This window comes from Phyllobates terribilis, unplaced genomic scaffold (assembly GCF_046119375.1).
Source record: "Phyllobates terribilis strain yellow unplaced genomic scaffold, ASM4611937v1 Scaffold_5__5_contigs__length_657084704, whole genome shotgun sequence".
Classification (NCBI taxonomy): Eukaryota; Metazoa; Chordata; class Amphibia; order Anura; family Dendrobatidae; genus Phyllobates; species Phyllobates terribilis.
This window is the reverse complement of record NW_027362765.1, coordinates 163,019,670-163,091,758: the sequence shown is the minus strand read 5'-3', so window position 1 is coordinate 163,091,758 and position 72,089 is coordinate 163,019,670. Positions and strand designations below refer to the sequence as shown.

General features: G+C 45.8%; 1 protein-coding gene and 1 long non-coding RNA gene across 2 annotated transcripts; one reads left to right on the top strand and one right to left on the bottom strand.

Moving 5' to 3' along the window:
• Positions 1-30,983: 30,983 nt before the first annotated feature.
• Positions 30,984-42,119, bottom strand: LOC141272511 (keratin, type I cytoskeletal 19-like). The gene is made up of 8 exons (XM_073683315.1): positions 41,571-42,119; positions 40,220-40,302; positions 37,182-37,338; positions 36,856-37,017; positions 36,640-36,765; positions 36,329-36,549; positions 35,191-35,216; positions 30,984-31,233 (listed from the first exon to the last, which is right to left on the bottom strand). The coding sequence occupies exons 1-8, from the start codon at positions 42,030-42,032 to the stop codon at positions 31,214-31,216; spliced, it is 1,257 nt and encodes a 418-aa protein (XP_073539416.1). The 5' UTR covers positions 42,033-42,119; the 3' UTR covers positions 30,984-31,213.
• Positions 42,120-62,213: 20,094 nt separating this feature from the next.
• LOC141270989 (uncharacterized) lies at positions 62,214-63,116 on the top strand. Its single transcript, XR_012321792.1, has 4 exons — positions 62,214-62,307; positions 62,375-62,443; positions 62,530-62,602; positions 62,681-63,116. It is a non-coding gene; the product is annotated as an uncharacterized lncRNA (long non-coding RNA).
• Positions 63,117-72,089: the final 8,973 nt, after the last annotated feature.

Here is a 72,089-nt window from a genome sequence, read left to right as displayed (position 1 = left end):
ATGGTAAGGCGTTGTTCGAATCTTCTTACGGCCATAGAGGTTGCAGAATTCTTGGAAGATTTCAGCCTCAAACGCTGGACCCTGGTCTGTCAGGACCTGCTCCGGATACCCGTGTGGACAGCAGAATTATTGCTGGAAGGCTCTGGCCGCTGTTTGGGCTGTCAAGTCCTTTACCGGGACCACCACTAGAAAACGGGAATAGTGGTCCACGATTGTCAGGGCATAGATGTATCCTGACCGGCTGGGAGCCAATTTGACATGGTCCAGAGCTACCAGCTCAAGAGGCTGCGTGGTGACGATGGGCCTCAAGGGTGTCTTCTGGCTGGCACGGTCCTTCCTCCTTAGGTGACAAGGGCCACAGTCTCTGCACCATTTTTCTACAGCTCCTCTCATGCCGACCCAAAAGAACCTTCCTCTTAGTAGGAACTCCAGTTTCTTCCAACCGAAGTGTCCCGCTCTGTCATGGTAAGCCCCCAGGACCATAGCTGCATCTCGCCTTGGGACCACGACTTGCCAGGTCAGCTCGTGCGTCCGGTGGTTGACAATCCTTCTGCACAACTTGCCTTCGTAGAGGAACAGCTTGCTCTTCTCTTTCCATAGCTGCTTGGCTTCCTCTGGGGCATCTGGATCTAAGCGGGCGTCTTCCCAGGTCAGCAGATCTTTCACCAGGCGGATTGCAGGGTCACTATCTTGAGTCTCGGCCCAGCTGTGGTGAGGTAGGGGATTGATCATCATGGTTGTTAGATCCTCCTCCTTCACGGGGTGGGAATATTGAGCGGCTCCATACCGGTGAAACGCGGGGAGTTCTACCTCCTCCAGCTCTTCTGGGTCTTCGTCACCTTCAGGTAAGTGAGGCATTCTTGATAGGGCGTCCGCGTTGGCATTGGTTTTGCCTGCCCGGTACTTGATCACGAAGTCATAGTTGGAGAGACGGGCCATCCACCGCTGTTCCAGGACACCCAGTCTCGCATTGTCCAGGTGTGTCAACGGGTTGTTGTCCGTGTACACGGTGAACTTTGCGGAGGCCAGGTAATGCTTGAAGCGTTCCGTCACGGCCCACACCACCGCCAAGAATTCTAGCTTGAAGGAGCTGTAATTCTCCGGGTTCCTCTCGGTGGACCTCAGCTTTCGGCTGGCGTACGCGATCACCCACTCTGCCCTGTTGGTTTTGGGACAGTACGGCTCCCAGTCCCACATTACTGGCGTCTGTGTGGAGAATAAAAGGCTGGCCATAATCAGGGTAGGCCAGGATCTCATCTCCTGTGAGGGCCATCTTTAGCTGGCGGAAGGACTCCTCTTCCGGTTTATCCCACTTGAAGGGTGGCTTTTGACTTCTGGACTTAGACTGTCCAATCAGGAGGTCCTGCATAGGAGCTGCCATCTTAGTAAACCCGGGGATGAACCTTCGGTAGTAGCCTACCAACCCGAGGAACTGTCTCACCTCTTTGATGTTCGAGGGGCTTGGCCAGCTCTTGATTGGCGTGACCTTGTCAGGGTCGGGGGCTACTCCTTCCGCGCTTACCACGTGCCCTAGGTACTGGACCTTTGGTTTCAGCAGGTGACACTTCGATAGTTTCACCTTTAGGCCATAGCCTGTCAGGGCTTCGAACACCTCAGCCAGGTGTTTGAGATGGTCCTCGTAGGTCTTCGAATAGACGATCACGTCGTCCAGGTAAAGGAGGACCGTCTCGAAGTTTCGGTGCCCTAGACAGCATTCCATCAGCCGCTGGAAGGTCCCTGGTGCGTTGCAGAGCCCGAAAGGCATACAGTTGAACTCACTCAGTCCCATCGGGGTGGTGAAGGCGGTCTTCTCCTTGTCAGCCTCTGCCACAGGAACCTGCCAATACCCGCTAGTAAGGTCCAAAGTAGAAAAGTTAGCAGATTTTAGTGCGGCTAAAGACTCCTCTATTCTAGGCAGCGGATATGCGTCTTTGTGGGTGATACGGTTGATTTGTCTATAGTCCACGCACATTCTCATGGTGCCGTCTTTCTTTTTCACCAGAACCAAGGGGGCTGCCCAGGGGCTACAGCTATCTCTAATGACCCCAGCTTCTTTCATTTCTCTTAGCATACCCTTGGCGTTCTGATAATGTGCAGGGGGTACAGGTCGGTGTCTTTCTTTTATCGGTGGGTAGCTCCCTGTGGGGATGTGATGTTCTATCCCTTTTACTCTGCCGAAGTCTAGCGGGTGCTTACTAAAGACTCTCTCGTACTCCTGTGCCACCCGGTAGACTCCTTGTTTTTGGTGCAGGGGAGTGGAGTCAGCACCCACATGGAGTTTCTGGCACCAGTCCTCCTTTTGTTTCTGGGAGCCATTACCCTCCGCCTGTGGAGATGGAGGCAAGGGTTCCACGGCCCTGATAGCTTTGTGTTCGACAACAAACAGTTTGGCGAGTGTAGCGTACCTGGGTAAGTGTACCGCCCTCTCCCCAATGTTGAGGATGCGGACGGGCACCCTCCCATGACGGACATCAACCACCCCCCGGGCTGTCAAAATGGTGGGCCTGCTGTCCGAGTACACGGGCTCTACCATGGCTTGGTAGTCTCTACCTCTCAACCCGATTGCAGTCCGACACCAGATCATCATTTCACTTTTGGGAGGCATGGAAATGGGGAATGGGTCACTCAGTCTTACGCTACCGATCTCACCGCCAGACAGTTCTACCTGCTGCCGTCTCATCAGGGCTTTTATCTCCTTGTTGAGGACTCTCTGTTGGCTGGAACTAGCATTCACCGCCACCTGTTGTAGAATTACAATTACTTCTGAAAGACAATTTTCGATCCCGTTAGTACCCACAGTTATTTTAGGGTGACTTTCATGACGGTCAATGTCCACAATAATCACTCCCTGTGCCGGCAGTTCAACTTTACCAATTTTAATGGTCATCTCCTTGAACCCCATCTGCGGCACGGGTAAGCCATTACTGGCGATGATGCTCAAGTTACTGTCTGGATACCGTGTGATATCAGCATCAGTCCAAAACTGCTTAAAAAGTACATAAGGGATAGTGGTTACTTGTGACCCAGTATCCAGCAAGGCGCTCATGGGGATACCGTCCAGCACCACGGGTAAAACCGGGCACCCCCCAACGTACTTATCACGCCAATTATAAGGGCCTGGTGATCTTATGCCTGGGGGTTGGCCCTCTGCCCCAGGTTGGACCCGTTTAAATTACAGTACCTGGAAATGTGTCCGGGCTGGTTGCATCGACGGCAAATGGGCTGTCCATCCTCTGCGTAGCAGTCTGTGGGCCTCCCTTGGAATGACGGGATCCTCCTCTGTCGACGCCACGGGACATCCTCCGGACTTGAAGCCAGCTCGATGGGTCTTGACGGGTCCACTTGTAACGCCTGGACGGTCCTGGTCAACGCCGCGACGCTCCTGGTCAGCTCCTGGACTTGGTGGTGCAGGTCTTTCGACGGGGCTTGGTTCAGGGCCTGTGCATCAGCCCCCACGGAGTCCATAGAGGAGGGTGCCGCCTCCTGGTGGTAGGTGAAAGCAGGGAGCCGGGGGTTTATAGCGCCACTTGTTGCAGGTTCACGGAGCGCCCTTATGGCCCTGTCTTTGAATTGGGCAAAGGTCAGATCAGGGTTCTGAAAGAACATGAGGCGCAGCTGGGTCCTGTGGGCGCTAGACAGCAGACCTTCTATGAACTGTTCTGTTAGGAGCTTATCCGTATCCTGCACGCTGCCTGGGTCAGCTTGTTGGATGGCCCTCAGGGCTTCCTGCAAATTTAGGGCATAGACTCTGATGCTGTCCTGTGCCCGCTGCTTACATCCATAGAACCTCATTTTAATCTCAGCGGAGGTACGTGTGTCAAAGGTACCCCGCAGCCGGGCCAGAATACCCTTCACAGTCCTTTTCTCCTCAGTGGGCCAAGATTTTATCTCCCTTTGGGCTGCGCCAGTTAACTGCCCCGTTAGTATGCTGACCTTCTGTTCCTCTGTCAGGGGGTAGACTTGGAACAAACTGTACAGCCTTTCCTTGAAGTCAGTTAGGGCATGGGGCTCCCCTGAGTAATTGGGCAGCCAGGCCGCTCCAGGGATGTAGGGCAGGGAAAAGGGCATCACCGCTGCTGCAGCTGCATTGGTGGTAGTGGGCGCCTCTGTGTCCGACATCTTCCTCCCCCCTAGTTAAGCGTGGCCTACCTTCCGACGATCCTCTTCTGTAGGCCGCGGCTCCGCTGCTGCTGCTCTGGACGAGGACCTTGCGTCGCGTCCTGATGACGTCAGCGTCGCTCGCTCTCCCTTCCAGGACTTTGCGCAGCGTCGGTGCGTGGGGCGGAGCTTCGGATCTCGCGCACTTTCGGCGTCCACACCCCTCTTCTTCCCGTGCGGCGTCCCGAAGATGACGTCCGATGGCGGGAAGCGGCTGCGGATGGCGGGAAGACGGCAGAAGATGGCGGGAAACGACCCAAGATGGCGTCCGATGGCGGGAAACGACTCCGGACGGCGGGAAACTTCGCCACAGGTAAGTACAAAAGTCTCTTTCAGGCACGCAGTACCCGGTGGTTGCGGGCACGAAATCCTGCCGACTACGCCAAAGCTGACTCACCCCCTGGGCCATGGGGCACTCGGATCCGGGCAATAGGGAAACGGTGGGAGTAGTAGTGGCAACCCGGTTCCGTGGCTCAGGGTGGTCAGGCCAGTGGTAGTCCGTTATGTGCTGATGTTTATGTCCGACTACACCACCCGTGGATTTGCGGTCATTAGGAACCGCCGCTGCAAGGCAGACCGCTGGGGCTAATGATGTATGCAGCTGGGATGGTGTGACTCCCCACGGGAAGAGTGCGGCCCCAGGGCAGTGTAGTGGATGTTTGGAGTGATGGTAGTGAGAGTCCCAGTGCTGATAGTGCTGGAGGAGCAAGGAGCATGCAGACAACAGGTTGCAGTCCAGGGTCTTTACTAGAACAGGTAAATTGACCCACAAACAGTCCCAGCTAGGAGGGGACCTGGATGTCTGAGAGCAACGGGGAAATTGGCCCTGGTCAGGGTGAGGGTGTAGGCCTACCGTGCTTTCTGTGCTCCTTCTGGCTATCTCCTCGTTATAGGGTAACAGCCCACGTTTCCGAGCTTTCCGTGTATTCTCGCCTGTATGGCCTGCGACGTGGGTTCCTTTCTGTTCCCAGCCTTGTACGGCTTTGCTGGTCCCTTCTGTTGTGGCAGGGCCTCCAGGCTTCTTAGGCCAAGGAATATACAGTCCCCTGCGGACTGGTTATCTGCTGGAGAATGTGGAATCCTCCCAGCCTCAGACACCAAAGTCTGGTAAATTAAGTCCGTTATCTGCCAAGACAGGCTCTCTTCGCCTCTTGTCTCTGGCTTGTGGCTCTCCTACTGCCACACTTCCTCTTAGGTGCAATACAACTGTCCCTCTCTGCTCTGGGACCTGAATCCTGAGACAGGTCGTCCAGCTCTCCCTAACCCTGCCCCCAGTACCAGCTTTTATAGGGGCAGCCTGCTCCCCCTACTGGCCTGAGACAGGAGGTACTGCATGCTAATGTTCCCCTGACCAGAGAACCTCCCCCTTGCTCTCAGACACAGCTTTATTTACACTTGTGGCATCCAGGCCAGGGTGACACATATGCTGGCATGTTTAAAAGAAGAGGGAAAGATACCAGATGAGAGGGAGAGGTTGAAAATTTTAGTTAGGTGAGTGGTGACAGCTGGAGAAAGTGACTGAAGGAGATGTGAGAGAATAGGGTCATTGGTGCAGGTGGTAGGGCGAGAAGATGCAAGGAGCCTGATCACTTCATCTTTCGTGACTGGTTCAAAGTCAGAAAGTGAGCAAAATACAATGTGGAGGGGGAGAGTATGCATAACATTTGGGGATTGGGAGAAAATTTCCTGTCGGATATGGTCAATTTTTTCTTTCAAATAATTGGCCAAATCGTCAGCGCTGAGGTCGGTGTTTTGGGCCTGTGCTGTTTGATTGAGGAGAGAGTGAAAAGTGTCAAAGAGTCGTTTAGGATTATTGGAAAGTGAGATGATGAGGTTGTTAAAGTAGGTTTGTTTGGAGAGGTGAAGGGCAGAGTTATATGTTTTCAGCATAAATTTATAATGGAGGAAATCTTCGGGCAGATTAGATTTTCTCCACAGCCGTTCAGCGCGCCTGGAGCACCGCTGGAGAAAATGTGTTTGAGGCGTGTGCCAGGGTTGTCGCCATCTATGCCGAATTGTTCTTTGTGTAGGAGGTGCGGTTTCATCCAGGGAGCGTAGCAATATTTCGTTATAATGCTTTAATGCAGAGTCGGGACATGAGAGGGAGGAGATTGGATATAGATGTAGGGTGGGCCCCTAGAGTCAATTTTCCCTGTAGGCCCCAGACACCCCAGTCCGACCCTGACTGTTAATGTGTGATTGGTGAGGACGTGGCACAGAAGTGGAGTTTTTCCAAGAGTGGGCGGTGGGACTGTGGAAGGTTCAAGGGATGGAGGCGGAGCTGGGGTGGAGATTGGGCAGAGTCTGAAGGGGGCCCGGAAATTTTGACAGTATGGGGCCCCGAAATTCCTAGTGGCAGCCCTGTGCTGGGCATCAGGGTATGGAGTACAGGGCTAATCTGAAGATACGACTAATCTGGGTACACTCTGCACTGACAGCATTGCATACACCAGCACTGAGCCTGATTACATGTTACACCATGATGAATATATAGGGGATTATTTATCAAGGGTGAACTATGGCAGGAGTGGCCTAGTGAGAATATCCCAGGTAGGGTCAATTGAGAATTCAGGTGTCTAATCACATGTAAGCAAGAATTATACGCAGTATATCCATATGCACTCATTTACAAACAGGAAAAACACTCATACAGTGCACTATATAATAATACATATACTATCCACACACTATTATATACACCTATGTATTCCACCTCAACCCAAGACTGCAGACAACCTGTGTCAGAAGTTAAGAGAGGAGCCAGCACTGGAGTGGACTATGAACTGGACTTCTGCCTCGTCCAGTGCAGACACTATAGCTGTCACTGACATCATTTATAGACAGCAGCTTCCTTTTGCCCACAGGCAGGTGGACAAGAGAGTCAAAGCTGTCATAGAGGGGACGGTGTAGTGCAGCACTGGCAGCCTGTTCCCTCAGGAATAGTGGGAACTGGGGGTCTTTTCCCAGAGAGAAGCCCTAGATCCAGAACCAGCAGAAGGCAGCATCAATTTGTGATCTTGCCACCTACTGGCCACAATAATTATGACTTATCACAAACTGAGGAGACATAGGCTCCAATTCATCAAAGCTTTTACTGCAAAGAAGTTGGGTAAAAACTTTGAAAAGTAGCAAAATTTTGGCTCAGCTCAGTGTTGTGCCCAAATTTTGCAACTTTTGACATTTTCACACCAGTTTCAACCAGCTTCGCTGAAATGGGCTTCTAATTCATGACCAGTTGTGGTGCTCTGTACTAAGATTTCGGGCGTAGCGCACGTAGGCACATGACACTCGTCAGATGCTCCAGATTCACGAAGAGACATTCACCAATTCATGAATCGGAAGCTTCTGACTCCACCACGCTCCCTCATCAAGACTGACAAGAAAATCGTCGGTCTTGATGAATCTGGGCCATAGTTGCTGACCTAGCGCTGAGACTCTTCCTGCTAAGCTCCATTCTCTGCTGCTGTCTTATCAGGAGGACAAAGAGGTTAAGAAAAGATGAAGAGGCGAAGCCAGTCCTTGAGGCCGCACCAAGCCTCCACACAGGATTAATTCTCAGGACCTTGTGCATCACATCTGCTGCGCCGTGTGCGGCCACATTAGTCAGTAAAGTTATAGAACCATTAGGTCAGTGGGCCTCTGGGAATCTTCCCAGTAAGGTAGATTGCCAATCCATTCCTGGACACTTCTGACAAAAAGATTTCTTAAAGCGCACCTGTCAGCAGGATTGTGCTCAGTAAACCACATACACTGTCAGGGGGGCGCAGTTACACTGAGTAAAATGATACCTTGGTTGATGAAATCCGTCCTGTGGTTCTTGTATAAACTTTATTTTCATTTCTGAGATAATGATATGCATGTGCTCTGGGGCGGCCTGTGGGGAGGGGCTTTATCTGGTCCTCTGCTTATGTATTCCACTCTATGGCTTCTGACAGGTCAGTGTGCTTTCAGTGACCTGCCTCCTATTTTAAATACTGCCTGTGTAATCGTAGTACACATCAAGAAATTTGCCTGCAGCAAAACAGCCCCGCTGCCAGCGCATGCGCAGTGGCATCTCCGGGTTGCCGAGAGATGCTACAGTGAGGCTGGCATGTTTACAGTGAGGCTGGCATTATCGTCATCATCATGAGACACCAGTTTGGGCACTACAGTAAGCCTGCAGTTCTGCGGACTATTATGTGGCTGGCACTATAAGGGATGCCAATCTGATTTTTCTAGGGTTTTTTTGGTGGACAACTCCTGAAAAAACCTGCTTGAGTTCACAGCCCAGGGGCCCAGTGCAAGGAGGCCTGCTACCATCGCAAAAGCAGCTTCTGTCACAGAGACAAAAGGAGCCATTGCACTGCAAGGCTCATACACTGTTCTTGCACAGGGTCCTTTTGTTTGCATCCGCCCCTGACTTGGGGGACTGTGATATGGCTGACACTTTGATGATTGGCAATATTAGAATCAATAGGCAAGCACCATGGTCACTAATATTGGGACTGCAATGCAGCAGGAAGGCTAGAATCACCTTTAGTAAACCTACAGCTAGATATTAGGTGTTTATCTGGTTACCTGTTCCGGAACCAGCTTTCTCACTCATCTCTTGCTCCAAGGAGCTCCTTTTCTTCCCCTGCAAGTTGGGTTACCATAGTAACACAGCATGTACCTCTGAAGTCATGCCACCAGAGTATTCAGGTCGTTGACATGTTAGTCACTAATTATGTTTATCATGCTCTTATTCCCCTCTGCTACATCCCTACAGTGTGGCTCCGGACACACCCAACTCTTCTACATCGCTGGGCTTGGCTACATTGCTACAGTTAGTCTCATTCCTGTGAGTCATCTGACCTACTCAACTGTGCTACATCACTGGGCTAGGCTACATCAATACAGTTAGTCTCAAGAACTTCTTAGCTCTGTCACATCATTGCATCCTCTGTGGTGCACTGTTTATTCAACTCTGCTTCATCGGTCTCCCTACGTAGAGTCTCTGGCTACCTTGTGGTCTACCACTATATTCCTCCAATTGCCTTCCAGGCTTTTTTGCCTCTGTTGCATCAAACTGTTGACCTGCTCATCCAGATTGAGGGCTTCGAGAATCCACCTCAAAAGGTCAAGACATAATATGCATGCATAACAATTTCATAATACTAACTTATTATATATATAACTTATTATAAGCATCACTTCCTTAAAATAAAGTTTCCTCATCTCCATAAGCAATTGGATCCAACCCATCGGTGCTTTTAACTGATCATCTCAAAACGTAAAGGTTAAATGGAACCTGTCACCAGTTTTATACCTTATAAACCATTCCCTTCACCTCTTAAAACATTTAAATGTGGTTCCTACAACCCCTTTATGCCCTCACAGGTGTAACTGCATACCTCTGAAAAAGTGTTTTAATCATGTCCCGCGCTGCATGCAAATTGCGTGAGACAGTCCAATGGGTGTCTCCAGATCACTTTCAGCGTCGCCCGGTCCCTTCAAATGCCACTTCTTCTATCATGATGGAAGTTGATGACGTTTCTACGTCATCCACACGTTACTCAAAATTTCTTGCCTGCGCGCCTCACTCTGTCCTATTGAACAGCCATGGAGCCGACGATGTAGAAGTCGGCACCTGCGCATTTCATGACTTTGCTCTACCTTAGGGCTGAGTGAACTACACCTGCGCAAGTCTGATTCAACTGCGCAGGTTCGAGACTTTGAGGACTAGGTGGATGACGTAGGAGACGTCATCCACTTCTATCAAAATGCTTTAAGAGATTGGGACAGCGCTGAGCTCGATCTAGATTCACCCATTTGACCGGACCCCACAATTTGCATTGGTGCGGGACATGAATAAAACACTTTTTTGGATGTTTGCAAAGGCACCTATGAGGAATTAAATGGATTGTCAGAACCCGATTTACATGAAAGGTAATGGGCATGGTTTATAAGGTATAAAACTGGTGACAAGTTCCCTTTAGCCATTAATTTTCCCTGCATTGTTATAGTATTACATGGCGAGTAAGACTGCTCTCTGTTAGCCATCCTCTGTGGCTTATGGAGGAAGGGGGGTCACCGTATTATAAACATATGCCTTTATAATGCATGGATCAATGGGGTGAATTTCTGAGACAACCCCTTTAACAAGTATAATCTGTTATAAGGCTGAAGCAAATTTAAACTCAACCCATTACTAAGCTATATCATGTCTATTTCAGATAAGTATATTTTGGGAATTGCTCTTTATGCATTTTATTAATTTCATATTACGGCTGTCTATGGGTAAATGAGTAGAATTTAGAAGATCCTGCTTTCTCTATCCTACTTTTATCCATGGAATATTAGTGCCACCACTGGTCAACAACCCTCATTGCAAAATAGTAATATATGTATTGTACTGCAGCCAGTAGTCAGGTGCGGCGCAGGGTCACCGGTTCAAGACCAACCCAGGGCAAAGTATTCTTGAACAAACTTCTTTCTTCGCTGTGATTGGATAAGACATCTTCAACTCATAAGCCCATAGTTATATCCCATAGCAAACACATAAATGTGCAACGTTGTTTAACGAGTTACTCAATCAGCAAAGCCACTGATGAAAATGCTGAGAAATTATCAGTGCACTTTCCTATCTTAACCTTAAAGGGACATGACCATGGAAATTTTAAATCTTTTTATCAGTGGGGTGATAAGAGCCATCAGGAATTGTTAGTCCTTAAACACCTAAAGGTTCTGAGTCAGTTTTAAGCAAACCCTTGATGGTGTACCGGGCGGCCCTGATGGAGTTACACAAGTATACATAATACATACTTGGTATTCTCCCTCCATTAATGAGGTTACTCTTTTGCTTGCTATTTCAGTGTTTTGTGGGGTGAGGAGAGACAAGTGGCTGCCAGGTGCGCGGAGAAAAGTGACATCAATTATAAGTTATGGAGCATTTACTGCACCCAATCTTGTGTCGTTCAGTGACAGCCGATCGGTAAAAATTTACCGATTGGTCGGTAAAAATGTATGTCGGCGGTTGTTTAACCCCTTCATGACCTGTTTTTTTCTTCTTCTTTTTTTTAGTTTTCGTTTTTTCCTTCCCTTCTTCCAAGAGCCATGACTTTCTTATTATTCCGTCCACATAACTGTATGAGTGCTTGTTTTTTTGCAGGATGAGTTGTACTTTTGAATGACACCATTCATTTTACCATATAGCGTACTGGAAAGTGAGAAAAAAATTCCAAGTGCGTTGAAATTGCAAACAAAGTGCAATTCCACAATTGTTTTTTGGGTCTTTCATTTACCATGTTCACTATACTGTAAAACTGACCTGGCAATACGATTCTCCAGGTCAGTACGAGTACGCAGATACCAAACATGTATAGTTTGTTTTTATTTAAGTGGTGAAAAAAAATCGGAAATTTGTAAAAGAAAAAAAAAAGGTTGCTTGTATCACCATTTTCCGAGACCCGTAACATTTTCAATTTTCAATGGGGCTGTGTGAGGGACTATTTTTTGCACCCTCAGCTGTTGTTTTCATTGTTTTCAGGTTTAGGTAGATAGGATGTTTTTAGCCCCTATTATTGCAATATTGCAGCTGACAAAAATTCCTTTTAGAAAAATTAAAAAATAAGGTACTGCCTTCTCCACTTTCCAGCTGAACCACCAATCCAAAGTTTATGAATTTTGGCAGGAATTCATTTCCAGGGATCCTTCTTCTGCCCAGAAATGAGATAGCCCGCCAAAATGAGGACGAATTAACCCTTGAAAGAAACTCACAAACATACTTAATATTAACAAAGGGTAAAAGGTCATAGCTTAATACCAACTTTGCCTTATATTGGTACCAAACTCAAAGCTGACCGGGGGGAAGGCCTAACTTGGGACAAGCAGATGTGTCTATAACCATGTGGGAGGAGGGGTTAAGAAATAGGAAAAAAAACACCCCATAGCAACAAGGAATGCACTCTATCCAAAATTAACCTCACAACTCCATTCACGGAACGAAAAGGCGGGAGGGCAAGGGGGAAATAGCCGAACAAAACGTCCATCATTGCACCAGTGCCTTAGCAATTAAGGACCCCTTCTCTATACGGCTTACAAATACTCACCAAATCCTCAACGTGTGCATGTGGCCTTAATGTGCAACATGTCAATTTTTTATGTGCAAATTTTCCCTATAGAATTGCATTAGATGCATAAAATCCGCAAGTAAAAAAGAGTTTTTTCCCTGTTTCTGCTGCGAAAATGCATGAAAAACACATGTAATCCACACATGACTGTATTTGTCAAAGCCAAATACCAGGAAGTATCATAAACAAATCAGCTTTATTTAAAAAGAGGCAAAAACCGCAGTGTCAAAAATGTGATTCAGGCTATGTGCCCACGATGCAGAAATGCTCTGGATTTTTTCTGCATCTCCCTGGCAGGAAAAACGCATGCGGATTTTACATGCAGATTTCCTGCCAGGGAGAAGCGTTTGTCAAGCGCTTTTCCAAGCTATTTTAGCATCACTTGGAAAAGTGCTTGACAACTTGGTCACACTATATAAATCCATGCAACTGGCATGGATTTATATAGTGTGACCAAGTTAATAGTTAAAAAAAAGAATAAAATTAAAAAAAAAAAAAAAACATTATACTTACCTTCCGATGACCCCCGGTCTCCTCAGCGATGCGTCCTGGCTCCCTGGCGGTTCGCGATGGTGTAAAAGGATCTTCCGTGACGTCAGTTAGTCATGTAACAGGTCATGCGACCGCTGATGTCAGTGGTCGCGTGACCTGTCACATGACTAAATGACGTCACGGAAGGTCCTTTTACACCATCGCGAACCGCCAGGGAGCCAGGATGCATCGCTGAGGAGACCGGAAGCCATCTGAGGTGAGTAAAATGTTTTTTTTAATTTTAATTCTTTTTTTTACAGGTTCTATGGTACCCGGGTCTGGAGGAGAGTCTCCTGTCCTCCACACCCAGGTACCATCCGCACATTGAATCGCTTAATATCCGCATGTGCACATGTAGTCATGCGGATATTAAGCGTTTCAATGCAAGTGAATGGCGGTGATTACACCGTGTTTCCACAAAATTAATGGACATGCTGCGTATTTTTCCGCAATGATAATCCGCAGCGGAAATTTCCGCAGCATGTGCACAGCACATGCGGATTATCACTGGGGACCATGGTGCATGTATTACCAAGCGTTTTTTAAGTTTTTCTATGCGGAAATTCCACGGCAAAAACGCTTGAAAAACGCATAGTGGGCACGCAGCCAAAGATGCATGTGAAAAAAAAACTTGCTTAAAAGCATAATGAAAAAAATGCAAGTGACCTAATTTACCTAAGGCCACATTCACACCTTCAGTATTTGGTCAGTATTTTACCTCCGTATGTGTAAATTAAAATCAGGAGTGGAACAATCAGAGGAAAAGTATAATAGAAACACGTCACCACTTCTGTATTTATCACCCACTCCTGGTTTTGGCTTACAAATACTGATGTAAAATACTGACCAAATACTGAATATGTGAACGTGGCCTTTTAATAGTTGCAGAAAATCTGAAACATCAAAAACTTGCCAAATACTCATTGTGGGAGCATAGCCTAAAATCTACTGAATCCATGTTATGCAGAACCCCCTCAGTTTTACTGGAGTGCCTAATTTAAAGCACCACTCCTGTGTTTTCCTTTTTTCAGCACTGGAGTGGCTCTTTAAATGTAAGCCCCCATTCATATACTCACCCCCTGGCGTCTTCACCATTTTTTGGCGCCACTCCGGTCCCGCGGCGCCATCTTGTGATCCCAGCTTCTGAGTGGCCAGAAGTCAGAAGCTACATCACACGCCCTCAGGAGACTTGTACTGAAAAGTGAACTCCGCGCTGCTCCATGAAACACTGGAGCTGCCGGCAGGTCACTTTTTGCCGAAGACCGATAGGAGCAACCACGGAGAACGATGAAGGCGGCAGGTGAGTATCAGACAAGGGGCAGGGGACTTACATTTAAAGCACCACTCCACTAAAGTGGTGCTTTAAAATCTGGCATAATCCCTCAATATGTAAATTATAACATTCACCTGCTCCTTATTCTGTGGGTCATCCAAAATGAGATGGCTATGATAGAAACCCTGGTGGCCTAGTGGTTACTAGCTGCAATAAGCTCATGAGCAGATGTCTTTGGCTCAGTTTCGGTCTCCCTGGTGACAATGCGGGTCGATACCGTATTCAATAGCACAAAGTCTAATGTCTTTCTTCTGTATCGTAATTGTGTTTGCTCAGGCAATCCTCCGGTTTATACAAGGTCGCCATTTCTGACATTTCTCAGGTAATAATAAATCTCACGGGGATTTCAGAATGAAGACTACTTGACGTGCTGCAATGACGAAAGCTTTCAGGCAAATAATAGCAAATCTGACATTTTATCTAAACAATAGGTGACTGACAAATGGCAGCTCGGTGTCAAAATAAAATTCCATTGTACTGGTACTACTAGTAATACTACTACCACCATGCTACTACTATCACTCCATTCAGGTAAGGAGGCTATGGGTGAACATGTTATCACAGTTAACGCCAGTTTTCTTGTTTTAACCCCTTCCCAACATTGCCAATTTCCATATTTAAGTTTTCATCCCCCTCCCCCATCCTTCAAAAGCCATAACTTTTTTTATTTTTGCACCCACATAGATGTGTAAGAATTAGTTTTTTCTTGTGGGGTGAGTTGTACTTTTTTAATGACACCAATCATTTAACCACACATTGTACTGGAAAACTAGCAAAAAAAGTGTGTTGAAATTGAGGGAAAAAATATGCATTTTTGACATTGTTTTTTGTTAATAGTGCTTAGAGCGTACATTGCGTGGTAAAATTGACTTGGGATCATGATTGTCTAGGTTAGTACTCTTGCAGCGATACCAAACTTGCCCATTTTTTTTATCATTTTATTGGTGAAAAAATAAGAAATTTGTAAAAAAAAAAAAAAGTTTTCACTTGTGTCACTATTTTCCAAGACCCATAATGTTTGCATTTTTTGTTCAATGGAGCAGTGTGAGGGCTTGTTTTTTGTGGGGCGAGCCAACATTTTTATTGATACCACTTTGAGGTACATATAATGTTTTCATCAGGGGCGTACATAGAAATCATGGGGCCCCATAGCAGGAGTTTTAATGGCAACTCCAAACAAAAAAAAATTATATTCAGCGGGGTCCCAAACGAGCAGATCTCACAACTTTGTAGTCTTTACAAAGTAATTTTCCTCTTACTGAAGCCCTAGATTCCCTTTCATTGCAGTCATAAATTATGATGCCAACAAAAGTGCCCACCAAACATCATATTATACCCCAACAGTGAATGCCTCCACAAAACCCTCCACACGCACAGTATATTGACCCTATTGTACCCGACCTCAACTCCCCTGGCAAAGTATTGTGACCCCAATACAATATGATCCCTCAACTGTGACCCCACACAGCCCTATATGCAGTACAATAGGCCTAAATACAGTATAATGGCCCCACACCTCACCACAATGTATAATGGCCCCCACTAGCCCTCCAAACAGTATAATGGCTCCCACGCAGCCCTCCACACAGTATGATGGACCCCACACAAACCTTCACACTGTATAATTGCTTGCATGCATTATAATGGCCCTCCAAATATTATAATGGCCCCCACATAGCCCTCCAAATATTATAATGGCCCCCACATAGCCCTCCATATAGTGAAATGGTCCCCATAGTCCTCCAAATAGTATATGTGGCACCCAGGGGATGGGGACTACTCGGCGCCCGGGCCTTAATGCCTGGCCTTGGGGGATGTCGCGGTGGTCGGCTCCCGGGCCCGTACCCTGGGGTCTCTCTTAAAAAAAAAGGGGTTAAATGGAAAATGAAAGTTCGTGACGCCACCTGTGGTGTCTGGTGAGGACCACCAGCGCTGCGGCAGTCCACTGAGGCCGATGTTACGGCAGCTATGATGGGGTAGCTCCCCACAGGTGGAGCTAGGCCTCAAGGCAGCGGTGTTCGGTAAGGTGCACTATATGGCGGTGACCCAGCCGGGTTCAAGGAAAAACGGGAGACACACTCACGTTTGGCTTCAGTACCTATTTACTGGTGGAGTTGCGGTACCGCCCGGAGCACTGTAGGGTGAGGGGTGCACTGCAGGTCTCTCCCCAGTGAGCAGGTATAGGGCCTCCTGTATCCTTGCCGCTTGTGTAGTTTATGGCCTGTCTGAAACTAGGCCTAACTTAGTCCTTGTGTTGCGCCGGCTGACCTGGTGTTAGGGCCTTTTGCTGAAGAGCACGCTCCTGGTATGGCGGAGCCTCCGTGCCTCCTGGTCCTGTTACGTGTCAGCTCCTGGGCTATCCTGAGACCTGAAGTCTTCCAGGAAAGATCCGGTTGTTTTCCACAGAGGGTATACTGCTCTGCAGACTCGGAGCCGGTGTCCGGTATATTTCTGGGGTGAGCTTATGAAGCTCCTCGGTCCCCGATGCTACTGTTCCACTAGCCTTCGGCCTACTCTGGGCCCTCACTAGGCTATACACACTGGCAGTAAGCTGGCTGCCTCTTCTGCCGCTCTTTAGAGCGTCGGCAACGCTCCTAGCTGTCTCTCTCTGAGCTGCTTGCAGCAGACTCCAAACAACTCCTCTCAGCAGAAACCTGCTGAGTCACTAACCTTCTGTGTCTCAGCAGAGACTCCTGACTGGACTCACTCCTTAGACAACTGACTGAACTCCCTCTTCCTGCCTCCACTCTCCTTTATATATTCACTAAAGGGCTCCCTCTGGTGGTTCTGAGGTAGGGTGGAGGTGTGTGAATGCTCTGAGGGCCTCTTGTGGAGAAAACCTGAAATGCATCCCCCTTTGGTCTGTGACTCCATGCACAGCAGGGCGTCACATTCCCCCCTAGTTAAAGTCAGCACTCCCGGGCTGAAGCACATTTTGTAAACAATAGAAATAACAAGCTTCCCTTTATGGGAGGTTAGAACACTTGAACGTTGCATAACAAAACATGAATAAAAATATATATATACATTGCAAAAGCCGTAGGCAGTGAGCAACCAGAAAGTCCAAGTCTCTTCCGGAGAGGTTGCTCAAAGGGGCACTCCAGTGAGCGCAAATATTTACAAAGAAAATCTTTGGGCTGCACAAAGTCCTCAGCCTCAGAGTTCATATATAAGGAATAAACAGGTTAGGGTTAAAGTGTCCATATCACTTGAATTGTCCATTCAAAGGGAAGAAATATAAGTTACACACATTAATACAATACGTAGTACAATACATAATACCTCAGGGGTAACTATCTACATTCTCCGAAATTGTACTATTTTATTCAATGTACCTAGCAGGGGGTTTATCTCTCGTGCTGCGTACTGATCTGCGTAATGCAGTGGTCTGTGGGGTATCAATGTCTGTATCATCAGTTACCCTGTCTGCCCTTCGTGTGGGTAAGTTGTAAAATTGCCTTAACCTCTCTATGGGACTGGCAAGTGTACCATTGGCTGGGCCTTCTTGCTCTGCTCCAGCCGGAGATCCTTCTTGAGCTGGCTCTTCAGCAGCACTTACAGGTCCAACATGCTGTAGAGAGTTTTCTGGTTGCTGGAAGAAGTGGAGTACTGGGACGATCACCGCTCCTCCTATTTGAGGCCAATCTGCCGGGAAGTCACCTAAGTCAGTATGGATTACTGCTTCTTCAGGTTCCTCCTGGATGATGAGGGGCACTTCTTCTTGGGGTTTTAGCAGATCCGGACACAACTTTAGATGGTCCCGAGATACTGTTGCAGTGGTTCTCCCTCCATCTTTGCTGATCAAACACGTCTTCCTGTTGTCAAACCTTGAATTCAACACAGTGTAGGGTTCTCTCTCCCACTGGTCATCAAGCTTGTGGTTCCTCCGCTTCCTTTTCAATACCACTTCTCCTGGTGTGAAGGGTTCTGCTGGTGCACTTCTGTTGTATTGCGCCTCTTGTTTATCCCTCACCCGAGTGAGACTGTCTTCGACACAGGCTTGTACTCTTCTGTACTGCTCCTGTCTGACTGTGTCCCAGTCCTCAGTGGTCGCATCAGCTTCAGGTTCTACCACACCAAGCTCCAGGTCCATGGGCAACTTCCCAGGTCTTGCCCGCATTAGATATGCCGGAGTGCAATTGGTGGAGCTTACTGGTATGTGATTATACAGATCCACTAAGTCAGGTAGTAGGTCTGGCCACTGGTTTCTCTCTTTTAGTGGTATGGTCTTCAGTAGATCGATGATGATGTTGTTCATCTTTTCACAGAGACCGTTTGTTTGTGGGTGATATGGTGTAGTTCTGATCTTTTTACACCCGTAGAGATGGCAGAACGCTTTGAACAATTCAGCCTCAAAGGCCGGGCCTTGGTCAGTCAGTACCTGCTCAGGGTATCCATGGGGTCTGCAGAAGTACGCTTGAAACGTCTTGGCTGCTGTCTCTGCTGTCAGGTCTTTGACAGGGGCGACCACCAGGAACCTGGAGTAGTGATCCACCATGGTCAGGGCATAGGAATATCCTGACCGACTAGGTGACAACTTGACATGGTCCAGGGCCACGATCTCCAAAGGGCGAGTCGTCTTGATGGGTTGCAGAGGTGCCTTCTGGCTGCTGTAGTCTCTTCTTCTGAGGCCACAGGGTCCACAGTCTCTGCACCACCTCTCAATGGAGCTGCGCATCCCCACCCTGTAGAATCAGCACTTCAACAGGGTCTCTAGCTTTTTCCAGCCAAAGTGCCCCGCTTGATCGTGGTAGGCCTCCAACACCATCTGGATGTCCGTCTTGGGGACCACTATCTGCCACACCATCTCGTGGGTTTTGGGATTGACGTACCTCCGACACAACTTCTCACGGTAGATAAACAGCCGGCTTCTCTCATTCCACAGCTGCTTTGCTTGGAGAGACGCATCCTTCTCCAGGGAGGAACCTTCTTGGGTTATCAGTTCCTTGATACGGCTGACAACCGGGTTGCTGTCCTGGGTCTCTTTCCAGCTGTGGTGAGGCAAGGGGTTTAACGTCTTAGCGCGTTGCCTCCTGGAGGCTCGTAGCTCGTGGGTCATCCCATTCCGGTGGAAGGCAGGTAGTTCAACCTCTTCCAGGTCATCCACTTCTTCTTCTGTGTCTGACTGGTGAGGCATCCTGGACAGGGCATCCGCGTTGGCGTTCTTGCGGCCCGCCCGGTACTTTATGGTGAATTGGTAGTTTGACAGCCGAGCCATCCATCGTTGTTCCATGGCTCCCAGCTTGGCTGTTTCAAGATGAGTTAAGGGGTTATTGTCAGTGTAGGCAGTGAACTTGCTGGAGGCTAGGTAGTGCTTGAACCTTTCTGTAATGGCCCAGACCAAGGCCAGAAACTCCAACTTAAAGCTGCTATAGTTCTCTGGGTTCCTCTCGGTCGGGCGGAGCTTCCTGCTTGCATATGCGATGACTTTCTCCTGGCCATTCTGCTTCTGACTTAGGACAGCTCCCAATCCTTCATTGCTGGCATCAGTATACAGCAGGAACGGTTGGCTGTAGTCAGGGTAGGCTAGGATCTCATCACCTGTCAGGATCTCCTTCATTTCTTGAAATGATTCAGCCTGTTCTTTACCCCAGTGGAACGGGGGATTTCTGCCCTTGGGGGACTGTCCTACCAGGAGGTCTTGCAGAGGTGCTGCTCTCTTGGTGTAATCTTTTACAAACCTCCGGTAGTATCCTGTCAGTCCCAGGAACTGACGCACCTCCTTGAGGTTCTTCGGCTCCAGCCATTTCTGGATGGCAGTGACCTTCTCCGGGTCTGGTGCTACCCCTTCTGGACTGACAATGTGTCCCAGGTACTGTACCTTCTTCTTGAGCAGGTGGCACTTGGAGGGCTTCAACTTCATCCCATACTGGGACAGTGACTCAAATACCTCCGCCAGGTGCTTCAAGTGGTCCTCATACGTCTTGGAGTACACAATCACGTCATCCAGGTATAGTAACACAGTCTCGAAGTTGCGGTGTCCCAGGCAGCACTCCATCAATCTCTGGAACGTTCCGGGGGCATTGCAGAATCCAAACGGCATACTGTTGAACTCGCAGAGTCCCATCGGGGTGGTGAAGGCCGTCTTCTCCCGATCCTCCTCGGCCACAGCTACTTGCCAGTACCCACTAGTGAGGTCAAGGGTGGAAAAGTAATTTGTAGACTTCAAGGCAGCCAGGGATTCCTCAATATGTGGTAAAGGGTATGCATCTTTATGTGTAATGCGATTTACTTGACGGTAATCTACGCACATTCTCATGCTTCCATCCTTCTTCCTGACTAGAACTAGGGGAGCTGCCCAGGGACTACAACTATCCCTTACTACCCCTGACTTCTTCATATCATGCAACATCTCCTTGGCTTTCTGGTAGTGTGCTGGAGGTATAGGCCTGTACCGTTCCTTGATGGGGGGATGGTTGCCTGTGGGGATGTGATGTTGTACCCCCTTAATCCTCCCAAAGTCAAGCGGGTGTTTGCTGAATACCTGCTCGTATTCCTGAACCACCCGGTGTACTCCCTGTTTCTGGTGGGCAGGAGTGGTGCCTGTCCCAACGTGGAGCTGTTGACACCAATCCCCCTCCTGTGTTGTAGGGTCATTATACTCCACTTGGTCTGGGGAGGTTAAGGACTCCGCCATGTGAATAGAGTTATTATTTACAGTGTAGAGTTTGGCAATAGTGCATAACGTGGTAATTTAACCTCGTCTTCCCCATAGTTAAGAAGACGGACGGGCACCCTCCCATTGCGTACATCTACTACCCCCCTGGCGGTTAAGAGTGTAGGTCTGTGCTCTGAGCTAAGGGGTTCTACTACCGCCTGGTAGCTCTGTCCTTTAAGACCTATTGCTGCTCTACACCAGATAAGCATTTCACTCATTGGGGGAATTACAATGGGTATCGGGTCAGTTACCCGCACGTTACCAATCTCACTGCCGGTCAGCTTCGCTTGCTGCTGGTACGTCAGGGCTCGGATCTCCTTCAGGATCGCTCTCCTCTGCCCTGGTCTGGCAACGTCAGCGATCTGTTGAAGTAAAAACACAACCTCCTCCAAACAGTTACCAACAATGTTAGTGCCTAGTACCATATTCAGTCCATTTTCCTCATTGACAGTCTTCACTACAATGAGTCCCTGGTCCTTTAACTCCACTCTCCCCACTTTTACTGCTACATTCTTAACCCCAAGTAGGTCAAGAGGGAGGCCGTTAGAGGCATATACTGAAAAGTCTGGGTTTGGGGGTTGGAGACTGTCCATGGACCAGTATTTGCTATAGAGGATATCAGGTATGATTGTTACCTGGGATCCGGTGTCCAGCAGGGCAGGTATCGCAATGCCGTCAAGTATGATGGATAGGAAAGGTCTTCCTCCCACGAACCTGCAGTGCCAGTCTGAGGGGCCTGCTGAGTCTATTCCTGGGTGCTGGCCCTCGGACCCATGGTTTGCTCGGTTAAAGGACACTGGTGCACTGTGTGACCTGCCTTCTGGCAGGGGTGGCAGACGAACTCTTGGTGAGGTTGGCGCTGGTTGTTGGTCCTTCCTGGGGGTGGCGTTGTCCTCCTCCGGGGTGGCGATGTCCTCCTCCGGGGTGGCGACGTCCTCCTTCTCCTCCGGTTCATCCAGGGGACATCCTCAGGGCAGTCGGCTAGCAGGATCTTTCCTTCCGTCTCTGGCTCAGTCCGTAGTTGCAGGGCACTCATCACAGTGGCCAGGTTTTTGGTCAGCTGGTGCACTTCTGAGCGCAGACAGTCCAGCTCAGTAGGGGGCGCTGCCTGCACTTTGGCTTCAGCAGCCAGCGGGGAAAAGGTGGGTGCTGCTGGCGTTGGAGTGGCCCCACCCTGGTAACGCTGGATAGACGTATCTGCTGTCTCCAGGGGTTGCAGTACCTTGATAGCCATGTCCTTAAGGGTGTCGAAGGTAGCATCTGGATGGTCCAAGGACCACCAACGCACAGTCCTGCTCTTCGCTTGAGACCTCAGCCCCCGGACAAATTGTTCTTTTAGCATTTTACTCTCATTGGTTATGCTAATTGGACTAACCTGTTTTAGAGCTCACAGGGCCACCTGTTAACGGCAGGCATAGTCCCGAACGCTGTCCTCCGGCTTCTGAGAGCATTGGTAGAACCTCATCCGGAGGTCTGCCTCAGTGCGGTCCCCAAAGGCAGTCTGTAACTTTTTGAAAATTGTGGACACTGATTCCTGGTCTGCGGCCGACCAAGTCTCTACTTCTCTCTCCGCAGCACCAGTCAATTGTCCCACAACTACTGCAGCTCTTTGTTTGCCGGTCATAGAATACATGTCCAGGATGCTGCATATTTTGCGCTTGAATCCGGACAGGGTGTCCGGCTTGCCGTTGTACTGGGGGAGCCACTTTGCTCCAGGCATGTACGGTAAAGTCAATGGTACAATAGGGGCTACAGGCCCTGGTAATGGGGCAGTTGCTCCGTGTTGCGCGGCGGCGGTTGCGGGCGCATCATCGGGGCTGTCAGCCTGGTCAGCGACGTCGGGCTGTTGCTGCAACATCTTGGCGCCCCCCTAGTGAACCGTGGCCTACCTTCCTTCTGTAGGCCGCAGCTCCGCAGGCGGAGGTCTTCTGATAGGACCTTGCGTCGCTTACGTTCCACGTCAGAGCGTTCGCTTGGGCTTCCTGCCAGGACCTGACGCTGCGTCAGTGCGTGGGGCGTGTCCTCGACTTCGCACGCTTTCAGCGGTTACGCCCTCTAGTTTTCCCGCGGTTACGCCCTTCTTCTCGCATGGCGACTGGAAAGATGGCGGCCAATGGCGGGAAACTCCAGAAAATGGCGGGAAAAGCTTCACCACTGTGAGTTTTTTACAGTTTCTTAAGGCGCACAGTACCCGGTGGCAACGGGCACAACTCCTTCTGTTGCCGCGGGCACGCAATCCTGTTCGTGACGCCAGTTAGAGAGATGTGGCACCCAGGGGATGGGGACTACTCGGCGCCCGGGCCTTAATGCCTGGCCTTGGGGGATGTCGCGGTGGTCGGCTCCCGGGCCCGTACCCTGGGGTCTCTCTTAAAAAAAAGGGGTTAAATGGAAAATGAAAGTGACACCTGTGGTGTCTGGTGAGGACCACCAGCGCTGCGGCAGTCCACTGAGGCCGGTGTTACGGCAGCTATGATGGGGTAGCTCCCCACAGGTGGAGCTAGGCCTCAAGGCAGCGGTGTTCGGTAAGGTGCACTATATGGCGGTGACCCAGCCGGGTCCAAGGAAAAATGGGAGACACACTCACGTTTGGCTTCAGTACCTTTTTACTGGTGGAGTTGCGGTACCGCCCAGAGCACTGTAGGGTGAGGGGTGCACTGCAGGTCTCTCCCCAGTGAGCAGGTATAGGGCCTTCTGTATCCTTGCTGCTTGTGTAGTTTATGGCCTGTCTGAAACTAGGCCTAACTTAGTCCTTGTGTTGCGCCGGCTGACCTGGTGTTAGGGCCTTTTGCTGAAGAGCACGCTCCTGGTATGGCGGAGCCTCCGTGCTTCCTGGTCCTGTTACGTGTCAGCTCCTGGGCTATCCTGAGACCTGAAGTCTTCCAGGAAAGATCCGGTTGTTTTCCACAGAGGGTATACTGCTCTGCAGACTCGGAGTCGGTGTCCAGTATATTTCTGGGGTGAGCTTATGAAGCTCCTCGGTCCCCGATGCTACTGTTCCACTAGCCTTCGGCCTACTCTGGGCCCTCACTAGACTGTACACACTGGCAGTAAGCTGGCTGCCTCTTCTGCCGCTCTTTAGAGCGTCGGCAACGCTCCTAGCTGTCTCTCTCTGAGCTGCTTGCAGCAGACTCCAAACAACTCCTCTCAGCAGAAACCTGCTGAGTCACTAACCTTCTGTGTCTCAGCAGAGACTCCTGACTGGACTCACTCCTTAGACAACTGACTGAACTCCCTCTTCCTGCCTTCACCCTCCTTTATATATTCACTAAAGGGCTCCCTCTGGTGGTTCTGAGGTAGGGTGGAGGTGTGTGAATGCTCTGAGGGCCTCTTGTGGAGAAAACCTGAAATGCACCCCCCTTTGGTCTGTGACTCCATGCACAGCAGGGCGTCACATATACTGCACACCATAATTCTCCATACAGTATAATGCACTCCCCATAGTCCTCAATATAGTATAATGCACCCAAATAGTCCTCCATACAGTATATTACACTCCCTATAGTCCTCAATACAGTATAATGCACCAACAGTGCTCCATATATTATAATGCACTCCCCATAGTCCTATATTTAGTATCATGCACTCCCCATAGTCCTCAATTCAGTATAATGCTCTCCCCATAGTCATCCATACAGTATAATGCACCCACAGTGCTCCATATATTATAATTCACTCCCCATAGTCCTACATTTAGTATCATGCATTCCCCATAGTCCTCCATACAGTATAATGCACTCCCCATAGTCCCCCATACAGTAAAATAAATTCCATCTAGTGCTGCATATAGTATAATGCACTCCTCATAGTCCTGCATAGAGTATAATGCACCCGATAGTCTTCTATATAGTATAATATACTCCCCATAGTCCTCCATACAGTATAATGGCCACAACAATGTACTCACCTCTTTTCATTACCCTGCTGCTTTGGTCTTAGCATCAAGCGTTCTGAAGTGCCGCACATCTCAGAGCAGCGGGCGCCATGTAGTGACGTCAATGTGGCCGCTGTGCTGAGACGTCAGACACCGAGAGAGAATGATGGAAGTGGGAGCGTCAGATAACACTCCCACTCTCATCAATACTTTCAACTGTATCGGCATCTAGGATCTAGCATGTATCAGCATCTAGGCTTCTACTGTATAGTAACACATTGGCTCACCCGTGATAACTGGTTAGTCGATGGGCTCTTAGAATGATGCGCCCCCATGCTGCCACACTTTTAATACCGATGTTACAAATTGAGAGCGACATTTAACAGGTCCACTCCACTGTTAGAAACAGATCCTGACTGTGACACACAGCTATTACCTGCCGGGTATGAATGGGCTCAGCCTCTAAGCCTGCTCCATGCAAACACTCCGAAATAGCGCCATACATGTACCTCAGGATGAGGTTAAGAAGTTATACATTTTTAAACTTTTTGCACTTTTTTTGCATGCTGTACAAGTTTCCAAAAAGTGGACTGTAGTTTGTGGAAGGGTGAAGCCTTCAGTGGACTGACATTTTCACTATAATTTACAATAGACCAAAAATGGCCGCCTTCAGTCGGAGAGAAATTTATGAACAGCTCCTTCATGTCTGCATCCTCCTTACAGCTGTGCAAGGGCTTAAGCAGATCTGGGTGCTGCTGATGTGTCTGGGTTGCCGGCTGCTGTGGAGTTTCGGTAAGATCACGTTCCAGGTGCACAAACAGGACGGGGGACATTATAGGCACGGGGACAAGTGCATGTAGTGCCGAAAACTGATATGACACCGCAGTCATATGGGTGTGCACCGCGGTCATGTAGGTGTGCGCCGCAGTCATGTAGGTGTGCACCGCAGTCATATAGGTGTGCACCATGGTCATGTAGGTGTGCGCCGCAGTCATTTAGGTGTGCGCCGCAGTCATATAGGTGCATGCTGCAGTCATATATGGGTGTGCACCGCGGTTATATAGGTGTGCGCCGCAGTCATATATAGGTGTGCGCCACAGTCATATATAGGTGTGCGTCACGGTCATATATAGGTGTGCATCGTGGTCATATATAGGTGTGCGCCGCAGTCATACATAGGTGTGCGTCGCAGTCATGTAGGTGTGCGCCGCTGGCATGTACGTGTGCACGTTACACAGCTGATCACGATTGTTGAGCGAACGTGCTCAGATAACGTCTTATCTGAGCGCGTTCGCTCAACACTACTGTCACATAAGGAGAAAGGCTGGAAAATCCTCTCTGTATGTGTTGCCTGCACTGATACGCTTTAACGAACTGCCGGGTCTCCAGTACAGATTGCCTGCACTGATACACTGTAGCGAACCGCCGGGTCTCCAGTACATATTACCTGCACTGATACACTGTAACGAACCGCCGGGTCTCCAGTAGATATTACCTGCACTCATACACTGTAATGAACTGCCGGGTCTCCAGTACATATTACCTGCACTGATACACTGTAACAAACTGCCGGGTATCCACTACATATTTCTCCCATGCATTCCCCCTTCTCTGGAACTCTCTACCTCAACACATCAGACTCTCGCCTACCGAGGAAACCTTCAAAAGGAACCTGAAGACCCTCCTCTTCCAACAAGACTACAACCTGCAGTAACCACTGCTCCACCATACTTCTGCACGACCAGCTCTACACTCACCTACTGTATACTCACCCATCCCTTGTAGATTGTGAGCCCTCGCGGGCAGGGTCCTCTCTCCTCCTGTACCAGTCGCTGACTCGTTTTTGTTCAAATTATTGTACTTGTTGTTTGCTATGTATACCCCTTTTAAACATATAACGCGCCATGGAATTAATGGCGATATATTAATGAATAATAATAGATATATTGTTTAATTTCAGATGGTGGCACATGGCAGGTCGCAGTGTTCGGGTGTCAGCTTTATGTCATGTTACCTTAGCTGGCAGCAAGAATGTTTCATTTCTGGTCTGTTAGATAACAGGTGGAGGCACAGGCCTGAGGCCTGTCATTAGGAGAAGTGTGGTGAACTGTAGAGGGCATCAATGGCTGGAGCCTGGAGAGGCTTGTCCATTATAAGAGAAGCGGTGGGCTGGAGGCCAATGTACAGTACAGACCAAAAGTTTGGACACACCTTCTCATTTAAAGATTTTTCTGTATTTTCATGACTATGAAAATTGTACATTCACACTGAAGGCATCAAAACTATGAATTAACACATGTGGAATTATATACTTAACAAAAAAGTGTGAGACAACTGAAAATATGTCTTATATTCTAGGTTCTTCAAAGTAGCCACCTTTTGCTTTGATGACTGCTTTGCACACTCTTGGCATTCTCTTGATGAGCTTCAAGAGGTAGTCGCCGGAAATGGTCTTCCAACAATCTTGAAGGAGTTCCCAGAGATGCTTAGCACTTGTTGGCCCTTTTGCCTTCACTCTGCGGTCCAGCTCACCCCAAACCATCTCGATTGGGTTCAGGTTTGGTGACAGTGGAGGCCAGGTCATCTGGTGTAGCACCCCATCACTCTCCTTCTTGGTCATATAGCCCTTACACAGCCTGGAGGTGTGTTTGGGGTCATTGTTCTGTTGAAAAATAAATGATGGTCCAACTAAACGCAAACCGGATGGAATAGCATGCCGCTGCAATATGCTGTGGTAGCCATGCTGGTTCAGTATGCCTTCAATTTTGAATAAATCCCCAACAGTGTCACCAGCAAAGCACCCCCACACCATCACACCTCCTCCTCCATGCTTCACGATGGGAATGAGGCATGTAGAGTCCATCTGTTCACCTTTTCTGCGTCGCACAAAGACACAGTGGTTGGAACCAAAGATCTCAAATTTGGACTCATCAGACCAAAACACAGATTTCCAATGGTCTAATGTCCATTCCTTGTGTTCTTTAGCCCAAACAAGTCTCTTCTGCTTGTTGCCTGTCCTTAGCAGTGGTTTCCTAGCAGCTATTTTACCATGCAGGCCTGCTGCACAAAGTCTCCTCTTAACAGTTGTTGAAGAGATGTGTCTGCTGCTAGAACTCTGTGTGGCATTGACCTGGTCTCTAATCTGAGCTGCTGTTAACCTGCGATTTCTGAGGCTGGTGACTCGGATAAACTTATCCTCAGAAGCAGAGGTGACTCTTGGTCTTCCTTTCCTGGGGCGGTCCTCATGTGAGCCAGTTTCTTTGTAGCGCTTGATGGTTTTTGCAACTGCACTTGGGGACACTTTCAAAGTTTGCCCAATTTTTCGGACTGACTGACCTTCATTTCTTAAAGTAATGATGGCCACTCATTTTTCTTTACTTAGCTGCTTTTTTCTTGCCATAATACAAATTCTAACAGTCTATTCAGTAGGACTATCCACCTGACTTCTGCACAACACAACTGATGGTCCCAACCCCATTTATAAGGCAAGAAATCCCACTTATTAAACTTGACAGGGCACACCTGTGAAGTGAAAACTATTTCCGGTGACTAGCTCTTGAAGCTCATCAAGAGAATGCCAAAGTGTGTGCAAAGCAGTCATCAAAGCAAAAGGTGGCTACTTTGAAGAACCTAGAATATAAGACATATTTTCAGTTGTTTCACACTTTTTTGTTAAGTATATAATTCCACATGTGTTAATTCATAGTTTTGATGCCTTCAATGTGAATGTACAATTTTCATAGTCATGAAAATACAGAAAAATCTTTAAATGAGAAGGTGTGTCCAAACTTTTGGTCTGTACTGTATGTGGCGGTGTCTGTGGTGGTCTTTGAACCTGTCTTTCATTCTTGGACAGAAAGCTCTACCTTCCTCTGCAATTGGATTTTGGTACAGTTCAGGGAAGACTCATGAAATGGACATAAATGCCTTGATTCATCATTGACTTTTCTGCCTGTTTTTTGTCTAGTTTTGTGTGCTTCGCATCTTTTTTTTTGCTTCCAATTTATTATTAGCCACATTAATAGTTGCCCGATAATTATACATAGGTATTCTCCTAAGAAAGACAAAACCTCACTCTTAGGCCGGTTTCACGCATCCGTATATCTCTGGTACCGGAAAAACCAGTACCGGAGTTATCTGTGTCCCATGTGTCCGAGTGTGCCACATCAGGATCACGCGCCTGGTAATCAACACTACAGTTAGCGCCCAGTGCTGAACATTGCCCTCATCATGGTTCCCTGCCGGCGCTGTGATCAGAACCAGCAGGGACAGTGATGAGGGTAGTAGTGTCTGCTCCCGTAGTGTCCACCTGTGTAAAAATAAGAATAAAATAAAAAATCCATATACTCTCCTGTCCTAAGTGTCCTCTGCTGTAATCCTTGCGACCCATCAGCAGAGTAGCCAGGGAGAATGAAGCGCTGCAGCGAGCAGCTCCGGAGCTGCTCTCAGTGAGTGACAGGACACTGCTCCTGAGCTCAGCAGAGGTCCAGCGCCGCTCTCTGCACTTCATTCTTCCCGGCTTTTCTGCTGATCGGTCGCATGGATTACAGCGGGCGACACTTACAACAGGTGAGTATATGGATTTTTTATTTTATTCTTATTTTACAGGTGGAGACACCGGGAGCAGACTACAACGCTCATCATTAACCCCTGCTGGTACTGATCACAGTGACGGCAGGGGACAACGATGAGGGCAGCGTTCAGCACCCGGCACTTCCGAACAATGCTAACTGTACACTGATTCCCAGGCGCCGGTGCGTGTCACATGGATGGCATCCGTGTGCGGCACGTGTTTACACGGACCCATTGACTTGAATGGGTTCCGTGTGATCTGTGCTGTCGTCCGAAAATGGACATGTCTCCGTGTGGAGCACACAGTCCATGAAAACACACTAAGATATGCACAGACCCATTCTGTGGAAACTGTCACCACACGTACCGAAAATACTGACGTGTGAAAGAGCCCTTACCTTATTCATTTTTCTTTACTAGGTTTCAAGTATATTAACCTTTTGGATTGACTGACAGCACAGTAGTTGTTCAATGATAAAATGAATCATAAAAATACAAACTGTCTAATTGTGCCCACAGTATATGTGTCTCTTAAACTTTATCTCTAGTTCATATGATCCATTCTTGTCTTAACTACTGCAATGCACTATTAGTTGGTCTTCCTCTCACTAAATTCTCCTTGTCCCAAGTCTATCCTGAATGCAACAGACTTGATCCTATTTATGTCCAGCTGATACAATGGTGCCTCGACCCTGTGCCAGTTATTGTACTGGTTGCTTATTAATACAACATAAACGTATCAATCTCATCCACAAATATCTCCATATTGATTCAACATCCTATATCTCCTCTGTCATCTTCCTTGTCTATCTACCTGTTATCTCTGTTATGCTAGTGATCTAAGATTAGCATCCTGCATAATCTGAATCTCCCGCCTCCAAAACCTTTCTCATGCTGCACCAGGCCTCTGGAATGCACTACCCCAGACAATCTGGTTAATTCCCAGTGCCCATAATTTTAAGTGTGCCCTACAAACACATCTTTTTAGGCAGCGCTATCATATCCTCTCACTAATCTAACTGTTCTCAGGTGTTCCTTTCTATATTTTCTTCAGAATCTGATGCTTTCTATCATTTGTTTCCCATACGCTTTAGCTCTTTGTTACTGGATACGTACACATAATCTTATTTATTATAAAGATTGTTGGACCATACAATACAAGTACTTTTTATCCTTGTGTCTCCACTATTTCCTTATAGATTGACAGCTTGTAAGCAGACCCTCATTCCTCTTTATTGAATTAATGAACTATGTTTTACTATGGACGATGTTGGAGCTATATAAATAATAATAGTTACTATTATTATTATCAGTGTTATTATTAGCAGCATGTTGGCTCAGTGGTTAGCACAGTGCAGCACTCGGGTTCTGGGTTCAAATCCCACCAAGGACAACTTCTGCAAGGTGTCTGTATGTTCTCCTTGTGTTTGTGTGGGTTTCTTCTGCGTTCTCAGGTTTCTTCCCACACTTCAAAGACATACTGATAGGGAATCTAGGGTAGTGATAATAATGTCTATTAAGTGCAGTGAAATATGATGGTGCTAAATAAGCAAAGCATCATAAATAATAATATATGGGAACACTGCTTTATACTTCAAGAACTCCAACACTCCCAGAACCTACATTCTGTAGAAAGTCAAGTTGGGTCTGAAAAGCTCTTCAACAGTCAATCCAGAGACATCCATCTACAGTATGAGTTCTGAAATCCAGGAGGTGATACCATATGCACGGCCTACCAAAAAAGTAATTACTTAAAATACACAAGGACACTTATTTTATGCTTGACCCAAAAGTTGTAATTTATTAAGCAGCTGCAGCAAGCAGATTATAAAAGCAAGCATCCAATTCATTCACTTCTTCCAGGTTTTAACCATCTGCAAACATCTGGAGATCCAGAAACCCGATTCAGGCTTCCTAGCCGCCGTGTAAGCCATTGTCAGAGCGGAAAAAAGGAGGGTCTTCCTACGATGCAGCTACTTAAGGTCTACCAAAGACTTTATTTACTTCCTGTCAATTTTAACTAGAAGAAAAGAAAGAAAAATTAGTGACAGGCTATGCAACAGTCAATTATAGCATGCGGTGGTAGCAGTCACCTGGGGCCCTGGTACCTGAGAGGTCCTCTCAAAGTCCTCTCTGCCACATTAGAAGACACAAGAATTATAAATGACCCATAATGAGCGGCGAACCCAGGAGCCACATGTGAACCCCTGCTAGCCTTGGTCCAGCCCTGAATATTATTTTATGCTAGTTGGCATGTACTGTTATTTTTATATATGTTGGCAGCTACTCTTTGAGCAATGTTTTTTGTACTACAACTGAGAAGGTCACTAGGAAGTGTCAAAACATTTCCTCCGATTATTCTCTATTTCTCACAGAAGTTTGCTTTTGTTAAAAAAATTAGTCATTAAAGATCTATGTTTTTCTTGGCTGAGCTTTTAGTACATGTGTGATAAGGCACAACTGAAGTCCATAGCATCTGTGAATACACTCTTTGCAAGCACATTAACCAAGTTTTATATCTAATGGGATTTTCTCGGATAAGAAAAAAAGCTGGTTCTGGTATTGCAGCTAATTCTCAGCCAATTAATCTGAGACAGCCCTATTCAGTTTATTGGTCATTTGTCATGAGTCAACTCCACTCCTCCACACTTAAAGGGGTTGTCCACTACTAGGACAGTCCCCTCTCACCTCCCATGCTGACATTGTTCCAGCGGTGTCAGTCCTAACTCTCGCAGGGCCTAACTTGAGATTATGTCACGTGAGCCCTGAGCTGAATCAGCGCTGGCGTCACTGTCCCCTCTTTCGGACGTATAAGTAATGAACAGGAAGAGAGATCTGCGTCTGGCCATTCACTTTCTCTTGATTATTTATACGTCCAAAGGCGAGGACAGTGATGCCAGCACTGATTGAGCGCAGGGCTCACATTACGTAACAACCTCACATGGGTCCCGGGAACGCGAGTGCTGACACCGATGGAATGGAGCCGGCATGGGAGGCGGGTATAGGTGTTTTTATTTTAACGAAGGGCAAACATTCAAAGTGAGAAGGGGTTGTCCTAGTAATGGACAACCCCTTTAAGAGGTCTCAGCGAAAATTTTACTCCATAATTCCACTTAGTAATGTATATAATGGTGTGTAAGTGTATTAAAATACTTACCAATTGCCATGTCCCCAATGTCCAGTACCAATCTGGTCCTCTTCAGGACATGTGAACACTCTACAGCTAAGTCCGCTCACATAGTATCTACTGTTTGAAGTGATATCTCAGTATAATGTCTATGACACTCAAAATGAGGTTTCATTGACTTACACAGAAAAAGCAATTTCCACTTCACACAAGCTCATATGTGATGTGACTAGTCTAATTTCAGGTCACTTTGGCCAGAAGAGGACCAGAGCTGTGCTGGAAACCAGGGGAGGCTGACGTCGGTAAGTATTTTATTATACTTACACACCATTACATATATAATTAGGAGGGATTACAAAATAAACATTCTTTTGAGACTTCTTTAAAGGGAATCGGTCAGATGATAGTTTCTGCACATGAAAAGGGTTGTTTGAAAGACAGGCTCATTATTGCAAATATTTATGTTTTACCCTGAAAGGCTGCAGTGTTTCAAGAAAACATACCATAAACAGGGATGAGGTGGGTAGGATGACTAGCCATGAACGTGTGTCCTCTCTGGCTTCACTGTTCCCAACTCTGCATGATTGACAGGTTTCTCCCTATTTTTTTATAGAGCAGGACAATGTGACTAGGGTGACCAGTCATGGAGGTACGTCCTCGCTGGCTTATCCCTGCACTGTGTGTAGGGATAGACTTGCCGGTTTGGCTGAGAGGGTAGAGAAGAAGCCTGCTGAATCGTACTACTGTGACTAGTCATCCTCATCACCTTGTCCGTGGCTCCTATTTAAAAATGAGTGTTCTCTGAAACATACATCTAATATATATAATTGTCTTATCCCGTCTGTCCTTCTGTCCAGGAAATCCCACGTCACTGATTGGTCCGGCCACGGCCAATCAGCGACACGGCATTTCAGAAAAAGATGGCGGCTGTTAGCGGCTCATCTGCCGCACGGAGGTCAGCAGCGATGCAGCCGGGAGATGCAGCCGGCTGCTCGCAGCATAAGTCCCCCGACCGGAGGCGCCGCTGACCTCCATGCGGCTACCGTCGGGAGATCAGCGGCTACGGCCGCTTATCTCCCGAAGACAAGTGTGACGCCCCTCCCCTCTCCTCCCCTCCCCCCGCTTGCTTAGGGACCCGGTGCCATACTTACCCCTTCCCGTGCCTCCGCAGCAGCTCCCGTGTCTCAGGTCAGAGAGCGCTGTGATGTCTTTACACTGCGCTCTCTCCTGAGCGGTCACAGCGCAGAGCGGGAAGATGCCGGCTACGCTGGAGTCCGGAGCAGATGCTGGGAAGTGAGGTGAGTATTGGATTTTTTTTTTTTATTGTATGGGGGCATATTGCATTAAATGGTGGGGTGGGGGGGTGTGACATTGTAGAGGGGCCATTATAAGCAGGGGGGGGGTGACATCCTGCATGGGGCACTATGGGGGGATGTGACATCCTGCATGGGGTATTATATAGGGGGGATGTGACTTCCTGCATGGGCCATTATAAGGGAGGGGGGGATGTGACATTCTGCATGGGGCATTATAAGGGAGGGGGGATGTGACATCCTGCATGGGGCACTATGGGGGGGATGTGACTTCCTCCATGGGGCATTATATAGGGGGGATGTGACTTCCTGCATGGGGCATTATAAGGGAGGGGGGGATGTGACTTCCTCCATGGGGCATTATAAGGGAGGGGGCGGATGTGACATCCTGCATGGGGCATTATAACGGAGGGGGGATGTGACATCCTGCATGGAGCATTATATGGTGGGGGGAAGTGACATCCTGCATGGGGCATTATAAGGGAGGAGGGATGTGACATCCTGCATGGGGCACTATGCTCAGGATGTGACTTCCTCCATGGGGCATTATATAGGGGGGATGTCACTTCCTGCATGGGGTATTATATAGGGGAGGTGTGACTTCCTGCATGGGGCATTATAAGGTAATATAGGGGGGATGTGACTTCCTGCTTGGGGCATTATAAGGGAGGGGGGGATTGAACATCCTGCATGGGGCATTATAAGGGAGGGGGGATGTGACATCCTGCATGGGGCATTATATAGAGGAGGGGGATGTGACATCCTGCATGGGGCATTATAAAGGAGGGGGGATGTGACATCCTGCATGGGGCATTATCCTGCATGGGGCATTATATGGGGAGGATGTGACATGCTTCATGGGGCATTATAAGGGAGGGGGGGATGTGACATCCTGCATGAGGCGTTATAAGGGAGGGGGGGTTGTGACATCCTGCATGGGGCATTATATGGGGGGTGGGAGTGACATCCTGCATGGGGCATTATAACGGAGGGGGGGATGTGACATCCTGCATGGGGCATTATATGGGGGGGGGGAAGTTACATCCTGCATGGGGCATTATAAGGCAGGTGGATGCTCCCCGGTCCTCACTAACACGGTTCGCTGATTGGTCGCAGCCGCCGGCCGTGACCAATCAGCGATATCGGAGCCAAATTTAAACACCGCTCTGCTGATTGCTCGCGGCCGCCCACCGCGATCAATCTGCGATTGTGGCGCAAAATTTAAACACGGTCTCCGGCCAATTGGCGGCAGATTTAAAATAAGTACACCACCGTCGGGTGACATATTCTAGAATACCCGATGCGTTAGAATCGGGCCACCATTTAGTAGTAAATATTGCCTTTGTTAAAAGGGTTCTACAGAATTTAGAAACATGGCTGTATTCATACAGAAACAACACCACTCCTGTCCATGGGCTTTGACTTGTACTGCAGCTCATCAACATTCATGTGAAGGGGGCTGAGCTGCAATGTCACGCACAATCCATGGACAGGCATGTGGCTGTTTTTGACATAAATTACATTTATGCATACTTACTGTCTTTGGTTGTGCCCACGATCAGCCTGTAAAAGATAATGGCAGACATGATTAAGGTTGCATAAAAAATGACTAATTTACTATTCAGCACAAGACCCGCATACACATTATAATCCTGTAGTTCTCACGGAAGATCGGCGACTGTCAGAAGTGTCTCACAGTGGATTACTCCACTGTCCCCGCTAAAATCACATATATTTCAACCAAGTGAACATGTGTACATGGAGTCAGGAGGATTAGCAGGCAGCTATTCAATGTGTATAGCCTCTTTTAGCTCTTAATAATCCGACTTTTAATTAAAATACCCTAAAATGACCTTAAATGTTGAGGCTCTTCCACAGGCGTCCCAAGTGATGATTCTGAAGGTGGAATGGGGTATGGTTTTGAATTTCTCATGAATGTAGATTCAAATGTCAAAGGTATAATTTAGTCCTTCTTAAAGTGTAGGTCCATTTTTTTTTTTACTTCTGAGTGAGATATTTCAAAAGATGTTTTTGTTAGGAGTCATTAAGCTTGGATCACTAGAATGAAGAGGCCGATAGATCTTAGATCCTCCAAACACAATGAAAGGTCTTTTTATTATGTCAAGATCTCAGACCCAAAAGCCAAAGGGGCTGTGAGAGCACCACTTGACCTTTCAGTCTAGCAATCAGTGGGGTCCCCATCCTAGATATGTCAAAGACATGTGGAAAATGTCCTAAGCTGAATCTTAATTGTATTATCTCTGTAATTGTATTCAGCCATGCAAAGAATTCTTTATTATGTGTAATTGCTAGGTACATGTAAATCTCCCTATACACATTAGGTAGCTGTCGGCTGAACGATCGTTTGGCGAAAACTTCGCTCCCAACCCCCAGTACATAGGAATTCTCAACTGTCCAGTGTTCTGTATAGGACAGCTGTTGTCAAATTCCTCTGGCTGCTGCTTATCTCCAAACAAAAGGATTGACAGCAGAAATTCAGCAAGTTGTGTCCTTTGTTTCTTCAAAGGGCAGAGTCAAGAGGCCTCAATACACATTAGATAGTCAGCTGATCCCACCTATATTGGTGGGGTTGGTTGACTTTAGTCCAATATGTATGGAAGGTCTTAAGAAATATACTGCTCCCGATGTACTATACGGATAAAAGCATTACTTACTGTGCGTCATGTCCTTCCAGGAGCTGACGATAGGTGGCAATTTCCTTTTCTAGGCGTGTTTTGATGTCCATAAGCAATTTGTACTCATGGTTTTGGCGTTCCATGTCTGCCCGGAGGTCACCAAGTTGTGCTTCCATATTGCTAATTAACGCCTGAATTTGTGATAACTGTGCACCATATCGTGCTTCCGTTTCTGCGAGGGTACCTTCGAGGGATGCTTTCTATTTGGGAAAAATATTAAATGATGAAGGAACTGCCTCATCTACTCTTAACTTTACAAAACTTTGGCTAAGCATTCAGTCAATACTAACCATACTGAGCTGAGACTGGAGTTCTATCTCAAGGCCTTGGAGTGTACGTCTTAGGTCAGTGATTTCTGTCTTGCTGGTCTGGATCTGTTCTGTATGTACTGCAACTTCCTTGTTCAGTTCCTCAGACTAGACCATGAAAAAGTAAAACATTAAGTTTGAATGTGGTTCCAAGAAAAATTACAACAGAGCAAGATAATAGGGAACATCTGAATTTACCTTTGTAAAGAACCAGGCTTCGGCATCCTTGCGGTTCTTCTCAGCCATAATTTCATATTGGTCTCTCATATCAGCCAAAATCTTGGTAAGGTCTACACCTGGTGCTGAATCCACTTCTACACTGACTTGTCCACCAACTTGTCCACGCATGGCATTCATTTCCTAGAGGAGACAGTAAAATTTCACATAAAACATATCCTCAGACTCTCACACCATTCTTATCAGAATAGACTTACACCTCTTAGAATATATTGTCTTATTTCCGTTATGGTTACATCCCTTATTTACGGCCATATGTAACATTATTCAGTGTGAGAAAAACTTACCTCTTCGTGGTTCTTCTTCAAGTAAGCCAGTTCTTCTTTCAGGTTCTCAATCTGGAGCTCCAGATCAGTTCTGGCCAAGGTCAGCTCATCCAACACTCTACGAAGTCCATTGATATCAACCTCCACACTCTGGCGAAGAGCAAGTTCATTTTCAAACCTAAAGAAAACAAGTACATTCTGATTAATTATCTCAGCTTATATTATCAGTGTTAAGATTTATATATTTGTATAGGGTCAAATATGATAGAACCTTAAATATTAACCTGAATTTTGTATTTTGCATTGTGGTTACTGCTTACCAGTTTTACATTGAAGAAAGGTATTTTGACTTAGCTGCTAACCTTAGATCAGGGCTATTAAGTCTTTTTCTACTGGGTCCTCACCATTCAGCACATTGATGTTGGGAACCAGCACCGCTAGTCAAAAACTAGCTCCAAATTAAAAATTGTGTTCAGTTTGCTCATTTTATCCCAAAAGGAGTCAAACTGCTAAAACAAAAATTGCTGTAGCTAAAGAAAGGATTGTGCATTATGAATTAAAACCTTCTCCTCAGCTAAGCCTCACCGAAAACTAGGGGACCTTTCACCAGTGTGGCCTGCTTCACAGTTTAAGGCTCGGTTCATTAGGACTATCATTTTGTATGCCAGTCTTAAGGAGGGGCATAAAGGAATAAGATGCGATGTGCCTCCATACTCCACATGTTAGAAACGAGGCCACTATTAATGAATTTGTCAGGTGGGAGTAGCCATGCCCATTTTGGCGAACTGCCTGAAGCTTTTGTGGAAACGCCAAAAGTTGCAACATTTTTGCACAACTCCGCATTGCACAAAAACTTTGCGACTTTTCAAAGTGTGTTATGCCAATTTTTTGGTATAAAGACTTTGGTCAATGGGGGCCTAAGTGTTACATTTCTTGGCAGCACCACCATAGGAGAAATAAACACCATTCCCATTTACCATGGTCGTCAATAAATAAGATGCTTATTGTAGCTTCTTATTTAAAGATAAATATCACAAATCCCCATTATTAACTCCAAATTCCCCGATAGGTTGCTGTTACATGGCATCTTTAAACATGAGAACTCTTTTTTTAAGCCACACATGTTAGATATCTGCCAGCCCAATGACCATCTTCAGTAGCCCATATTGATCACCAACTAACGTTCATGTGAGGCTTTGCCAATGAACCTGATTTCTTGTTATCCTATCATTTCTTATTCCTTGTTCAAGGAAAACATAAGTGATAACATTGGGGAGTATTCTAAATCTTCACTTGGCAAGAGTGTTCGAAATCTTCTTGGGGTAAAAATGAAAGAATCCGATTATAAAACTGTGACGAAATATTTTTTTTAGATGAATATTCTATTGGCCCTTTTTGTTTTATAGCTAGGTGTGACCACTACAGGAGTGAGTTAATCCGTCAGTTTAGTGGGATATCAGCCAAGGTCCTTGACAAACACAATAGGTGCTAGTTGGGTAGTCAGCCAGAACACACAGTAATGTGTGCAGAAGCAGTACAGGCTGTGTCATCCTACACTACTGGAGGACCCAGGTAGAGCTGGGACGTGTACCAGCATGGTCGTGTTGACAGTAGGATATTATTCTGTACACAATGATTTTTCACATATTCATAAAGAAATGCATACGACAGGGTTTATTCATCCCGTAGCTTTTCAACAGGAGACGTGGGTGTTTAGGTTCTCCTTATGTGAAGGTTATGTATGTTATGCAACTGTTGTGTCCTGTTGCTATGGGACTGATTATTCATTAACTTTCTTTAGTCTGTATTATCTCAGAGTGGACAATGGAAATATAAAATCTATATTTCAGAGCAGATGTTTAAAGTTTCACAGTAACTGTGCCACACCCTACACTCTAGTGTTCATGAGAGGTCCTGAGCGTCCCATAGTTCTGGCCCACATTAATGTATGTCAATCAATTACTTAGAAAGGACTACAGAGTCACAGCTAGGCTTTCCTTCACCTTGTGCAAAGATTCAGTTTGCTGCCTAGCCTTGACACAGCGCCACTCTTGCCCATAGGCTATGCCCAGTATTACAGCACATTCTACTAAATGCTCTAACAGTGGGCATATAATATTTCATACTGTGAAATCAACTACCAGAAACCTTTCTAGATCCAGCTAGACCATAGATTAGCCATGAGAAACCTTTCTAGATCTAGCTAAAACATCATAATCACGTAACTCCATGGCATCGGGTTGTAGCAATAAAACATACCATTTGCTAGATATCTGGCCTGTCCTAATATGGAATATTTAGGAAAATCGTTATTTCCAAAAATACACCAACATGTGATGTTAATTTAAAAAAAAAATAACTGCATTTGTTTTTATAATGTTTGACTTGTTTTAGACATCACTTTCATAATCCCCAAAGAGACAAAGACATTCATGTAATAGCAGCTTATAAATAACCGAGGCCTTAAATGGGCATATTATCCAGTGCTATTAACTGTTGCCAATTCTTCTTCATCTGCTCGAATGTAGACAAGAGTTTCTCAATGTCCCTTACCCTAAGACAAGTACTTGAGCAAAGTACCACCAGTGTAACAAGCAGGGTACATGTGCCACAGGCAGCAGATCTGCCCTGGTCCATAACAGACAGAGTTCATCACAAATTCTCCTAATTATAATGGAAGGTATAATAATTATATGTAGAAGAAAGGGGAGCCCAATTGGAATGTAGCTCAATTTTTGGTTCTTACCACCACACCACCGTTCTTGGGTCAAAAAGAACCAGAGCTGACTTATGGCACACCTGTCTCTTATAGCATGGTTAGTAGGCATGACCCTTGAACCATTAACCTCCTGCCTAATTTACTTACACTGTGCTAGTTGTGTAGAGGGGAACTTCTTTATTGGTCACATCGCCAACTGAAAAGGTGCATGGGACCAGTCAAAGCTGGGTATCCTAACAATTATGTCCATAAGCCTTAAAGTGGGAACTAATCTAAGGGTCATGGCCCCAATATAGCTCTATAGAATATAATACCTTGCCATAAAATTTGTTACACTCACTTGGTTCTGAAATCATCTGCTGCCAACCGGGCATTGTCCACCTGAAGGACAATCTTGGAGTTGTCAATCGTAGCCGCAAGAATCTGAAAGGCAACAGAGGTTAAATTTTTTACAATCCTAATGTTAGAAAACATCCATTAATGTTCACTCTTACTGACAGCAAACCTCACCTCACCCTTCTTTAGTGTAATTTACCAGCAAAGCTACACTTGTGACATGACAGTAAGATAATGAGCTACATAGTAATCGCCATGCTCTGAGGCTATGCCACACCCAAAGGATAGAGGACGAAGATAAAAGTAACTGCACCTGCACTCCAAGTACCTGTTTTTTCCTGGATCTTTTGATCCCTGAATTTCTAAAATAGTATTAACTAAACAGAAAATATCTACTAAGGTATTACAATCTAATTCTACCATTGAAGAACATGCTCAAATCTAAAGATACCATTAAATATAAAGGCAAAATAGCAAAAGTAATGAGAAGAGAAACTCTCTTAGAGAATTTTGAGATACTACAGCTGGTTCCTTGATAATGATCATCCTCTATTAGTGATTGATTTTTTTGGGGGGAATAGTGTAATTCTTTTTTTCCCCAGTGGGGGCAGTGTAGACAAATTGCACACTTGCTACTATATCCCCACAATGATTAAATGTGATCACTGGGGTTCTCTGTTTATAATGGTTCCTTTGTTATACTTAGGTGACCTTTCTACCAAAAAATAATTGCAGAAAATGAACAAGTAAATTCCAGGAGACTATAAACCAAGGTTATACGCTACATACATTACTTCATTTAACCTTTTTGTACCTGTTATTTTCATAACAACTAGATACAGACAATAAAAAAAAAATCTTCATATCTATATTATAATTATACATAATTAATAGTAATTATAATAGACGACTCATTACCTAGAATACATTAATATGATAGCAGCTTAAGGAGATTATTATACATGTAACTGATGCTATTTCCATGTAGTAAACCGGTCAGGCCAGTTTCTATCCTTCTCCTAACCTTGCTGAGGTTTTGCTTTACACTACAGGAATTATATAAAGAATGTTTTTGTCCACCTGCTACATGCCAACCTGTGGTTTTCCGACTGTTGTGAAACTACGACTCCCACCATGCCCTGACTATCTCAAAAATATAGTATATGGAATTGTCAGGTATAGAAGCTTATATTGGGCAATAAGTTATAGTATAATATAAAAGTTATAGATTGTACAGCTGGAGTCACCAGAAGAAAACGAGAAGGTTGCCTTCGTGTAATAGGAATTGGATTAATATCCTCCAGCACAAATGAGATCTGTAACATATGTTATGGTTGGCATCAATGCCAGCTTACCTTGTCTCTCAGGTCCTCAATGATCTTGAAGTAGTGACTGTAGTCACGGGTTGGGCTGGGTCCTTGTTTTTCATACCACTCCCGGATCTTCAACTCTAGGTCTGCATTGGCGGTCTCCAGAGAACGCACCTTGTCCAGGTAAGAGGCCAGGCGGTCATTTAGGTTCTGCATGGTCTCCTTCTCATTGCCAGACAAAAGGGCATCCCCTGAGGCGCTGACACTGAAGCCACCGCCATAGCCACCGCCATAGCCACCACCAGATCCAAAGCTACTGCTATAACCACTGCCACCACCTACACCACCACCAAATCCAGAGGAGACAAAGCGGGCAGATGACACAGAGACACCCTGACCCCCATACCCACCGTGAACACTTGGGGCTTTGAAGGAGGAGACCCTCCCGGCTCCACCACCAAGACCACTTCTGTAAGAAGTAGAAGTCTGGCGAATGCTGTAGGACATTGTTCTAGTGTTTGTGGCTGGTGCAGACGTAGAGATGCAGATCACAGGAGTGTAACTGTTCTCACACCCACAGCCTCCTTTTATTCCCTCACAAGCTGGGTGGTGCCACAAAGCCCTTTGGAATTTTACCGGTTCCTTCTTCACATGCCCAGTAACAACAGAAATTTCTCATTGGTCTGCTGGAGTCATCCCTTTTCTTTAACTGCCCTCAAAAATTACTTTTGATACTAAGCAAACAGGCAGCAGCTCTCTACCAAAAGTTTAGACAAAAGAGTTGATTCAGACTCAGGTGGGGATGGAAGAAGGGAGGGGGGAGCAGATACCAGAGGATCTGGGGAAATATCTCAGTCATCATGTATGCTGAAGATAATTCATTTTCCACTTTAACCCATTTATGACCAGATTAGTCTAAAGTGTGCAGTTTGCAGGATTCAGTTTGCACAGCAAGTTATAATAAATTACCGTAAACTATGTGATCACATTATCTACAGCAGCAGCACTGGAAGCAAGTAAAAATCTAGAAAATAGTGAGGAACTGATGTGCAAACTATATTAGAAAAGTGCAGAATTTTCCATTGTGTGTAAGTTTTACACTGACAGGCTCATTACTAAGTTATTGCGAGGCAAATTTGCGATCAGTAAATGGATCACGCATATTCAAGTCCAAAGTGAGACTACAAAAAAAAGTTTAAAAAATATTAAAAAAGAAAAATAAACATTTTCCTTTATAAAGATTGTTTTTTTATAAAATGCAACAAAAAGGAACACAAAATTGGCATTGTTATGTCTGTAATCACCGGAGCTATAATCTGATCATGGTATATAGCCTATACAACGTAAAGTATAAAACAAAAAAAAAATGCAGAATTGCTGTTTTTTGTTCAGTTAATCTCACAAGTAATGAAGTAAAAGGCGATCAAAAAGTCAAGAAAATTGGACAGCACACAGATGACGTGCGAGAGATGTTCGATTTTTTCACAGGCCCGTTAAGATCAAAATCAGACATGTCACCGTGTTTTGGTGTGGATCACTCTGCTTACAAAAATACACGGACATGTGAACAGCTCCATAGACTATTATCGGTACAAGTTCTTTCCATGAAAAACACAGATAGAACTTGTATGTGAAAAGCTGACGTGTGAATGAGCCCTAATTGTGCTGAACCACAGAATAAATCAAACGTGTCATATATACCACGCATTGAATGCTTGAATGCCATAAAACTGAAATCAAGAAAACAAACTCCCAAAATCCTCCCCAAGTTGTGAAATCCTAAAGGGTTAAAGAGCATTAAAGGCATTAAAGAGAATGGGTTATGCTAAAGAACTGTGTTATATATACATATATATATACTAGCCATTGAACCCGTTCTACGCCCGGGTGGCGAGCTTTTTTATTGGTATATGGTCTCCCATGCTGGTATGTGCTGCCCCTCATCCTGGTATTTGTGCTGCCCCCATCCTGGCATTTGTCGTGCCCCCATCCTATCCTGGTATGCATGGCACCCCTCATCCCTACCCTGGTATGCATGGCACCCCTCATCCCTATCCTGGTATGCATGGCACCCCTCACCCCCAATCCTAGAATGCATGGCACCCCTCACCCCCAATCCTGGTATGCATGGCACCCCTCATCCCCAATCCTGGTATGCATGGCACCCGTCATTCCAAATCTGGTATACATTGCACCCCTCATCCCAATCCTGGTATGCATGGCACCCCATCTCTCATCCTGGTATGTATGGCACCCCTCATCCCCCAATCCTGGTATATATAGTGCCCAAACCCTCATCCTGGTATGCATGGCACCACTCATCCCCCAATCCTGGTATGCATGGTACCCCTCTTCCCTATCCTGGTATGTATGGTACCCTTCATCCTGGTCTCCGGCGAGAAGAGAGGCGCCGCGGCAACACTCCTTCCGGTCAGGTAAGTATGTAAGTATGGCGCCGGAGATCACGGTATGCGTTCAGTGTCTACGCATAACGCGATCGGTGCCATACACACTCCTCTTACCTGTAACGGCTCCATGCGTTCTTCTGTCTGGAGCCAGACTGCGCAGGCGTGTTGTGCTTGCGCAGTCTACAAAGGATTCAGACAGAGGAACACTTGTAGCGTTATATTATATATATACAGTATATACAGTGGGTACAGAAAGTATTCAGAACCCTTTAAATTTTTCACTTTTTGTTTCATTGCAGCCATTTGGTAAATTCTAAAAAGTTCATTTTTTTCTCATTAAAGTACACTCTGCACCCCATCTTGACTGAAAAAAACAGAAATGTAGAAATTTTTGCACATTTATTAAAAAAGAAAAACTGAAATATCACATGGTCATAAAGTATTCAGACTCTTTGCTCAGTATTGAGTAGAAGCACCCTTTTGAGCCAGTACAGCCATGAGTCTTCTTGGGGATGATGCAACAAGTTTTTCACACCTGGATTTGGGGATCCTCTGTCATTCTTCCTTGCAGATCCTCTCCAGTTCCATCAGGTTGGATGGTGAACGTTGGTGGGCAGCAAGTTTCAGGTCTCTCCAGAGATTCTCAATTGAGTTTAGGTCAGGGCTCTGGGTGGGCCAGTCAAGAATGGTCACAGAGTTGTTCTGAAGCCACTCCTTTGTTATTTTAGGTGTGTGCTTAAGGTCATTGTCTTGTTGGAAGGTGAACCTTCTGCCAAGTCTGAGGTCCAGAGCACTCTGGAAGAGGTTTTCATCCAGGATATCTCTGTACTTGGCCGCATTCATGTTTCCTTCAATTGCAACCGGTCGTCCTCCCCCTGCACCCCCATAACATGATGCTGCCACCACCATGTTTCACTGTTGGGACTGTATTGGGCAGGTGATGAGCAGTGCCTGTTTTTCACCACACATACCACTTACAATTATCACCAAAAAGTTCTATCTTCATCTCATCAGACCAGAGGATCTTATATCTCCTAGTCTTGGAGTCCTTCATGTGCTTTTGAGCAAACTCTATGCGGGCTTTCATATGTCTTGCACTGAAGAGAGGCTTCCGTCAGGCCACTCTGCCATAAAGACTCGACTGGTGGAGGGCTGCAGTGATAGTTGACTTTGTGGAACTTTCTCCCATCTCCCTACCGCATCTCTGGAGCTCAGCCACAGTGATCTTGGGGTTCTTCTTTACCTCTCCCACCAAGGCTCTTCTCCCATGATTGCTCAATTTGGCTGGATGGCCAGGTCTAGGAAGACTGCTGCTGGTCCCAAACTTCTTCCATTTAAGGATTATGGAGGCCACTGTGCTCTTAGGAACCTTGAGTAATGCAGAAATTCTTTTGTAACCTTGGCCAGATCTATGCTTTGCCACAATTCTGTCTCTGAGCTCCTTGGGCAGTTCCTTTGAGCCCATGATTCTCATTTGGTCTGACATGCACTGTGAGCTGTGAGGTCTTATATAGACCGGTGTGTGCCTTTCCAAATCAAGTCCTATCAGTTTAATTAAACACAGCTGGACTCCAATGAAGGAGTAGAACCATCTCAAGGAGGATCACAAGGAAATGGACAGCATGTGACTTAAATATGAGTGTCTAAGCAAAGGGTCTGAATACTTATGACCATGTGATATTTCAGTTTTCTTTTTTAATAAATTTGCAAAAATTTCTACATTTCTGTTTTTTTTTTTCAGTCAAGATGGGGTGCAGGGTGTACTTTAATGAGAAAAAAAATGAACTTTTTAGAGTTTACCAGGAGCTTTAAGCCAGCCATACACATTAGATGGCTGTCAGTCGAACGATGCTTCCACCGGTCAGACACTCAATAGCCGTCTTGGCCGTCTCTCCTATACACAGGTGTGTTCACTCAAAGGCCAAGCACTGCTGTGTCCGCTATGAGAAATCTGCTGACAGACATCTGTGCCAGCAGCTTTTCCCAGGGCAAACAATCCAATCAGCAGTCCAAAATCGGACATACCCGATCGATATCTTCCCCAACAATCAGTTGGCCAGAGCAACCAAACATATTGCACTGTGGGCTGAATCCATTGAATTGACCGACATTAGCATTATGTGTAAGGGGGAGTGAATTGCTGATACGACTACTGGTTGCAGCACATTCCTGTTTACATGGGGACATGTGCTGGGCCCAATCTATCATTTTTATATCCGTATAAAAGATGTGACCAGCCAGCTAACAATCTTATACAATCCTGCCAATTTTGTATGCATGACCAATCTATTGTGTAATGGGGTGACATATCGATTCCCTGTAGACAGATGTTTGGTTGAAGACAGTTCAGGCCTGTTGGATTTCAACATTGCCAAAATGTTGTTTTTGGAGTGGCCAGGCAGTATCCACCAACAATCCAAAGGCATACACATTACAAGATGACGAAACCAGCTGCTATCAGAGGGATCAGCTGACAATCAAATGCATATGGGAATTCTCTGTGAACAGAAGATGTCTGGGGAGATAAGGGTCAAGTAATTTGATTGTGATCACCCGACCCTTTTACTCCCCAAAAACGTTTATGTGTATGGGGTTTGTCAGGAGAGATAGTTGTCAGGTATGTGTGTGGCCAGCTTTGTACCCATAAGGACTACCTAATGGTCTAACAAGATCTACCATTCATGAAAAGAATGAAACCATAGGTTGGGTTTAACCCAGCCCAATCTATTGATCCTAAATTATAGAATTCTCATTAATGGCATCTTCAATTCTTAATTGTAAGAGAAATATGACCACCAGAGAGAACATTTCAGCAATATCAGTATTACCCTTGTGTTGGCTATAATATTTGTGCATATTTACATGATTTACATTTTCAAAGAGATTCATGTAAAATCTGGGCAGCACGGTGGCTCAGTGGTTAGCACTGCAGCCTTGCAGCACTTGAGTCCTGTGTTCAAATCCCACCAAGGAGCAAGGAGTTTGTATGTTCTCCTGTGTTTGTGTGGGTTTCCTCTGGGATCTCCAGTTTACTCCCACACTCCAAAGACATACTGATAGGGAATTTAGATTGTGAGCCCCAATGGGGACAGTGATGATAATGTCTGTAAAGCGCTGCAGAATATGTTGGTGCTATGTAAAAATGAAGATTATTATTATTATCGCTGTGTAAACAGATCCCCAAGGTTTCTTCCACGTTTTTACTTTTTTTTTAAGAAATTGTGTAAGACCCATTCAATAGCCATATACAGTAAGAGGTACATTACCAAGGGTATGCTCCATATCTTTTTACATATATATTTTTTGAAGTTCATTCCCCTTTAAACAACTTGTTGTGGAATGTGTAGAAGACTTGATGACATGTTGGACATATATTGCACAATATGTACTGATTATTGGAGGGCACTTGAAACAATCACTAATCTGTGGAAAAAATAGAAATAAGCTATTACAGCAATATCTGTCACAAAAGTCAGGGAGTGGGATAAGAGAGGAGTAAAAGTTACCAGCCTGGACTTTCTGAGCTGCTAAGAAGGAGACAAGAATTGACAAAGTGTATATAGAGGAGCAAGAGTCAAAGCAGCTAGAGGGCCCAGTAGCCAAGGGGGTCACCACTGATCGAGTGCAGGAGGCAGTGATGTAGCTATAGGAGGTGGAGAATGTGGGGCACACAGTAGGTGAAAGCTATGCTGGCGAATTTATGATATTTAAAGGGAATCTGTCAGATGAATCAACCAGTCTATATGGATATGCAAGTCATAGAAAGTTGAATAAAATGATAGCTGGATATCTGCAATCCGAAGTTTTATTTAAGAGAAATCCAAATTTTCATAATATGTAAATGAGCTGTTAAAATCTATGGGCCAGATATAGATTTACACAAGAATCTGACTCCGAAAGCTATTGTAAATGAAAGGAGGCTTTACCAGTGTGAGACATATAACGCCTGACAGTCTGCTCAGTGTTTGAATTGATGTGCAAATGAGGCTGTAAATCTCAGGCCTCTTTCTCTGACTCTATTCCCTGCCCAGCGCCGCCTCCTCCTGCTTGACTGATGGCTCCTTTGCCTGAACTCTCACAGCTTACAGGCTGTCAGTCAAGCAGGAGGAGGCAGCACTGAGGTGGAGTGACAGAGGCATCAAATCTTCATCCTCATTTGCATGTCAATTCAAACACTGATTTTTCAGTAAAGGAAGAATGGACTGGCCATTTAAATGTATTGCTGAACTTGTCTTTAAAAAAAGCTACATGTACATGTAAATAATTTGAGGGTCAAATTATTGCGGACAGATTCCCTTTAAATTGAATATGTATGGGGGTGGTTTTAACTTTTCAGCTGTCTTTTGTCAGATACAAAGATCTAAATAGCCAGAAGTACTGTATCATGGTATCTTCAACTATAACACCGAAGAAACTTCTGTAGTAATATCTTAGGATCAATCGTTTTGGACTAAATTAGATTCTAATCTTGTAGGGAAATTTATGTAAAGCCTCTATGGAAGCATCCATTAGATTTAGCATTTAAACTGTCACTTCTTATGGTGAAAGAAAGAGAAAGAAGCAAGTTACACCCCTACATAAATCACACTCTACCCTCCACTATTCAGACATGGACATGATAAATATCTTCACAATAAAAACTGCAGCAGTTACAGGTCACTTCTCCTAAAGTCATCATGACCCATTTTGCTCACTCCTCAATGACAAGGATGGTACACAAAGCTGTCAGGGGCTTAACCAAAGGAGACGCAGAGGTAGTAGTTGAAGCGGTCCTGGTTTCTCAGAGAAACCAATTGTTCATTGACCACTAATATTAAAAAAGGATACAAAATAGGTGAGGAGGGAATGTTACATATTTTAAAATGAGGCCCAAGATCTTCAAGACCAGTCATCAGGTTTCACAATACAGACTGCATTCTTAATTTAAATAGATCTTTACGATCTGGTGAGACTTTGAAGATCCATTATTGTAAAATTCCATGGCCACTGGACAGAAGCCCCTGCAAAACATCTTCCTGATGGCATTCGCACCTCCTCTTTTGATCAGCTGGCCTGATGTGACATCATCGTTGCAAGAACGTTGTAAATGGACACAAAAAAATATAAAGATCCAAACTACAATATTCAATCAGGATGACAATAAAAAAATCACATAAATACAAGAGTACAGTACAGACCAAAAGTTTAGACACACCTTCTCATGTAAAGATTTTTCTGTATTTTCATGACTATGAAAATTGTACATTCACACTGAAGGCATCAAATCTATGAATTAACACATGTGGAATTATATACTTAACAAAAAAGTGTAAAACCTAATTAGGGGACCCCTGCTTGCTTCCAGGCATGGCATCACCTCTTGTGAGGGAGGCAATGCCACTGTGGCAACTGGACCCCTGGGGTGCCACAAATACAGCACAGCACAAAAAGCAGACTCAATGCATCCATTTATTTTATGATCATCTACTCCCTTACACTGCAGTTTCTTAATAGCTGACCACCAGCGACTATGGCAGTCAGCTCATCCTTACAGGTATTATGGTAGATAATCAGACTGACATTAGTGGACCAGAGATGAAGCCTTTCTGATCCTGAGTTTTGTATTCTCTGCAGACTACATACATATCTGTAAATATTTTACCCTCGGATATGAGAGTAGTTTGGCTAAAATTATTTGTCCAAGGTCAAATGCCAAGAAAGTACATCATAGACAAAAGGGATAAGACAAATATTCAAAGGCAAAAGTTTGGGGTCAGGCAACTAAGATTAGAGTATGTCAATGGCAAAAGGGGTAAAACAACCGAGTAGTCAAAAAGGCAAATTCGAGGTCTGGCAACAAAGATCAGATCATTGCCAGACAGCTAAATAGCCAGGTAATCACCACGAACGAGTGACACCTGGAGGAAACCCTGCAGGTCTGGCCAGATCACTCACAATGCTGACAGCCCAGCACGCCCCAGCTTCTGATTGGACAGCTGGGCTGTCACTCACAATTCTGACAGGCCTGCACACCCTTGATCCTGAAGGCCGGCTGAGCTCTCACAGTGTCCTTACGACACCGTGAGTGGTGGAATCATAACATAGGTGCAGATTTACATAGGAATCAGCTGCTTGTCTCATGTCAGTCATCTCAAGTTGACAGATTTGTTTCTTTACAGTGATTAGGCCACATGTAGAATCTACTTTTGGCATGGTCTTCTAAACATGGTTTATATTTGCAAGATTTAAGGTAATCTGGTTTATAAGAGAACTTCATAAGGCTGAACTGGTGACAATTGCTGCTGCATGTTTCCTGCTTGATACCCACTGGTATCTTCTATAAAGATTGTGGGTACAGATTGAAGGGCAGTGCCTTTATTGTCAACTCAGGTGAACGGAAACAGATAAATAGATGACAATGGTGACAACTGCATACATAATTTCTTCTTATAATTGTTTTGAATCAATCATGTAAAATGCCCTCTGGCAATGATGTTATTTTTGGTGATCTGGAGTACAGAGTTTTTCCTTGAATAAATGAGGGTGTTTTGGGGGTTTTGCATTATTAATTTTATGGTAAAATTGGACTGTAATATTGAACTGATTCTCCAGGTCAGTGCAGGAGGGAAAAAAATTGAGTGGGATTCAAATTTTTATATTCTTTTTATCTTTTCATAAAAAAAATATTTTTTACTTTATTTTTTAGTCCACTTAGGGGACTTAAACCTGTGATCATTTGATAGTTTATGCTATATACTGCTGTATTATAATATTGCAGTATATATTGTACAAATCACAATCTCCTATGAAACTAAGCCTGTAAATGAGCTTCATAAGAGAACGGCACGTCTACATCAAACTTTCCTCCCACCTCTCCTCCAACTAATTGTTCGACAACCTACAATCTGTCTTCCATCCCCACCACTTCAACGAAACTGCCCTAACCAAAATACTAATGACTTACCACACAACGCTAAATCTTTTCAGAATCTGTCCTTTTCTCAACCCTGAATCTAATAAAACGACCACTGCAATATCCTCCACTGTGGCCTCCCAGCCAGGGCTGCCACCAGGAATTTCAGGGCCCCATACTGGCAAAATTTTCAGGCCCCCTTGAGACTCCACCCAAGCTTCATCCCAAATCCGCCTCCATCCCTCGAACCTTCCACAGTCCCACAGTCCACTCTTGGAAAAACTCCACTTCTGCACCACGTCCTCACCAATCACACATTAACAGTTCCCACTGACCCATATCACATACATAGCCATCATCTTTTGTTTTGGCCAAAAGATTTTTTTAAGCCGCCACCATGACAAGGTAGACTCTTCTGGCCAGGTCCTACTGTACTCTAACCTATTAAACATTTCTTCAAATATCCAATACTCTTTTTAGGTATATTTTTATTTATTTTTCTTTAAAGGAATGCGTCACATACATTTATTAAAATGACCAATAATACCAAATGCAAGGGACAAATATTGCCATACCATGAACAGACCACATATTACCACCACATAGTGACGGAATAATACCACATACAAGGAACAAATACCACCACACCATGACCAGACCATATATTACCACCACTTAGTGACCGAATAATACAACATACAAGGAAATAATACCACCACACCATGACCAGACCACATATTACCACCACATTGTCACCGAATAATACCACATACGAGGGACAAATACTGCCACATCATGACTGAACCACATATTAAAAAATCACAATACTAATATTACCATAAGTGCCATGATACATGGGAGCTCTGTACATGATATACAGTGTATAGTGTAAGTGTACAGATAATACAGTGATCACCAGTGACATTATACACAGGAGCTCTGTATATAGTGTACAGATAATACAGTGATCACCAGTGACATTATACACAGGAGCTCTGTATATAGTGTCAGTGTACAGGTAATACAGTGATCACCAGTGACAATATACACAGGAGCTCTGTACATAGTATTTAGTGTCAGTGTACAGATAACGCACTGACTCACCAGTGACGTCTCTAGTTGAAGTCTTTCATCTTCGCTTTTCATCTTCATCCAGCGCAGACCACCATCACTTCTTCCAGCCAGGACTCGTCTCTTCATAAAATAACACACAGTTATCTAGAGCACATTCCCCAACTTCTACATTACACAGCTGAATACAGACATGAACCCACCATTAATATATAATTAGTTATTATGCAACCCATCATTCCAAATATAAATTGTAATCCACCACTATGCCCCTAGTAACTGTAAACAGCCACTTTCACAACCTAATAAATATATAAATTAATTAGCACCTGTACTCTTTCCTCCAATTCATTACCAGTCACACTCCTGCATCCTCAACACCCCCCACTCTGTACCTCCCGCTCCCTTGATTCATTATATTTACATGCACCCTTCGCCCCAATTCATTATGTCATGTCCGTGCTCTCCCCACCCCAACCCTCTATTCATCATCATTTACTCTCCCCCACTCCCAATTCGTCATTTACTCTCCCCCAACTCCCAATTCATCATTTGCTCTCTTCACCCCCCACTCCCAATTCACCGTTTTCTCTCCCCACCCTCCACTCCCAATTCATTATTTGCTTTCCCCACTCCTGATTCACCATTTGTTCTCCCCACCCCCAATTCACCATGTGCACTCCCCACTCCCCCACTCCCAATTCATTATGTGGTCTCCCCACCCCCACTCCCAGTTCATCATTTGCTCTTCCCACCCCCCACTTCCAATTCACCACGTCCTTTCCCCACCCCCACTCCCAATGCATCATATGCTTTCTCCCCCCTCCACTCCCAATTCTCAGTGTGCTCTCCCCACCCCCCACTCCCAGTTCTCCATGTGCTCTCCACACCCCCACGCCATCATGTGTTCTCCCCACTCCCACTCCTAATTCTCCATGTTCTCTCCCCATCCCCAGCTCCCAATTCTCCTTGTGCTCTTCCCACCCCCACTCCCAGTTCATCATGTGCTCTCCCCACTACCTACTCCCAATAATTCATGTGCTCTCACCATCTCCCCCACTCCCAATTCTCCATGGGCTCTCTCCACCCCCCACTCCCAATTCTCCATGTGCTCCCCCCCCACACACTCCCAATGCATCCTGTGCTCTCCCCCAAGATCATTTAATTAATTCTATTGAAAAAAATAAAGTTTTCATACTTACCTCTCATACGATCCCCTGCAGCTGTACTGGCATCCTGGTGCTCTATGCAGGAGCGTATGCGTCTTCACCAGAGCATCACTGAAGGGGAGGAGGGACTCCATTGGAGCTTCACGGCCATTCAGTCTTGATGGCTGTGAGAGCTCCTAGGGTCCCTATGCCGAGGAGATGTACGCCGCCACCAGCGGGGCCCCGGCACACAAGCACGATACCCCAGGGCCCGGTGAGCAGTAGCACAAGAGGGGGGGCCCCGGACAGGGCTCCTGCTCTTTTCTTCTGGTCACTGGAACCCATACAGCAGTAAGGGCAGTAATGCCCTGATGGCGGCCCTGCTCCCAGCTAACACTCTCACAGCTCTCCAATCCATCCTTAACTCTGCTGTTCGATTAATCCAACTTTCCCCTCACTACTCCTCCGCTTCTCCCCACTAAAAATCCCTTCATTGACTTCCAATTCCCCAACGAATCCAGTTCAAACTACTAACACTGAAGTACTGCTGTCCATAATCTATCTCCTACAAATGTCTCCGAACCAATCTCTTCATATCTTCCCACACATACTCTCTGATCCTCCCAAGACCTCCCTCTTGCCCACACACACACACACACACATGTAAGTTCCTTACCCAACTGCCTCCAAGACTTTGCCCAAGTATCCCCCATCCTCTGGAATTCTGTGCCCCAACACTGTCTGATTAACCACCACATTCAGATTTTTCAGACTGAACTTGAAAACACATCTTTTCAAGAAAGCTTACAGCCTGCAATGACCCATCTGTCACCTCACCACATCCAGAGCTGCTGCAACCCCCATCTACTGTCTCCTTCCCCATTACCCTGTAGACTGTAAGAGCTCAAGGGCAGGGCCCTGTCCCCCTCTGTTCCAGTCTTTCATTGTTAGTTTGTTTGTTGTAGGTTATACTTGTATTTTGTATATAAACCCCTTTTCACATGTAAAGCACCATGGAGCTCGAAAAATAAATTATAAAAAGCAAAATGGCAGCAAAGGTGTTCTTCAAATACAATGGTTTAAGGCTCCTAACACAAATACAGATGTAGTAACCATTAACTTGTTAGACAGAACAATGCTATATCAACATAGCAATGTAGCAAATCATCATTATTATTTGCTTAGATTTTTACTCGCTTATATAGCGCCAACATATTCCGCAGCGCTTCACAGACATAGTAATCACTGTCTCCATTGGGGCTCGCAATCTAAATTTGCTATCAGTATGTCTTTGAAGTATGGCAGGAAACTGAAGAACCCCATGCAAACATATAGAGATATACAAACTACTTGCAGATGTTGTCCTTGGTGGGATTTGAACCTAGGACCCCAGCACTGCAAAGTAACAGTGCTAACCATTAAGCCACCGTGCTGACAAATAAGTATTGCTACATGTGTACAGCACTAAAGCCATCGTCAGTACAGTAATGCTAAACCGGAAGCAAAATCAGTACGTTAATACATCACTCAGCACCACCATCATTACTTGAATACATCACCAGAACTATTATCAATAGATGAATGCAGCTTCAGAATCACCATAAGTACATGAGCACAGCACCAGAAGCACCATCAGTACATGATTACATCACCAAGCTTAGTAAAGTGATCAATTGCAATGACAGATCTGCCCTCTCTATATACACTTGTTAAATGAATCTACAACTCCCATTGTATTCCTTAACGATACTATTCAGATGGTGTGGTAGTTGTTACCAGCAGGGGCATACTTAGAAATCATGGGGCTCCATAGCAGATGTTATAATTGTCCGTCCCCCCCAACAAAAAAATAAATAAATAATATTCAGCGTGGTCACAGAAGAGCATATTTCACAACTTTGCAGGCTTACAGCGTAATTTTCCTCCTATTGAAGCCCTAGATTCCCCTTTCATTGCACTCATTATTATTATTGTTTATTTCTAGAGCACCATTGATTCCATGGTGCTGTACATGAAAATGGTTTACATACAAAACACAAATAGAAATTACAATGAACAAACTGATAGTGACAGACAGGTACAGAGGGGAAGGACCCTGCACTTGTGGGATTACATTTTACAGACCCATAAAGTATGGTGCCAACAAAAGTGCCACACAAGCACTATATGATACCCCCACATTGTATTCCTCCACACACACAGTATGATGACTTCTGTACCCCACCTCAACTCCCCTGGCAAAGTATGGTGACCCCCAACACAGTATGATCCCTCAACTGTGACTCCCACACAGCCCTCCATGCAGTATAATGGGCCATCCTACAGTATAATCACACCACACCTCACCACACTGTATAATGGCTTCTACTTGCCCTCCAAATAGTATAATGACCCTCACACAGCCCCTAACATAGTATGATGGACCTCACACAAATATTCACTCAGTCCTCCATGAAGTATAAAGGTTTCTACGTAGCCCTCAAAATATTATAATAGCACCCACATAGCCCTACAAATATTATAATGATCCCCACATAGCCCTGCAAATATCATAATAGCCCCCGCATAGGACTACATAGTCCTGCATATAGTATGCTGCACCCCATAGTCCTCTATATAGTATAATGCACCCCATAGTCCTCTATATAGTATAATGCACCCCATAGTCCTCCATATAGTATAATGCACCCCCCATAGTGCTCCATATAATATAATGCACCCCATAGCCCTCCATATAGTATAATGCACTCCCCATGGTCCTCCATACAGTATAATGCATCCCATAGTTCTCTATATATTATAATGCACCCCATAGTCCTCCATATAGTATAATGCACCCCATAGTCCTCCATACAGTATAATGCATCCCACAATGCTCTATATATTATAATGCACTCCCCATAGTCCTACATTTAGTATAATGCATTCCACATAGTCCTCAATTCAGTATACTTCACTCACACAAATCTTCACTCAGTCCTCCATGAAGTATAAAGGTTTCCACATAGCCCTCAAAATATTATAATAGCCCCCACATAGCCCTACAAATATTATAATGATCCCCACATAGCCCTGCAAATATTAAAATAGCCCCCACATAGGCCTACATATAGTATAATGGGCCCCAAAGTCCTGCATATAGTATACTGCACCCCATAATCCTCCATATATTATACTACATCACATAGTCCTCCATATAATGCACTCCCCAGAGTCATCCATATAGTATAATGCGCTCCCCAGAGTCCTGCATACAGTACTGTATAATGCACCCCACAGTCATCCATATAGTATAATGCAGTCCCCCTAGTCCTCCATACAGTATAATGCACCTCATAGTACTCCAAATAAGGTTATGGCCATCACAATGCACTCAATGATTTTTTAAAAAATACAATACTCACCCCTCCTCCTCGTTCCCCCGCTGATCTGGTCTCTGCAGCGAGTGTTGTGAAGCGCTGCACATCTCAGCGCAGCGGGCGCCATGTAGTGACGTCATTGCGCCCGCTGTGATGAGATATTCGACGCCAAGCAAAAATGATGGGGGAGAGATCATCAGCTGACGCTCCCACTCTCATCGTTACTTTCAATTGAATCGGCGTCCAGGATGACGATACAGATGAACGCTGGCACCGGGCCCCCCTGGCTTACAGGCCTCATAGCAGCCGCATGGCCTGCAGCCATTGACAGTGCGCCACTGGTTACCAGCTATCATCCAACTGCGGACCATACAAGAACAAAAGATAATCTTTAATAATCACAAATATCAATGTGACACATACAACACGAATAAAGTGCACATAAAAAAGTGACTTAGTGTAGATAGGTATTCAGATATCGTCCCTGGAGGCGGTAAAAATTGCCACTGGATATTTGTTCAAACGTGTTAGTATGGGATTAGTCAAAAACCCACCTTACAAGCACCAAGTTACTTATTATTAAAAACTGCAGGAAAACGTAGTTAGAGGGTACATGCTCATATCTGATATTAATGGATCATACAGATCCAGCCCCCCATACTACATTCAACAATTAATTGACACATGAATAGCAAGGGTACAACCTGCAAGCTAAGTTAAGGAGATACCAACACTTTTTTTCCTATACATGCAGCACGATTGTGGTACTTAATCCTGACCAATGTCCTTAGAATGATAAACCCACAGGTATTTCTTTGGAGTAACAGACAGATAGTCCTGCCACACCTCCTGTCACATAAAAGTCACATAACTGACTAATCCCATACTAACACGTTTGAACAAATATCCAGTGGCAATTTTTACCACCTCTGGTGGGGGGACGGCCACACAGGGCCGATATCAGTATACCTATCTACACTAAGTCACTTTTTTATGTGCACTTTAGTCGTGTTGTATGTGTCATATTGATATTTGTGATTATTAAAGATTATCTTTTATTCTAAAGGGTTTCTTCTTGTCAGACGTTAGGCTATTTTCCTTTATTCTTAATCAATACTTTGTGATCGGACCATACAAGAATCACAGTACTGAAGAGACACAGTATCTCAAATAAACAGTTACATCTAGGTACCTATGCAATGCTTTCCAGCCTTCTGCAGCACATCCCGAAACAGTGCGCTTTAAAATAAGTGTTCTTATAATATCCCTGAATGAAAATATCTCTCATGCTGTGCCCCCGAATAAATAATTGCCCCTCACTGTCTTTCTTGCACAAAATATGACCTCCAGACTGCCACTCTTATATAACGGTCACTCTGTCCTTCCTTACGAAGTATGACCTCCACACTTTCCCTCTCACACTGCCCTGTCTTGATGACTCGCCCAGGGTGATGGGAACGACTCGGTACCCGGGCCTTTTTGCCTGACCTTGGGGATGTCGCGGTGATCGGCTCCCGGGCCCGTACTCTCGGGTCAGCTTTTAAAAGGGGTGGTTTGTTAATTTTATGAAAGTTCGTGACACCACCTGTGGTTTCTGGTGAGAATCACCAGCGCTGCGGCAGTTCACTGAGGCCGGTGATAATGCAGCTCGATGGTATAGCTCCCCACAGGTGGAGCTAGGCCTCAGGGCAGTGTATGGAGAGGGGGATGTAGGACAGGCGAGACCCAGCCGGGTCAGAGCAAGAACAGGGACAGACACGATAGTCACTTCAGTACCTTTTACTGGTGGTAGTTCAGGCACATCCCAGAGCACTGTAGGGTGAAGGGTGGATATCAGGATCCTCCCCAATGAGCGGGTGTAGGTCCTCCTGTTTCTTGCCTCTGCGTGGTAAGTTTCTGACCTGCCTGGAGCTAGGCCTAACTTGGTTTCTGTCCTGCACCGGCTGATGTTGTGGCGGGGCCTTCTCTTGGAGTGCACGCTCCCAGCTTACGGGGCCTATGTAACATAGTAACATAGTAACATAGTTTGTAAAGCCGAATAAAGACTTGCGTCCATCAAGTTCGACCTGTTAGTTCTGTAATTGCTAAAGTTGATCCAGAGGAGGGCAAAAACCCCAAATGATTTGGCCAATCTTCACCTGAGGAAAAATTCCCTCCCGACTCTGAAACCAGCAGTCAGAATAAATCCCTGTATCAACCTACTATTTTATTTTATTTTTAAGTATACGCTGAAATCTGCCTGGTATCTAGAAATGCATCCAGTCCCCGCTTGAACTGGTGTAGTGAATCCGACATTACCGTCTCCTCACTCAGTGAATTCCATATTCTCACTGCTCTTACCGTAAAGAACCCCTTCCTATACTGGTGCTGAAACCTTTTCTCTTCCAGTCTTAGTGAATGCCCTCTTGTTACCGTAATATTCCTCCTTTTGAACAAATCCCTGGCAAGGTCTCTATACTGTCCCCTAACATATTTGTACACATTTATTATGTCCCCCCTCAACCTTCTCTTTTCCAGGCTGAATAGTCCTAGTTTTGCCAACCTCTCTGGGTATTGCAGTCCCTCCATTCCCTTTATTAATTTTGTTGCCCTCCTTTGTACCTTTTCAAGCTCATTTATATCCTTTCTATATATTGGGGCCCATAACTGAGCACAGTATTCCAAGTGTGGTCTGACCAGTGCTTTGTACAGTGGAAGAACAATGTTCTCATCCTTTGCAGCTATACCTCTTCTGATACATCCCATTACCCTGTTTGCCCTTACAGCAGCGGCCTGACTTTGGGCACTCCAATTTAGTTTGCTATCAGTCAAGATGCCCAAGTCCTTCTCCATCTCTGAATTCCCCAATGATTTCCCATTCAGTGAGTACTGGTGACTTCCATTTTTCCTTCCCATATGTATGACCTTACATTTCTCCTCGTTAAACCTCATTTGCCATTTAATGCTCCACATACCCAGCTTATCCAAATCCCTCTGTAGGTCTGCACTGTCCTCTTTTGTATTAATTGTTTTACATAACTTTGTGTCATCTGCAAATATTGATATTTTACTATTTATCCCGTTGACTATGTCGTTAATAAAGATATTAAATAACATTGGGCCTAGTACAGACCCCTGTGGTACCCCACTAGTGACGCTTACCCAATCTGAGTATATTCCATTTATAACCACCCTCTGCCTTCTATCCTTTAGCCAGTTAGCTACCCACTTGCAGACATTTTCCCCCAGCCCCATCATTCTCATTTTGCATACCAACCTATTATGTGGCACGCTATCGAACGCTTTTGAGAAGTCGAGATACACGACATCCACTGGTTCCCCCAGTGTCTCCTGGCACTGTTACGTATCAGCTTTCTGGTGATCCTGGGACCTGTAGTTCTCCAGGGATTCTGGTTATGCCTTACTGGGTCGTAGCGATCCCGGTAAGCTCGGACCCGGTGTCCGGTAAATATTTCGGGGTGAGCTGGGTAAGCTCCTCTGCCCCCACTGCTACTCACTTTCCACTACTTGCCTTCGGCCTACTCGGGCCCTCACTAGGCTACTCACACTAACGGCAGCTTGCCGCGCTTCACCGATCTTATGGCGGCGGCACACCTTAAGCTCTAACTGAGCTCCCTGAATCTAGACTGGGCTTCAGGACCGCTGGAGGCCTAGCTTGCCTCACACAGCAACCCTCGTGCATCTCTCTCTCTGTGCACTCCAGACTACGGCTAGACTCTGACTAGACTGCGTAGCTCCACCTCCCCTATTTATATCCCTAACTGGCTCCTTCTGCTGGTCTGAGGTGGAAGGTGGAGATGTGTGAATGTTTATGGGGGCCTCTTGTGGAGGATTCCATCAATGCACACTTCTAGGATCTGTGGTACCAAGCGCAGCTGGGCGCCACATTCACACTGTGCCTTCTCCTTACACTGTACTCCCTCATGCTGTCTCTATCTCCACACTACCCCCATCCTCAGTATCACCCAACACTGCCATCTCTGTCTGCACATTCTGTCTCCTCTTCATACTGTCCCACCACACTGTCCACCTCTCTCTACTCTCACTTCCATGCTGCTCTCTCTATACCATGCCCCTTCTCACATTTTTCCACTCTTGACACAATACTGTGTTCTCACACTAACACCACTCCTCACCATCTTCGCAGCAGTGATGTCAGTAGTGTGATGAGGTCAGCAGCATGATGAAGTGACCTAATCACGCCACTGCACATTGGTGCAGGGAGCTGATTAGTGCTCCTCTGCCCCTGTCCCAGCATTTATGTCTTCAAATGTATTTGCATCTCAAATCTGGCCGGTAGTTTAGAGAACTAGATGAATCCCACTCCCGGGGGGGCTATTATTTCCCACCCCCTAGGAGTCACCTAAGACCACCAACTGAGGTAAGATGCTCATCTCGCTTCATGGCAGAAGCAGCCCTGGCTTAATATAGCAAGCTACTACTGAACATACTAAACTACTACTTCTGTACGTAATTACTAATACTGAGCATACTAAACTAGTAAATGTAAAAACTACTGCTACTTAATAGACTATGAATGAATGTACTAAACTATTTGTTACTATACATACTAAACTAATACCACTTAATATACTAAACTGCTATTTGTTATGGGCTCACCCGGTGAGGTGGATTCTCCAAGCAGATAGGTCAGGCTGAGCAGCACAGACGGGAGGCAATGGTGCAGCAGAACTGGTCTAGTCTGATGCCTCATGAATTGGCAGGGACCAGAACCGCTGGGTGTGCAGGACACCAGACAGAAAAATGGAGCAAAAAACACCAGATGAAGCAGAGCCAGGTGAAGAAATACACATGGGAACAGTAGATGTATAGACTATCTGGTAACTTGCTTGCAGAGCTGCAGATACACACATGAATAGTGGCTGTATAAGCAATCAAAAATTGCAGCAAGGATATGGTTAACTACAAGGCAGTAGAGATGAGTAGGCCACTTATAATGTGCTTGACCAAATGCAGTACAGTAAAACAGCAAAAATGTTTTGTCAAACTGCTGTTACCTTGATAGCAGAAACTAAGTTGTGAAAAGCGGTGAGAACAGTTGAGAGAAGTTGGTAATCTGGAATCTTGATTGCAGAATGGTAGATGTGGACTTCACATAGATAAGATGAACTCAGCTTGGAAATAAAACTGGTAGTAATAAAGAAGTCAGGCATAGCAGAGGACATAATTAGACACCTGGCTGAAGCTGAGCCAAATTGAATGAGAAGCAAACTCCTGACAAACACATGGTGGCAGAGAAAAATGTTTTCTAAATACTCAGGCTCACATGGGTGCCTGAACAGCTGATACATGCTGCCCAATTCACGGGCAGCATGTATCAGGCAGTATTTGCATTATTTCAGCCACCCATGTATGTTTGATTCTGAAACCAACCCGCATGGGTGACTTGTCGAAAAGGATTCTCCTCACCCACTGCTTGTGACTCACAGGTCTCTCCTTATACATGCTATCATGGAGAGAAGTGTCACTCAAGGGAAGCAGGTGGGGAGAATCCACTGGAGAATTCACCTGTAAGGTGAATCTCTATATTCCTTTGAATGTTCACTGACATTGCAGTCCCTTGCTGGCACTAAAGAGAATTGACGAGCTGGTAAGAGAGCGCACTGTCAGTGAGCATTGAAAAGGAAAAGAAGATAGCATGGCAAGCAAGGAGAACAGAGAGACCAGCCCAGCCTAGCGCAGCAGCGCTGTATCTGCACCAACTCTAAGTGCCATATGAAGTTTTTTCCCCCTACCAAGGGATCAAGCTTTCCTTCTCCACCTCCCCTCCATCAGATTCAACACTTTCTTTTTACAGGATCTCCTCATCTCTAAAAAGATCCTTTTTGGCACGTCCTTCCTCCTTCTATCAACTCTCCCACAACCAGGACTCCTGCACCACAGGTATATTATTGACCCCTAAGAATAATGCATTAACTGTAGGTCGCAACTATCCATTAATTATTTGCAGCTTTACCTCAATCTGGGGACCCCATATTAGGCCGGACCTAAACCTCCCGTCGTCCATTAATAAATCGAGGTAAATATCTATCCGCAATTATTCCCCACAGGTTGTCCTATCTTAACCTCTTCCTAAACAAAGAACTCTCTTTCTTTTTCCTAAAGGGGCCTTCCCGACGCAGAATCCTCTACTACACTGACAAAAAAGAGTCACCCGTCCTTCATCAAAATAATTCAGGTAAATATCTGTCTTTAATTACCCCCCACAGGCTATTGAACCATAACCTGCTCCTAAACAAATACTTTTTTTCCTTAGGGGATCTCCTCTACAGAGAATCCTCTACCACATTGACAAAAGTGAAGCACAGCGCACCTTTACCCAGGACCATTAGGATTTACCCCAAGTATCCATAGTGTTTTATTTATTTATTAATTTATTTATTTATTTTACTCATTTATATAGCACCATTAATTCCACAGTGTTTTACAGACATTAAGGGCACTGTGCCAATTGGGGCTCACAATCTAAATTCCCTATCAGTATGTCTTTGGAGTGTGGGAGGAAATCAGAGAACCTGGAGGAAGCCACCACAAACACGGGGAGAACATACAAACACCTTGCAGATGTTGTCCTTGGTGGGAATTGAACCAAGGACCCCAGTGCTGCAAGGCTGCAGTGCTAATCACTGAGCCACCGTGCCGCCCTAGAAATACCATGTTTTAAGTATTTCCAGCAACCCTCCCTTCCTTTTTAAGTGTTTTAACCCTATCCTAATAAATTTGTATTTTAATCACGTGGTAATTGTCATCCTTGGCTTTTCGTTTTTTACCCTATGCTACCAGTACAAGTCTATATATATATTTTATATATTATTACATTTAATCTACCCACCAGACAACTGTAGTAGTTGTCTCTCTTGCAGCAGGTTCAAAGGGCCTACCTACAAGCGCCGCCATCTCTTGTATTATTAAAAGTGGGAGTAGAGATGGAACTGTAGGGAATCTTTACTTGAGGCATGTGGTTAGATTATTACATTAAATAGATATAAATGTATTATGAAATTCACCTTTGGTTTCGGACCATCCATCAAAGGGATTCTGCCACCAGATTTTTGCAACCTAATCTGAGAGCAACATGATGTATGGACAGAGATCCTGATTCCAGTGATGTGTCTCTTACTGGGCTGATTGTTGTGTGCGATAAAGCTTTATGTGAAATAGAAAATATAAGTGTTCAGTGTTCTCTGTTCTGTGAGCGGTCAGCCTGAGCCTCCCGGGAGAGCCGCTCTTCCCTTTTATGGTTTTCTGTGATGTTAAGAAATTACGAGTCCAAAGGTTTATTTTCTATCAGCAACTCCCAGAGGGATTCTGCTAAACTGCCTGAAGTCCTGTAACTCGGATTTCCAAACTTGCTTGAATAAACTGAGTATACAATATATTATTGCTCAACTTAGCTGTCCGGTCGAAGTTTCCAAAGCCCAGAGTAGATGTAGACTTTGGTAAAGGGATTCAGTGCTCTGTACCTTAGTCAGTTTTTCAATCAGGGGTGTAACAAGAAACTTGGGGCACCATAGTTCCTAAAATAGGCCAGTATTTGGTCATGAGGACCATAGGTAATCATTTTGATGAGGAACGGGCAGCCAAAGATTAAGCAGAAGATAACCCCATTTGAAAAACGTTAATGGCCCACAAGTAAACAATTAGGCTCAGTTCACACTAAGGCCGTGTACCTCAGTATTTTTAACATGAAACATGCATGTATGTGCTGCATGTATACCAACTTAAACCAAGCTCAAATTTTGTGTTTTTTCTCAGCATTTTTAAGCCGAAACCAGGAGTGGGCGATAAATACAGAAGTGGTGCCGTGTTTCTATTATACTTTTCCTCTGATTGTTCCACTCCTGGTTTTGACTTACAAATACTGAGGTAAAAAACTGACCAAATACTGATCGTGTGCACATGGCCTTATACGTTTGACCTCCTTTTCGGTCGTGTCTATCATTTTATGCGGACAGAAAAGTGTAATCTATCACGCTTTTGTGCCTGCCTAAAAAATACAGACCACAGTAAAACCAATCATATACCAACTGTATATGATTTTTTGTGGGGTCCCTCAGGATGTAATTCCACAGCAAATTATATTCCTTACAATGGAAAAATAACTAAATCAGCCTAACAAAGGTCAGTCTTTTGACCTCTGTTGGCCTTTGTTAGGGGCAAGTGGATATCTTTGCATTTTCCTGAAGTATATCACAGACATTGGAAATGAATACAGCCTCCTGTATGGTTGAAGGGTGGATACAGATTAATAGTGGTCTTCAGAATCAAACCCACTCTGAGGCTGATGGTCGCTAACTATCTTTCACTACTCAGGCTCTTTTAAAAGTGAGTTTGGGTTCCCTTGACCTTACTAGGGTCGTTACGCCCATAACCCATTGTTACAGCTTGATGTATAGCTTTTGTATTATCAGCTTGTCTATACAGTGAATTATAGGGGTAAATTGAACTATAAAGATTTATAGCTATATACTATATTGCAGCATACTTCTTAATTATTGCCTTTACATTACTGTTTATGAAATTTCTTCCCTCATAAATATTCCACCATCAACCGTGAGTTGTATTATTGAAAAGTGGAAGCATTTAGGTTCCACAGCAAATCACCCAAAAAGTGACGATCACGTAAAGTTACAGAGCAGTTTCACCAAGTGTTGAGAGGTGCTTGGTGCATAAAAGTCTGCTGACTCAATATGTTCAGAGTCCAAACCTCCTTTGGAATTAATATCAGCGCAAAAACTCTGAGCCGCAGGCTTTATTGTATGGGTTTCCAAGGCCGAGCTACTGCATGTAAGCCTTACATCACCAAGCACAATTCCAAGCATTGAATGAATGCAAAGCAGTAGCTACTAGACTCTGAAGCAGTGGAAATGCGTTCTGACCTGCCCTGACCTCAACGTGATCAAACAGCTTTGGAATAAGCTACAACGGATATTATGAGCCAGGCTGTCTTGTCCAACATCAGCATCTGACCTCACAAATACCCTGCTGAATGAAAAAGCAAAGATTCCCACAGACACACTCCAAAAATCTTGTAGAAAGGCTTACCAGAAGAATGGAAGCTGTTATAGCTGCAAAGGAAGGGGCCGACTCCATTATAATACGTATAGATTTAGAATGGGATGTCATAAAAACTCCTGTAGGTGTAATGCACACCTGTACTGGCCATCTGGCCGATTGGGCAGATTCCAGGTGGGCCACACTTCTTGAACCCACAGGGGGCCGCGCTCTCCTGCATCTACCTTTCCTGACTCCATGTGTTTTTTTTCTATCATTCGTAGTTTTTTGGCAGATAAAAACAATGTTCATGATTGTTTTAAATTGTCCTAAAGAAAAGGAAGAGAAGAAAGAAGGAAATCATCAATTACTACCTTGCTTTTCGAAATATCTGCCTGCTAACTCCATAGAAGCAGAAGGTGCAGCCGCAAATGAGTATAACTGTTTTTGTTCTTGCGTGAGAGAAAGTGTCGGCCATCAGGCGACATAGTGTGTGTGGTATCCTATGTGATGTATACAGAGGTCTCAGGGTATCCTATATGATGTCTATACAGCAGTCTCAGTGTGTCCTATGAAGAGCCTGTGTGAATGGAGCTTTGGTCTTCAGAGTCCCTGTTCTTAAATCGGTGGGGTTACCAATGGTCGGACTCCCGGCGATCAGGAAGTTATGCTCTATCCCATGGATAGGGAATAACTTCCAAACGTGAGACAGCCCCTTTCAGAAAGTGGTGAGAATCATGACCAAATAAATAAAAATGTGATGAACTTTGCATTGTGCTTTGATGGGAGAGGGAATTTTATACAGTAGTATGTAGGCTGGTGGGATTTGTGTGGCAGTGCCACTTTTTTGACCCAGTCCGTCCCTGGTGTAATGTGTAAATGGCCCAACATAATGGATGTACAAGAGCTCTAACATTTAGCCTCTAAGCCACAATGCAAAATGTGCCCCCTACCATGTGCTATTCATAATACTGATGTCTTCTCATAAACCAGAAGGACCATTGGACACTCAGACACCAACGCCTCAGTGAGTCTGCTGTTTAACCACTGTCCCTGATGCCTATGTTCATATAGCAAAAAATATAATCGTTTGCTTGCTTTCGAAATCCTCTGTTAAGTCACATTGAGCAGTTTGTGAAATCAGATGAGTCACTCCATTTGCCCATAAATATTGATAATGGATGGAATGGTCTAATTAAATAGGTTTTCCGGTTTTATATAAATAAAGGTGAATCATTGTATGAAGATACGCTCTTCTTTAATTTCTTACCTTTTCAATATTCCTTGCCAGTATACAGCAAGCTTCCTTGTTTACTGTCAAATTCTTATTTTGTGCAACTGGCATTGCTGCAGTGCTCGCTACAGCATAATGAGGTTTTCTATTGTGACGAGGCGATGTGGCTCTTCTAAACGTGGTTTCTGTAAGCAAAGTGACAATGCCTTGACCCCAAGATTCTGAAGTCTAGAAGTCTAGAATTTAAAGCGACCTGCCCACAGACCCACCCCTATCAGTCTCTGTGCCTGGCTCCCTGTATGATGAGGAACATACTTGTGCTTCGGGGCGGTCTGTGGACAGGTCTTTTCTTGCTGATCTGGCCTAGAGCACCAGGATAAGACCCTGCCTACAGTCCCACCCCAGAGCATGGGCATATCATTAAATCAAAACTGCAAACACTGATTACACAAGAACCACAAGATGGATTTCTTCACCTCATGTATCATATTAATCATTGCAGCAGCCCCAACATGACACTGCCTGTAGTTTACTTAGCAAAATCCTGCTGACAGGTTCTCTTTAAAGGTTTTTTTTCCCATCTTCTTGGTGCTCAGAAGCTTAAAGTTGAGTCTCTAAGTAACATTGTAGAAAATTGTCAGTTGTCCTGAGAGGCAAAACTGCTAAGATGCCAATAGCACCATGCACTGTTTCCCTATTCAACCTTGTTATCTGAAGAATTTCAGAAACAGTAATCAACAACGTCAATTCTCTTAAAATATAATCTAGTTTAATAGTCTGCCTTAATGTCATAACTATTCAGATTATTTAAACTAACTCCACTTAGCTTAGACTTAAAGGGATATTCCATTAATTTTTGAACCCTGTTTTCAAACCAAATTTGGACAGGAATCGGGACGGAGTAGCAACTATGAAGCAGAGAAGACTCAACCGGATCTCTAATTTAAATACTACTCTGTCGAAGTTGCCGTTTAAAATTGGCATATTACCAAGATAAGCCATGTTGCTGAATCAGACATAGATTAGTGAGGTTTTTAATTCACACACAGGTGATGCCAATGACCAGATCGATCATAGCGTCTGTCATTATGTTCTAAGTTGTTCTGCTGCCGCCAGTGTCAATGCCACGAACAGTTGCACATCTCCTGCCTGTCCATCATAGGCGGATTATGAGGGCAATCTGGGCTACCGCCCGGGGCCCGGCGCTCCAGGGGGGCCCATGGCCAGATTGCCCTCATTATAATATGTGCGGCACGGCGACGCCAATGCGGCAGACACCGGCAGGCAGAGGCGGGGGGCTCCGGGACCGCTCCTTTAGCAGCGGCGCAGGGCCGCTACTTCTTTGGCCGGGCCAGCACTGCACCTGTTAACTTCCCTGTGTGCTTGTGCTGGCCCGGCCACGTCACAGCTAGGAGACACGGCCCTGTGCGCGGCCGTGTCTGCTAGTGTGACGTCACACAGTGTGCACCCTGCACTGCTGCACCGAAGAGGAGCTGGACGACGTCTGGAGCCGAGCCGGGGGATGGTGAGTGACGTGTGTGTGTGCGCATGCGTGCATGTCACAGTGTGTCTGTGTGTGCAGATATCATTGTGCGATGTCTGTTTATATGTATTTTTGTGTTTCAAATGTGTTTATGCGTGTATGTATATGTCTGTATATGTTTGTATGTGCGTGACTGCATGCGGCCTCCTCCCGCTGTATCTGGGGGGCGCCGTGCGGCCTCCTGTCGCTGTATCTGGCGGGCGCCGTGCGGCCTCCTCCCGCTGTATCTGGGGGGCGCCGTGTGGCCTCCTCCCACTGTATCTGAGGGCGCCGTGCGGCCTCCTCCTGCTGTATCTGGGGGGCGCCATGTGGCCTCTTCCCGCTGTATCTGAGGGCGCCGTGCGGCCTCCTCCCACTGAATCTGGGGAGTGCCATGCGGCCTCCTTCCGTTGTGTATAAATGGCGCCGTTCGGCCTCCCGCTGTGTACAGATGGCGCCATTCGGCCTCCCGCTGTGTATAGATGGCGCCGTTCGGCCACCCACTGTGTATAGATGGCTATGTGCGGCCTCCCGCTGTGTATAGATGGCTACGTGCGGCCTCCCGCTGTGTATAGATGGCGCCGTTCGGCCTCCCGCTGTGTATAGATGGCTACGTGCGGCCTCATGCTGTGTATAGATGGCTACGTGTGGCCTCCCGCTGTGCACAGATGGCGCCGTGCGGCCTCCAGCTGTGTATAGATGGCTACGTGCGGCCTCCCGCTGTGTATAGATGGCTACGTGCGGCCTCCCGCTGTGTATAGATGGCTACGTGCGGCCTCCCGCTGTGTATAGATGGCGCCGTGCGGCCTCCAGCTGTGTATAGATGGCTACGTGCGGCCTCATGCTGTGTATAGATGGCTACGTGCGGCCTCGCGCTGTGTATAGATGGCTACGTGCGGCCTCCCGCTGTGTATAGATGGCTATGTGCAGCCTCCTGCTGTGTATAGATGGCTACGTGCGGCCTCCCGCTGTGTATAGATGGCTACTTGCGGCCCCCTGCTGTGTATAGATGGGTACGTGCGGACTCCTGCTGTGTATAGATGGGTATGTGCGGCCTCCCGCTGTGTACAGATGGCTACGTGTGGACCCCTGCTGTGTACAGATGGCTACGTGTAGCCCCCTGCTGTGTATAGATGGCTACGTGTGACCTCCTGCTGTGTATAGATGGCGCCGTTCGGCCTCCCGCTGTGTATAGATGGCTGCGTGCGGCCTCCCGCTGTGTATAGATGGCTACGTGCGGCCTCCCGCTGTGTATAGATGGCTACTTGCGGCCCCCTGCTGTGTATAGATGGGTACGTGTGGACTCCTGCTGTGTATAGATGGGTATGTGCGGCCTCCCACTGTGTATAGATGGCTACGCGCGGCCTCCCGCTGTGTATAGATGGCTACGTGCGACCCCCTGCTGTGTATAGATCGCTACGTGTGGCCCCCTGCTGTGTATAGATGGCTACGTGCGGCCCCCTGCTGTGTACAGGTGGCTACGTGTGGCCCCCTGCTGTGTATAGATGGCTACGTGCGGCCTCCTGCTGTATATATGGCTACATGCGGCCTCCTGCTGTGTGTAGATGGCTACGTGCGGCCTCCCGCTGTGTATAGATGGCTACGTGCGCCCCCCTGCTGTGCATAGATGGCTAAGTGCGGCCTCCCGCTGTGTACAGATGGCTATGTGTGGCCCCTGCTGTGTACAGATGGCTACGTGTGGCCCCCTGCTGTGTATAGATGGCTACATGTGGCCTCCCGCTGTGTATAGATGGCGCCGTTCGGCCTCCCGCTGTGTATAGATGGCTACATGCGGCCTCATGCTGTGTATAGATGGCTACGTGCAGCCTCCTGCTGTGTATAGATGGCTACTTGCGGCCCCCTGCTGTGTATAGATGGCTACGTGTGGCCTCCCGCTGTGTATAGATGGTTATGTGCGGCCCCCTGCTGTGAATAGATGGCTACGTGCGGCCCCCTGCTGTGTATAGATGGCTAAGTGCAGCCTCCCGCTGTGTACAGATGGCTACGTGTGGCTCCCTGCTGTGTATAGATGGCTAGATGCGGCCTCCTGCTGTATATATGGCTACGTGCGGCCTCCTGCTGTGTGTAGATGGCTATGTGCGGCCTCCCGCTGTGTGTTGATGGCTACGTGCAGCCACCCGCTGTGTATAGATTGCTATGTGCGGCCTCCTGCTGTGTATAGATGGCTACTTGCGGCCCCCTGCTGTGTATAGATGGGTACATTGTTCCTCCTGCTGTGTATAGATGGGTATGTGCGGCCTCCTGCTGTGTATAGATGGTGCCGTGCGGCCTTCTGCTGTGTATAGATGGCTACGTGCAGCCCCCTGTTGTGTATAGATGGCTACATACGGCCCCCTGCTGTGTATAGATGGCTAAGTGCGGCCTCCCACTGTGTATAGATGGCTATGTGCGGCCTCCTGCTGTGTATAGATGGCTACGTGCGGCCTCCCGCTGTGTACAGATGGCTACGTGTGGTCTCCTGCTGTGTATAGATGGCTACGTGCGGCCTCTCGCTGAGTATAGATGGCACCGTGCGGCCTCCCGCTGTGTATAGATGGCTACGTGCGGTCCCCTGCTGTGTTTAGATAGATGGCTACGTGCGGCCCCCTGCTGTGTATAGATGGCTACGTGCGGCCCCCTGCTGTGTATAGATGGCTACGTGCGGCCTCCTGCTGTGTATAGATGGCTATGTGCGGCCTCCTGCTGTGTATAGATGGCTATGTGCGGCCTCCTGCTGTGTATAGATGGCTATGTGCGGCCTCCTGCTGTGTATAGATGGCTATGTGCGGCCTCCTGCTGTGTATAGATGGCTATGTGCTGCCTCCTGCTGTGTATAGGAGGATTATGTGGCAGCACATATTGTGGGTAGGGTCTCATACTGTATATAGGGGATGTCAGCATACTCAATATTAAGTCATACAATTAATGTAAAAAAATGATTATAATATATTAATATTGTGCAAAATTAATTTCACATGAACTATCACATGATCTATCACAGGGGATCATGTGACATGTCACATGATACATCAGGTGTGTGTGTGTGTGTGGGGGGGGGTCCCACGCCTTCTAAACTGCCCGGGGCCCTTGCTACTCTCCACCCCTGCTGTCCATCATTTTATATCTATACTGTACTGCTGCTGCCAATGCTGCAAGTGCTGGCCCTACATAGTCAGACATCACCATGCCTGTCCCATCATATTCTGTACTGTGCAGTTACTGCCCCTGCCAATGCCAATAGCTACTTATCTCCTGATTGCCTATTGTGTTCTATATTCATGCTCTACTGCCGCTGGGAACCCTACCTTGCACAGGGTAAATATAAGAAACCTGAAATTGTATCCAAAAAAAAGGAATAATTTTGGATGGCTTTTTAAATATGTTAAAAAGCATAAAAACTCAGACAGCGCGGCTTGTTATTAAACAGACTATTAGTTACTAACGGTTACCATTCGATTACTTTGACAGTACTAAGACTGTGTTTGTGTTAAAGACTGAGGGTGCAGTCCTAGTAGACCTCAGAGTGTTGCACATGTCTTTTCAGGCCAATTGGATTCCTTGCAGTACTTGATTTGACGCAAATCAAATTTTGGGGAAAAATTGAGCAAAGCTGGTGAATTCCGATTTCAAAAGATTCGCTAATCTCTTTTCAAATGTTTTTAGCTGTAATAGTAAAGTAAGGAAACATATACTAAGGGTGCTTGAATATCTTCCTATGGTGCCCCAGTAATGCATGTGGAATACCGTTTATTGTGCTGCGTTTGTACTTGCAACTTGAAACCATGAAAAGCACAGAAGCAAACCGGCAAATAGCGATAACGTGTATGCGGATAATGAAGCTCAGGCACAATTTGAAAGGACACTATATGTTCATGTTTTCCCTTCTCCCTTAAAGGACTCTTTCTTATTTTGAGC

Bases quoted from the DNA above. Each gene is read 5' to 3' on its own strand.
- LOC141272511 (XM_073683315.1), bottom strand. From the start codon at position 42,032: ATGTCCTACAGCATTCGCCAGACTTCTACTTCTTACAGAAGTGGTCTT. The intron at 36,766-36,855 runs GTAAATTCAGAT...TTCATGGTCTAG, and splicing joins AAGCCTGGTTCTTTACAAAG to TCTGAGGAACTGAACAAGGA. The intron at 36,550-36,639 runs GTTAGTATTGAC...TTTCCCAAATAG, and splicing joins TCCAGTCTCAGCTCAGTATG to AAAGCATCCCTCGAAGGTAC.